Genomic DNA, 54525 nt, shown 5'->3' with positions numbered 1-54525 from the left:
GAGAGGATGAGGGAATAATAAAAGAAATAGCATGTAGCAGAGAAATAATAATCTCCACTTGTCAGTAACCTAACCAGTGTCAGACAAGAATGAGTTGTAGGTGTCATGGCAGAGGTAGGATATAAGGAGGGACTTAAAAGACTGCTCAACTAATCTGTGGGGGATGCCTTGTTGGAACAATATGGAATAATTCAGACTTGCATAGTTTTTTGGGCTAGGAATGTAAAAAGAGCCTGCTGGAGTTGAACACCCAAATCCATCTGAAATTTAATAGGAATTGGGTGCCTGACTCCCTTAAAGTCCTTCCAAACGCCCAGACTTGGGGTATGAGAGAGGACATAGTATAAGCACCTATCACTATCAGATCCCTTTGATTCCAGGGTTCTAGTCTCATCTCTGGGAGGGGAATGCTTAGGGTAAGGGAACTGGAGTCAGGACTCTTGGGTTCTATTCCCAGCTCTGGGAGGAGGGTGTTGTCTTGTGCTTAGAAGCAGTGAGGACCCAGGACTCAGCGCTGTTCCTACTCTACCACTGATTTACTGTGTGATCTTGGGCAAGTCACAACTCTCTCTTCCTCAGTTTCCCCATCTATAAAATAGGGATAAAAAAAATGCCTTCCCTTCACCACACAGATATCAAGGTTTGATGTATGTAAAGTATGTCCCACTGGCTTAAAGGCAGTAATTAAGTTCAAAGCATCATAATTCATGGACATTTCTGGCAGCCTCAATTCACAGTTTAAGATGTGTACCCTTAAGGAATTAAGGTGCCCTGACCTTCTGTTCCTCCCTCTGCATCAGAATATGTTTTTCCTACAACATCTCAATGTCACTGATTTTCTGTTTTGTACAGAGTGTATCATTTTGTTTAATCTTTTCTAGAGGGGAATAAATAATGACTCATTAAACTAACAAGCTCTCATCTTGTCACTGCACAACTGTCTCAGCTCTTGTTTATGCTGCCCATCTGTTTCTGTTGGGAGGCTTTACAAAGGAGACAAATGTGTATGTGATTAAGGTGCCTTATAAGGCAATGCTGCCTGAGAGAAGCAGCAATTTTGGTTTAAATAAGTGTTTTGATAACTTTTCTAGCCTTCAGGCTGCAAAACAGATAAACTGGACCAAATTCAGCCTGGAGTATGTGGGAACACTCCCATGGCAGTCTCTGGATTTCATTCTGGTCTGACTTTACACCAGTTTTAAATCCAGGGGGCCAGATTCTGAACTGGTGAAGTCAACAGAGTTCCACTGAGAATCTAGCCCTCTGTCTGCAGTGGAGTTACTCCTGATTTACAGTGATGTAATGGAGACCAGAAGAAGGTCCTCTGTGACTAATTAAATGGGGATAAAAGCTGTTTTTTTTTCTCCTGGCAGTGCTTAAGGGTCACCAGTTAAGGATCTGGGCCCCAAAGGTGCTGTATAACCATCTAACAAAAAGATTGTCCCTGTCCAAAAGAGCTTGCAATCTCAGTGGGTGTAAATAACTACACAAAGTGCAGGACAATGGAGAGGCTGGCCTCTGGGGTGTAAATCTGGCGGAAGTCTTAAGAGTTGGAATTCCATGGGATGGAAAACAAGTATGACTTACACTTCCAGGGGTCAGAAAGGAGTGTAATTGCACTGCTGTTTTCAGGATACCTTATATGCCATGCCAAATCCATCGCTGGTATAAAGTGGCATGGATCCATTAAAGACAATGGAACTACACTGGCTTACACTTGTCAGGGATCTGGCCCTATGTGTGATTTATACCACTGTTGAATTTGGCTCCCTGTTCTCCATGCAGCATACTGTTCATCCTATCCTGTGTTGATACATAGATGGCCCACATCTCAAGGGTATCTGAGCACCTCACAATCATCAATGAATGTTTATCCTCATATCCTGTGAGATAAAGAAATATCCTCATTTTATAGTGGGGGAACTGAGACACAAAGTACATTAAGTGACTTGGCCAAGGTCATCTCTGTGGCTGAGCCAAGAATTGAACCCAGGTCTTCTGCATCCTAGTCTATGCCCCTATTCAAGTGATTAGACCATCCTTCCTACCCTACAACCATCCTTCTGTTTATTTTCAGATGGCAAAACATCTCAGCAAGCTGCCTACTACATTCTGACCTCTTTTGGCTGCCACCAGTTTCCAGGGTCACATTGAGGCTTTAGGGTAGACGCTCACTACAAATGCTGCAACCAGAAGAAGAAAAACAGGTCCCCTGACACACCTGCAGAGTTCATCCTTCACGTTAACCCACATCTGAGTGTATTAGGGTATGGTCTGTCTGTCTCAGTATGGGGCCACCCCACTTTTTCTGATACTGTCCTACATAAAAGTGAGTACAAATTGTTAGTGCTCTGGGGAAGTCTTTTATACCTGCTTTGCATTGGTGCAAATGACTACACAAGTTGCAGGCAATGCAGAATCCTGTTTGGTATGCCTAATGTGCCTATCACCATGGTATCCGGACTCCATCTCTTCTGTTTAGATTATCCTTCTTACACAGAATATTCAGTCAGGCATCACTCCAGGAATTTCCAGGCACTAGAGAGTATGGATGCCAATTAACACTTGAGATGTTGGAGGAGGCAGGGAGGATGAATTCAGATTTAGAATACAGGCCTCTACAATTTTACCTTTGCAGTAACTTGCTTTATCCAAGATCAATCTGTGTGTGTCAGTCTGTCTCTCCTCCCTCTCTCATGAGGTTAACTTTATTTTCTAGCATACTAAAGCTGTTGTTCAGCCAAACAATTCCAAGAAAAATTCTGGAACGGACCATGTTTCTGAGTGCAGAGCAGATCTGCTAATGGACAGCTCTGCTTTTCTATTGCTGCCCATAATCCTCGTGGGGGCTTTGTGGCCATGGCGACAGCACAGTGGCATTTGTTTCCATGGATTTCACCTTAGTTGGCACATCAGAGTGAATGCACAAATAGATTTCAGCCTGAAACTAAAGTGTTTGGAATCCACCTCCCCCACCACACCCCATCCTTGGAAGCATCAGAAATCTGCACTGACTGGTACAAAATAACCCTTACCAAGAAGGACATACTAGCACAAAGGATCAGACTCTAGGCTTCAGTCTTCCCAGCTGTCAGAATTGTCTGTCCCATGTTAAAACTTCTTGAACAGATACAACTTAAAATTCCAAATAGCATATAACTTTTTGCAATCAGTCTTAACAGCTACTTCATTGTTAAAATTAATTCCTTCCGCTGTTAGTGATGAGTTAGGAATATAGGATCCATAGCATTAATATATCAAGTCTGGTATCCAACCTCCTGTTATACTGTATCAAATCAATGATCCATCTAGCTTAATAGCCCCATCACTCCCTGCTGCACTGGATCAGACCAAGGGGCCAAAGTATCCTGGTATCCCCATCTCAGGTCAGACCAATGGGTACATCTAGTCTGGTCTCCTTGCCTCCTTGTTACCCTGGACCACATCATTGGTCCATCTAGTTTCGTATCCTGCTGCCAAAAGAGCCCATTAGCTGATGCTTGTGAAGAAGGGAAACCCAGCCTGCTCCTTGTATAATGTTCTGTTAGGTGTGGAGGACTGGAAGGCATGGAATCCCTTCTGACTCTTGCTGTGATTATTTCATTAGAAACGTCCATTTTCAGAGCTTTATGTCTTACCTATAGAAAACATGTTTAATCATTTTAAGATTATCCATCTGTAAAAATAATGACCAGCTTAAAGGAATCCCGCTAATAACTGAGGTAAAAAAAACTTGGCTCGTTATAAACAGGTATAATTGGTACTTTGCACTGTAAATATTAATTTTTGTTAACTACACAGCCACACTTTGATAACAATTAAAAACAAGAAATGTCAGCCATGATTTGCATAAGGCCTACATTAAAACAAGACAGGTTCATTCCTGGTGTAAAGCAAATGAAGTCAGGTCCTGTGGTTAAGATGCTGGCCTGGGATTCTTTAGTCTGGTTTTGATTCCTACTCTGGCACAGACTTCCTGTGTGACCTTGGACAAGTCACATAAGGTAAAATTTTCAAAAGCACCTATGTGATTAAGTCCCATTTTAAAAAGTGACTTTGGTGATTTCAAAATGTTATCCATAATTTTCTGTGCCTCAGTTCCTCATCTGTAAAATGGGGACAATGGGCCAGAAACTCAGCTGGTGTAAACAGAGCTCCAATAATCCTTCCTTTGTCCCTTCCTTTGTCTATCTATTTAAATTATAAACCCTTTGGAGCAGGGATAGTCTATTCCTATGTGTACATGCAGCACCCAACACAAAGGGCCCCAATCTCAATTGAAGCCTCTCTATGTTACTACAATACAAATAAAAAACAGCCACACAAGCCAACACAATTTAAAACAAGAAATGCCAGCTACGATTTCTGTAGGACCAACATAAAAATCAGTGGGCCAAATTCATTGTTGGTGTAACTCTACTGAAGTCAGTGGGTGAATTTATCTCAGGCTTGTGCTCCCAAGGGCTGAATGGTGTTACTGAACAGCTGCTAATCAGGTCACTTAATGCACTACTGGAAAGTTCTCAGATATTACAGTGTTGAGGGCAGTGGAAGAACCTACAGTTGTACCTCTGACCCAAGCAGTTCGCCAATATTTGTGGCCTTGCAGGGTTGTTTCTGTTAGGAGATGAAATTGAGGCAACCAGTCTGATATATTCTTTAGTGCCATCTAGTTTATTAACAAAGAATGTCCACAAAGTCCTGTTTCCTTGAACATAGGAAAATGAAAAACAGGCAGTTTCCTGGCTCACTATTTCCCAGGCAGTTCTGTGCATAAGGAGCTCTGTCCATCTGCTCCCTCTCAGGGCCATGCTCACAAACCGCATGGCTACACTTGTGAGTTAGAGCGCATTAAAGCAGCCCAGTGCGCTCTAACTCACGACCCGTCCACACTGGCCAGGCACGTAGAGCGCTCTGACTCCGTGGCGACAGCGCTCCTGGAACTCCACCTCGGCAAGTGGAATAACATTTGATGCGCCCCCACTGGAGTGCCACAGCGCCAGTGTGGACACCCTGGTCTGTTAATGTGCTCTGATTGGCCTCCAGAAGTGTCCCACAATGCCTGTTCTAGCCACTCTGGTCATCAGTGTGAACTCTACTGCCCTGCCCTCAAGTGACCAACCGTCAGACCTGCCCTTTAAATTCTCTGGGAATTTTGAAAATCCCCTTCCTGTTTGCTCAGCCAGGCGTGGAGTGTTCTCAGCAAATCCTTCCAGGTAACCATGCCTCCAAGTGCCAGGCGATCCCCAGCATGGAGCAATGGCAAGGTGTTGGACCTCATCAGTATTTGGGGGGAGGAAGCTGTCCAGTCCCAGCTGTGCTCCAGCCATAGGAATTACGATACCTTCGGGCAGATATCAAGGGACATGGTGGAAACGGGCCATGACCGGGACACTCTGCAGTGCAGGGTTAAAGTGAAGGAGCTGCGGAATGCCTACCGCAAAGCCTGCGAGGCAAACAGCCACTCTGGTGCTACCCCTGCAAACTGCTGTTTTTACAAAGAGCTGGATACGATACTTGGGGGTGACCCCACCTCCATTCCGAGTACCACCATGGACACTTCAGAGCCCAGTCCAATAAGGCAGGAGGAGGAGGAGCAAAGTGGGAGTGAGGGTGCTGAGGAGGAGGAAGACACCCCGGCATCCCTAGATGCATGCAACCAGGAGCTGTTCTCAAGCCAGGAGGAAGGTAGCCAGTCGCGGTGGCCGGTGCTTGGGGAAGGACAAACACCAGAGGAGGTTCCCGGTAAGCGGCTTTTATTTTGGAAAGGAAGTTATTCAGTGCGGGCTCTTGGGGCGAGGAGGGTTAGGGCTGCATGCATGCCTAGATGTGGAATAGGGCGTTTATGTGCTCTCTCACATTGCGGTAATCGGCTTCAGTGATCTCTTCAAAGGTCTCAGCCAGAACTTGGGCAATGCGCTTGCGCAGGTTTTGTGGGAGAGCCACTGTGGTCCTTGTCCCAGTCAGGCTAACATGTCCGCGCCACTGTGCCGTGAGGGGTGGGGGGACCATAGCTGCACACAGGCAAGCTGCATATGGGCCAGAGCGGAAGTCGCATTGCAGTAGAAGACCCTCCCTTGCTTCCCAGGTCACCCTCAGCAGCGAGATATTTTCCAGGACCAACTCCTGTGGAAAATGTGGAGACAGTGTTCAGTATAGGAGCCTCCTGCAGCCGTTGGCTCTCCCCAAGGCACAGAAACCCAGAGGACAGTACAGCCATGAAAGAATCAGTCCCCCTTGACCCTGTGCTTACTCATTTTGGGACTCCCGTGGGTTATGTGTGCTCACTTTGGGATGGGCAAATTATGCTATTGTGTAGACTGTGCTTGCCCTCCTTAAGTACGGGGGAATCATTGATCTGTCTGGTGTGAACAATGCTGCCTCTGTTAAGTGTTGCATTTTGCCTTTACAGATGCAACCTTGAGATCTCAGCCGTCCATGTTATCACCGGCCAAGAAGCTGAAAAGAATCAGGTAGAGGCCACGTAGAAGCAAAACGGACTTCATGCAGCAGTCCCTTAATGAAAATCGAAAAGTGCAGGAGTGGCGAGAGAGTGAAAGGAGGGTCTGCCAGCAGAATGTGGATCACTGGCACCAAATCACGGAGCGGCTGATAAGCATCATAGAGCCCCAAGCGGACTCGATTCAGGCGCTCATAGCCATGCAAGTGGAGCACTACTCGCCCACCTCCCGCAGCCCTTGTCCCAAAACTCTTTCCCTTGTGCCCCCATATCACCTCCAACCCGCTTTCCCCAACATCCAGGTTCTTATCGCCAACCGCTGTCTCCAACACCTGTAGCTTCACCATTCAGCCCTGAAAACTACGACCCTTACCCACTGCATTCAACCCCCCTCACCATCCAGTATAGCCATCCTGAAGTGCAGCACTCTAAACAGGAAGGCTGAGTATGATACTGGACATACACAAATCTGTCATTGTACCGTTCCCCACCCCATCCCCTTGCCTTTTGTGTTTCCCAAGCAGTTGTGTTTCTTTTCATAAATGGATTTTTTTGCTTTGAAAACATGATTATTGCATAAAGTAAAAGATACCTTAGCACAGGAAAGCAACAGGCACTGCAAGTCAGTGTATCATACGTAGCAAACACAGATTGCTACTAACATTGGAACCACTGCACTTCACTCCCGTGCAGGGCACCAGACACTACTGGTGGCTTTCAGCCTCAAATTGCTCCCTCAAGGCATCCCTAATCCTTCCAGCCCCGTGCTGGGCCCCTCTAATAGTCCTGCTCTCTGGCTTTCGAATTCAGCCTCCAGGTGTTGAACCTCCGAGTTCCATGCCTGAGTAAATCTTTCACCCTTCCCTTCACAAATGTTATGAAGGGTACAGCACGTGGATATAACCGTGGGGATGCTGTTATCGGCCAGGTCCAGCTTCCCATACAGAGATCGCCAGCGGACGTTTAAATAGCCAAAAGCACACTCCACAGTCATTCTGCACCAGCTCAGCCTGTTGTTGAACCGCTCCTTGCTGCTGTCAAGGCTCCCTGTGTAGGGTTTCATGAGCCACGGCATTAAAGGGTAAGCGGGGTCTCCAAGGATCACAATGGGCATTTTGACTTCCCCTACGGTGATCTTCTGGTCTGGGAAAAAAGTCCCAGCTTGCAGCTTCCTGAACAGAGCAGTGTTCCGAAAGATGCATGTGTCATGCACCCTTCCAGGCCAGCCTGCGTTAATGCCAAGGAAATGCCCACGGTGATCCACAAGTGCCTGGCGAACCATAGAGAAACAGCCCTTCCGATTAACGTACTCGGAGGTTAGGTGGGCTGGTGCCAGAATTGGAATATGCATCCCATCTATCGCCCCTCCGCAGTTAGGGAAACCCATTTGTGCAAAGCCAACCACAATGTCATGCACGTTACCCAGAGTCACGGTTCTTCTGAGCAGGATGCGATTAATGGCTTCTTCAAACTGGTTAACGACCGATCGGTAGCTCTGGAGTTGCCAGCTTCCAGACTGCAATAGCCACCCACTTCTCCACCGTCAGGGCAGCTCTCAGTCTCGTGTCCTTGTGCCGCAGGGTGGGGGCGAGCTCATCACACAGTCCCATGAAAGTGTCTTTTCTCATCCGAAAGTTCTGCAGCCACTGCTCATCATCCCAGACTTGCATGACGATATGATCCCACCACTCAGCGCCGTTCCAAGGTGGTGAGCATGTTGGTGAATGCCACAAGCAATCTCATGTCGTATGTGTTACTCGAGTCGATATCATCGGAGTCCTCACTGTCACTTTGGATCTTAAGGAATAACTCGACTGCCAAACGTGATGTGCTGGCGAGACTCGTCAGCATATTCCTCAGCAGTTTGGGCTCCATTCCCGCAGATCGAAAAGGAAGACAGAGCGCGCAGTACAAAAAATGTTGAAAGATGGCGCCAATTGTAGACGGAAGCAGAGGGATTGCTGGGATGTGAACCGATGCATCATGGGGCGTTGGGACAGGACCCAGAATGCCCCACCCCCTTCACACAAGCCACAGCGCCAGAATGGGAAGAGGTGCTCTGTGGGATAGCTGCCCACAATGCACCACTCCCAATGCTGCTGCAAGTGCTGCAAATGTGGACACGCCAGTGCGCTTGCAGCTGTCAGTGTTGATAGACTGCAGCGCTTTCCCTACTGCGCTCTACGAAGGCTGGTTTAACTCAAAGCGTTCTACATTTGCAAGTGTAGCCATGCCTGAACTGTTTCTTTTGCTAAGCTATCTGCTGACTTTTTCTGTCCCACATCTGCCAAACCATCCTTTACCCTCTATATTTGAAATCAGGGAAGCTCTTAGCCCATTTGGCTCAGCTTCAGATCAGACCTTGCCACATGGCCCATTGTTTTGGGGGGTGACTTTTACTGTTTCCAGCTCAAGAGGCTTAGCTGCTCCTTCGTTTAGGGTGAAAGAAGTGTGCTGTATTCATCCATCAGCTCTAAGCAGGTCTTTGATTATCTACAGTTAAAAGACCCACTTCATGGCAGCCATTAACACATTCCAACATAACGTTATATCGAATAGAATAGTTTAGATCATGGTGAGAACTTGCTTCTCACTCTCTCACAGCGAGTTGGCCCGCTTTCTCATCTTCTGATTGTTTGTAAATTCCTCTTCTTGTCAAGCTGACAGTGTCTTTGATGGAAGCTGTATTCAGAGTACACTCAGCCAAGCTATCACACATTTCTTCCTGAGTTTTCTCCCTGGCTTCCTGCCCATTTAAAATGTTGCAATAAGTATTGCCTTATTCCTCTCTTACAAAGCCAGTAAAAACCACTGAATAAATCTGGCCAACCTCAGAGATTTCCCACAGCGCTGGTGACGACAACTTCCTTTTGCTCCCTGACCCTTTTTAACCTGTTTAGTTCTGTTTTGTTTAATTTTTAACTAGCTTTTCTTGATTGTTCACTTCTCAAATCAGAGAATAACCTAAATCATCATTCCAAAGCGCCACACATACGACTTTTTACCTTAGTTTTAAAAAGTATGGGTCATTCTGCCAGGAAAATTACTAGTTCCAACCTATCCAATATTGTATCTGAGCCCATGATGGCAGAATGAAATTGAGTCCCCTTTGGTTTTCTATCTTTCTGGGATGAAGAGTTTTCTATCTCACTGGGAGGGAGAGTAATCTGGAGGTTTGAGAGAGGGGACCTGAGTGAAGACTCCTGGGTTCTATTCCAGCTCTAGGATGGTGGCTTAAAGGTTAGAGCAAGCAACAAAATTGAGACCCCTAAATTCTGTTCCTGGATCCTAGTGGGTAAATCACATAGGGATCTCCTGCATTCTAATCCTAGCTGTGCTTTTGACTCTCCATATGATCTTGGAGGTAGGATGCAAGCTCCCTATGAGACAAATTACTGGAAATGGGAAGTGAGTGCTGAGAAGAGGCCTGGAGGAAGAGAGAGGCAAAAAAGAATGCAGAAATTGTGCAGATGGAAGAAGGAAAGAAATTGGGGAATGCACTTTGTTGGTTGGGCATCCAAGATTGCCTAGAGTTGATATGGAAACCATGTCTTGTTCTTCTTACTTTGTCCCAACAGGAAACATCATCCCATTCAGGCTGGAAAGTGGGGAGATCTGACATCAGTGCACCAGTTCCTGAAATGTTGATTTCCTTACAGATCACATGGAGAATTACAAAATAGGCCTTGTCTACAGTGGATATACTTGCCTGGGTTACTAGTGCAAAACGCTAGTGTTGACAGGCAAAGCTGCTGTTTGCATCACTGATGTTTCCTTTGGTTTCAGCGAGCAAACAGCAAGCGAAGAGCTAAACTGCATCGGTGCACATCAGCCTTAGAGTGATTTGGGATGGGATTTGCATAGGCACAGCCACCGCCCACACCCATCATTTGCCACCAATGTCCACTGTGGGAATTTCAGCAAACCTTTGTATCACTTGGAAGTCTGCTGGGCATGTTACTTGCAGGGAATTTATATCTGCCTGGGGCAAGGGAATTATTCAGACAACTTATTTTAAAGGGCCAAATGGCTTCTACAACTCCTGGATAAGAGTTTGGTACTTTCAGATCCCTGATTAACCCTATTGTGCAAAAATAATGAGCAGCCAATGTGTTTCAGGGAAACAAAGAGAGTTCAATGGAAACATTTTAGCCCTCCTGGCCAGCACTGGGAAATCTGAGAAACTCTACCTAGCCAAACTGGCACCTCAGCAAGCGGAATTCTTCTGGGGTTGGCAAGGGCACCTCCTTCTGAACAAAAGTTGAAATGTGTGTCGTGCAGACCCTTCCGTTAGACTCCAACTGCAAAACTAATTACTGGGAAGGGGAAGCTTTAAACAAAGAGCTAAATTGTGTCTTGGAAAGGCTGCAGGGGGGAAGGAACCTACAATTTGTAATGGAAGAGAAAAAAAGGCAGAGCAAAAATGTTGCTGCTCTCATCTTTCCTAGTTAACAAGCCAAGAAAGTGTCAGGAAGATGCTGGGTGCATCTGATCTGCAAAAAACACACTGTGCAAGAACAGACTCAAAATAAAGCAATACACTTTCACCCACATTTTTTTTTTTACCCCATACATCGAGAGGGAGAATTTAGATCAAAATCTATCCATGTTGGTACTTATTCTGTTCCCACAGTATCTGAGCAACTCACAGATTTTATTTTCACAACACCCCTGCGAGGTAGGAAAGCATTACACCCATTTTTTTTTTTTTTTTTTTTTACAAATGCCAAACAGAACCACAGGGCAGATTAAGTGATTTGCCCCCTGGGAATCTGTGGCTGAAGAAGGAACTAAATCCAGGTTTATTGAATCCTAGCCCAATGCTCTATCCATTAGATGATTTGTCTTACCCTAAAATACACACATTTGAGTACTCTCTCCCACTCCCCACACTTCCATTTGTGTTTCCCATTGTGTTGAGGGTGCTTACCTTCCAAACACGGGCAATAAGCATTTTATGAGGTTAAATCTGAGGGTGTAAGCCTCTCCAAATGCAGGTGGGCTGGCAAATAAATGTTTCTGTTTCAAAGTGCAGCATAGATTCATGTGATGTCTCCAAAGCCATAAACATCCCAAGAAGCAGCAGTCCTGCATGAGGGGCAACTGGAGACAGGGGACTACCCAGCAGACAATGATGAGCAGAACAAGAGTCTTGTCCGTTGCAGGCACAACCTGTCTCCCCACTATTTGACAGAGATTCCTCATAATGTCTCTTGATCTAAAGCTCAACATGCTGGTTCCCATCAGACTTATTCTGTACGAATGTGGGAATGCGTGCACATGGCATTTGTAGTGCCCAATCCCCTGGGGGCATGGTTTACATTAGGGAATTATAGATACAGTATTTCAGTTTTATAAGGCAAAATTTAACAACCTACCTCACACTATCCCCCCCCCCCCCCCAGTCACTGACCCCCTACCCCATGTTTACACAGAGCAGCTGGGGAACCTTTCTTCCCAACAAACACCCCATGCCAGCACGGTCCAGAGGTCAGAAAAAAAGATCAGCCACTCTGGTGAGGCATGAAAGCCCAGCGACAGCACCAGTCAGTACCACACGCAGCAGCAGTAGCTGGTGCAGTGAAGGAGCCGGGTTGGTCTCTTGGGGACTGCACAGAGACACCTCCCTCCCTTCACCCAGGGCCGGTGCAAGGAAGTTTCACGCTCTAGGCAAAACTTCCACCTTGCACCCCCCCCCAGCTAACTCCGCCCCCGCCCCCCTGCAGTAGCTAACCACGCCCCTACCAGAAGAGCCCCCCCCGACTCTGCAGCTAACCCCACCTAGGGAGCCCCACGGAAGCTAACCCCGCCTGGGGAGCCCACCCCAGCTCACCTCCGCTCCGCCTCCTCCACTGAGCACGCCTGTGTAACTCTAATTCTCCTCCCCTCACAGGCTTGCAGCGCCGACTGGAGGAGAATTAGAGTGGGGGCTGTGTGCTCAGCGGAGGAGGCAGAGTGGAGGTGATCTGGGGTGGGGAGCGGTTCCCCTGTGCGCCCCCCTGTTACTGTGGCTGGCCCTCCCTGCGCCCCCCCGCCCCAGCTCACCTCCATTCCACCTCCTCGCCTGAGCGGCCTTTTAGGTGCCCTCAATCACTAGGCGCCCTAGACAGCCTCGCCTAGTGGTTGCACCGGCCCTGCCCTCACCCATCCCCCTCCTTCCCCTCACCCCTACTTAGGGTGACCAGACAGCAAGTGTGAAAAATCGGGATGGGTTGGGGGGTAATAGGAGCCTATATAAGAAAAAGACCCAAAAATCGGGACTCTCCCTATAAAATTGGGACATCTGGTCACGCCACCCCTACTCCCGCTCTTCCCTCCATCCTTCCCACTCATCCCTCCCTCCACCCCGCCTTCATTTCTTCCTACTTTTCTCCCCTCTCCCCAACTTTCCCGCTAGTTTGCGCTACCGCGCATGCGCTCCAGCCCAGCTCGCCTAGGAGCGGGCTCTTGTACGCATGCGTAATGTGGTCGCGACAAGGTCGGTCATTCTCTCTCTCTGCCGTATGGGTATTGCGGGGTGTACGCCTCTGCGGTAGCGCATGCGCATTGGTGACACAGAGAAGGGGCAGGCACGTATTTTTTTCCTCGACGCATGCGTAATTATGGTCAAGCGGCGGAGGCGGGGGGTGGAAGGAGCGGGGTGGGCCCGCGGTCCTTGGCGCTTGCGCAACGTAGGGTAGGCGGGGTGAGTCGGTAGCAGCCGTTCTGCGCCTGGCGCGTGCGCACTGGACGGCCACACGGGCCCAGGCGACGGAAGGAAGATGGCGGCGGTGGTACAGAATGTGGTGAAGCTGTGAGTGGTTTCCCCTCTCCCCCGTTTTCCTGCCCCCCGAGCGCTCCGCGGAGCAGCCCGGGCCGCGGCTGGGCTCCCTCCCCTCGGGAGAATCCAAGTGACCCGGAACGGCGGTGGCGCGGAGGGCTCCTGCTCTGGGGCTTTCATTGTTAGGCGCAAAGTTTCTCAGCCCGGCTCCTCAGGCGGAGTGGGGATCCCGGCGCCCGGTGGGCCTGGGAGCGGGGAGGAGCTGGGACCCCTTGCGGCGGGAATGGGGGGAGGAGACCACCCTCACCGGATGGTCTCAATGGGGTCCCTGGGAGGGAGAATGGAGGGGGCAAAGCCCCCACTTACAGCATGAGGGAGGATTATCATTCTCAGGTTTCAGAGGAGCAGCCCTGTTAGTCTGTATCTGCAAAAAGAAGAACAGGAGTACTTGTGGCACCTTACTACAGCCCACTTCTTTGGATGCATATATGTATATGCATATATGCATCCGAAGAAGTGGGCTGTAGTCCATGAAAGCTTATGCTCTAATAAATTTGTTAGTCTCTAAGGTGCCACAAGTACTCCTGTTCTTCTTTTTATCATTCTCAGGGCACCACCAAGAACAGCAGGGAGACATTTCCTGTCCCCCTCCTCCCCGTGGAACTGGGAAGAAGACAGCTCCATTTATAGATCTGCCGTGGGGAACAGGGTCCTCCACAAGGCTCAGGCTAGAATAGGGGTTGCAGCTTCTCTTTCTAGGGGATCCATATGGGAGCAGAAGCTACTGCTCCCTACCCAGGTGCTGAGAGCTGGAAAGGCTACAGTTCCTTTGACCTTCTAAACCAGCAGCCCAGCCCCCCCCCCCTTTTCCTAAATTTTAGGAATAAGAGAAGGTATGAGAGGGGTGGTTGCAAGACTGCAAGGACTATAGCTTCCTAACCTCAGCAGGGTGTTGAAAGGGCCAGCTCCCCTCATATTCTTGATAAACATGGTGTAAAGGAGCAAAAGTGCTGTTTTTAAAAGTGGAGTTGAAAAGTCATGGTGATTCAGCCAGCCAGCATGCAGGGTTTAAATTGAAGAGGGTTTTGTGGTAGGTAGGATAAGGATGGTAGGCCTTGACAGAGGTGATGGTTGTGTGTAATTGTGATGACATTGCTTATAACCTCTTGAGGTTTGATTTTCCAGTACATAGTAATAATGGCTGTCATATGGCAGACTGTGGTTAGGAAGCAGTATTTGGGATTAAGTCCAGGTGTGTGATATGATTTCCATGCTTCTGATTGAGTTCCTCTTTCTTTCCCCCCTGGACATTGTCAAATCTTTGCTATCTCTAAAGAAACTTGAGAAGAGCAAACAAAAGTTATCTGGAACACACTAAACAGCAGGTATTCTTAAAAATTCCTTGGGGAAAGGACAGTCTTAGCAACAAGGGCATCACTTTCTCTTTCTGCAAATCACACCATTTGAGCCTTGGGCAGAGGGAGAGAAGGGTGGTCTTGGAATCAAGGCCGTGCAATGGACCTCAGGTACCCTAGGGTGAATTCCTGTCTCAGTCATGTGTTTCTCACAGATCCCTGGGTAGGTTACTTAATATGCCTTGTGCTTCAGTTCCCCATGTGTAAAAAGTAGATTGTCCTTCCCTGTCTCTTATGGGTATTGTGAGAATAAAATCCATTAATGATTGTGAGGTGCACAGGTACAGAGTAATTGGGGGCTATATAGGTCCCCAGATATCTATAAAGATACAGGTGTACGGGTATTGTAGAGTAGTAGCCCAAAATAGAATATCTTTTATATAGTGTTTTTCATCACTAGATCTCAAAGCACTTTACAAAGGAGGTTAGTATCCCCTGCACCAAATGCTACACTGTTTCAAAATGTTAGTACAGTGTAACTGGATTATTACTGAAGAGTATTGTAGTAACATGCTTTTAAATAAGGGATAACTGAGCCAAGCGTCCTCCTAACCCTCCCCATTCTTCTGATCTGTGTGAGACTTTTTGTACATTTTCTGGTCTTAGTTCAGTCTAAAAACAAGCAAAATACAAGTATCAAAGTTATCCACTTGTCACATGAGCATGGAATTTAATTATTTTTAATGAAGGGGCAGTTGTTGGGTTTTTTTTATTTTTTTTTAACATAAAATGTAAATTAACAGCTGTTTTTAAAAACTAATGGTAGATGTTTAATTACCAGTGTGTGTGTGTTAGCTAAAACTGTTTTTTAAAATATTTTTTATAATCATGGTTGGTATAGATTAGGTACAATCTGAGAATGTGGACCCAGTGTGCTAGGCAGTGTATGTAATCCCTGCCCTGAACACTTTATGATCCAAATAGATGAGACAAAGGACAGGACAGGAAACAGAAGGGGGAACTAGGTTGCTAAAGGTCACAGAGCTAGGAAAAGAACTTGGGTCTCCTGGGTCCCAGTCCAGTTCCTTATCCATTGGACCATACTGCCTCTCCAGTAGCATTTTAATACCATTTTAGAAAACAGGTTTATAGACTTGAGGTCAGATCCTATTGTCAGTCATGCCAGGGTAAGTCTCTATTAACTCTATCGAAGTCTGCAGTGTTGTATTTCAGCAGTGTTGTATTTACTTGTGTATAACCGAAAGCAGAATATGTTCCTATGTCCTGTAGAAAAATGGTTTCAGTGGTTCCTGAATTCTTTCATGTTGTGACCACCTTTGGGCTCACATCTGGTAACATGGCTCTCAGGGGCAATGGTGCCAATTCAGATATTACTTTTGGGGCTGGAGCAGATTTTTCAGCCCCGATCCCCATTCTTACATCCAGCCCTGGTCCACCCCCAGGTCTCGGGGGAGTTGCCATTGCAGGCCAGAGTGCATGGATTGGGCACGCCTGCCTCAGCGGGGGTGGCAGCTCAGGCTCCGCCCTGTCTCTCCTCTGCACCACAACTCCCTGTCAAGCTGGGGGTGGTGGTGTCTCATTTCAGCACTGCCAGCCCTCGGATTTTGCTGCCAGTGGCAGGGACCAGCCTCTACATAGCCAGCTCTGTTCATGGTCCCATTGCAAGGCAGAGAGCAGAGGTGAACAGTCTCCCTGTCTCCCCCTGCCCTACTTAAATGGCAGCCCTGTCTCCCCCTCCTTGTTGGCCTGAGGTTTCCAATGGTACTAGGAGGAGCTGCCGTGGGGTCCAGCAGGAGGGCCCAGCAGGCAGTGCAGAACCCAGGACCAGCTAATTTCTGGTCTGCTTTTTCAGAATAGAAGTAAAGACACAGAATCTGCTCTTTTTTCCCTCGTTGAATCAAGATATTTTTGCATATGCAGGATTTAGCCAGAAATCCATTAAATTTTTTAAAATCTTTTGCTTTATTTGATATTTTGAGTCTATTTAAGCTGTTTGAATGCACAGCAATGGCATATCAATACAATCAGCTTGTGCATTAAGCTCAGACATCTGGTTTTTAATTGTATCTTAGAAATGTGCATTATTAGCTTGAACTGTATAAAAGTATTGATATGACTTCAATAAAAAACTAGGTTATGTATTTTAAAAAGAGAATATCCAGCCATTTGTCTGTGGAAAAGTTTTCACTCTTCCATTAAGATGTTTCTCTCCTGTGTTCTCCCTCCCCCCCCCCCCCCCCCGCGCTTTTGATTCCTCCATCTCCTGATCTTTGGCCCATTCTACAGTCCAAACCATGTTATCTGCTAAGGGGAATCCTATTCTGTTTCCAAACACCTTTAGGAAAATTTTCCATCCTGAAAACTGCTATAATATTTAATGCTTATGTAGTGCCTTTAACCCAAGAGACTAAGGGCATGTCTACATTTGCCATTTAAAGCGGAAAAATTCCCTTTTTTGCTCAAAAACTGTGGGAGCGTCTACACTTGCCAAAGAGTTTTTGCAGGGAAACTCAGAAGTTTCATCGCAAAAAGAAAACCACCTCCACGAGCGGCATACGGCTCTTACCGGTGATGCTTTTGGCGGTGATGTGCAAGTGAAGACACGTTCTTCCTGTTTACAGAGCTTTTAGCCTCTGGAGCATATCCCACAGTGCCTAGGTGACCACTCTGGCCAACATCTCTGCTGCTTTGATGCCAGGAAAACAGACATCCATCCAGGAGCCTGTAAAGCCCCGGGAACTTTGAAACTTCCCTTCCTGTTTTCTTGGCAAGCGCTCACTTATCTGGCCAGGTGACAATGGCTGCTCTAGGGACCCAAGATCCCCTGCTTGGAGCAGTGCTGAGCTACTGGAGCTGATCAGTGTTCGGGGAGAGGAGGCTGTGAAGAGACCCAGGGTGCCCTTCACTCTCACTCACACATTATCTGTCAAAATGGAGAGGGCTGCACTGTAGGATAGCTGCCCTCAATGTGCTGCTCTCACGGGGGAACTGCTGCAGATGTAAACACTCTCTGACGCCTGTGGAAGTAAGTACACAAACCAGGGCTTTTCTTTCACTGGTTCACTATCACCGTGAAACTGACAGCGCAAAAACTCTTCAAGTGTAGACATAGCCTAAAAGTGTTTTACAAGGGATGGTAGTTGGTGGAATTATCCCTGTTTCGAACATGGGGGAAAATGAGGCACAGAGCTGTTAATAGCAGTACTCTGTGTGAGTAGCAGAACTGGGAATAGAGTCCAGGTCTTTTAACTCAGTCCAGGAGGGCTCTCTCCAGTGGACTGGATTGCTTCTAGAAACTGAAATGGAGAAGAGACTTGTTTTGTCAATAGCATCATTTATTTATCAGTTATCAGGGCAAACGATTGCTACATGCACTGATCGGGGAACTGTCCTAGCAAGCAGTTGAGTGTTTCATCTGTAGTATGGATATAGCTTAAACTCCTGTCTATGCTACAAATTTAGCTGTAAAGGGAGATATGTCCAAATCTATAGCATAGTTGAGGACATGGCTAAAGCATAATGAAATTCAATCTGCTGCAACACAGAACTATGCTTTAACTGTGTTGGTTGACAACAGTACTGTAATCAGGACCTCCCTATTCCACTGAATTTTTAAAAAAGGTGTGACTTATGCCACATACTACTTTGTGGTGTTGAACTTGCTAAGATTAGTGCTAACCTGACAGTCAGAAACCCATAGGGACGGTGGCTCTCTTAGTTGGTTCTGTGGACCATTTTATATCCCTCACGTAATCTTGTTTGGCTGTCAAATCTTTCTGTGCTGTGCATAAACAGAGAGGACCGTGGATGAAACAGAATCTTTGTTGTGCAGGTGTGGAGCCAGGGAGGTTTCATTTGCAACTGAAATGGATATTAATATCTTCTTATTTTTGGAAAGTTTTTCCCCCCAGTTAATGGGGTTGGTTCTCCTTTAGCTTACTTACATCAGTTTTCCTCCGTATAACTTCGCTGACTTAAATGAGTTAATCTTGTTCTTCACTGGTGTTGGATCAAAATCAGGATTGAGATATTTAAATCTCAGCTCCCCTATCCCAAGTGTGTGCTTTTGTTCTGCGTTATGTCCAGCAAGATATTTTGCATGGAATATTATGTGCAAATTCTCATGTGTTGCCTGAAAGACACAAGCTCCTATGTGTCATGTCTTGTTGTTCATCCTGTTAAACTAGCAGCTTCCTTACTATGTGTGTAATTACTGAGTTGTGTTATGGAGCCAGCCTGAGTGCCTTTCCTCTCTAACTCATATTCTCTGGTTTGATGCGGTCATTTCAGCCAGTATTCAAGTGTCAGTGTGTGTGTGTGTGTGTGTGTAAGCAAAGGGGTGTTGTGCTTATGTATTAATTTTTTCTTTCTTTCCTCTCCTGGCATCGGAGACATAAAATTCTCTCTTCTTTAGCAAGCTGAAGCCACCAGATTCTCTGCTTTCCCTCTCCCTGCTACTTTGTGGCAAGATTTTAACATTGAAATTACTATAATTATAGCTCATTCAATTAAGTGAGTCTTTAGTGCTGCTGTAGCAAAAAAAAAAAAAAAAAACCCTTGAAGGGGAAAAAAAATTAGATTTAATCTGAGTCTTGTATTCTTCCTGTCAGTTCCTGACTTCCCTCTGATGTTTTTGCTAACCTGATTACCAAGCAGAATTGGATTTTTTTGTTCTTTCTAGGATCTATATATTGAAAATGTGCTTCAGAATAGCATAACAATATAAAAAGACTCTAAGTAGAGGGGCCATCAAATCAATGTTTTACTCAGAGGATAAGGACATGAACATAGCATGTAGGTAGGTCACCTGAATTTTGAGTGTGGGGATGGAAATACAGCTTTTGGCATCACTCCAAAATGCTACTCCATAATTTTGTGGCAAATCTATGTCCATGATACTTTTATTGTTGTCTGTGTGTGGCAAACTTGAGATCATTCTGCCTTCACAGTAGCAGGAAGGGAGAACTCAAAGCCTCCTTCCAAGATACATGCCTCCAACACTTGATTTAAATGAGAATCTCTGTTAGCACTGCAGGGTCTTTTTGGACTTTTGAATCTGTTCAGTGGTTCACATGCATTACAAATTTCTTACTCTGGAAGGCACTGCATAAAAGAATATCCCAAAAATGCAAGGATCACTCCACTCATCAATTAAAATCCAGCTACTTCTTGGTTGGGTAATGGCAGCCCCACTGCACAACAACTTAGGGCAGAAAGTGAAGGAGTTCTATATCCAATTTAAACTGCACAATATACCAGAGTTATAATTTGCATAAGGCCCTTGGGCATGAAAAGGACTGTGGGATTTTTAATGACTGCGAGTGACTTACATTTCACCTGTTAATGGAAGGCAAGAGTTTAATTACCTTATTGGTATTTCCAAATGGTAGAAATTATTTGGCGAAAAGGAGAGATGTGAGAATATTTTGAGGATAATACCCCCCAAGAAATACATGCTATGTTTTTGTGTGTATAGGATATGTCAAGCAGAGGATGTGTCATTTTCACATGCTGGATGATATCTTTCGGGTTCTTTTTCTGTGCAACTGTTAACATGTTCTCTATAGTAATAAGTAATTTTACTATTATTAACATTACTGTTCGCACATGATACAGAATGCTTCAATAACAAGCAATGTCTCTTGGTTTCTTGCTGGCTACAACAAAGTTTTTTAAACTGGAGGTATATCCACTGGGGTGAAATAGAGGCAAGAGAGACAAGTCATAGAAGTCAGAGCGGGATGAGAATTACTAAGTGCTGATTGGTTCCTTTACTCAGTTCCATTTAGGATACCCACCTTTTTAACACTTAAAAACCAGAAATTTGGTACAAAATTTAATTGAAAACCCAAATATAAATCAAGGTAATTGTCTTGTATGAAATAGTGAATTATTTATGGAGAATTGTAGCTTGGAACCCGTCTGTTTTAAGACCTCTGTACATAGTGCATCATTCTGTGATATTTCATGAAATGATGTTTAAGGTGAAAGATTAGGGAGTTGGCAGTTGGGTAATAGAGCCTTTCAACTCTGCCATTTGACTCCAGCTGGGGTTAGCAATGCCTTTAAAATAAATATTTAAATAAATAAAAAATCCCGTATGATGGCTGTCTGATAGACCTCCTAGCCAGTTCTCAGCAGGACAGATGTAATTGATTGGCTCCCTTGCTAGAAATGCCAAGGATTGAAAGAGCCATGGAGACTTATCTCCCTCCCCAGAGTTGAGCAGCGGTGATTGGCTCTGAGCAGCTTCCGTTGCTCATACTCTTGGTTAACAGGGCTTCAGATTCAAGGGGTGTCAACCTGGTCCTGTGTTATCTGCTCTGTATCCCCATCTGGTTCACTCATTATGTACCTTTTGACCTTTATCTCCATTCCTATTTTTCCACTTGTCCCCTGTATTCAGTCAGTTTCTAGGTCCCATGGGACTTCCCTTGTCTAGAGGATGGGTCTTTTGTTCTTGGTGGGTTCTGTCCACCATTCCTGAGGATTCAAATAGGCTGGTCTGGGGTTCTCTGCTCATCTTCCCTCTAGACCCTTCATTTTGACCCTGTGACCTGCCTTTCATACTTTGTACCCTGTAATCAAGTATGTGCTGGGCTCTGCAGCATGTCCCTCATCTGAGGGGGTGGGCCTTTATTTAATCATGTTTATTATGGTAGTGCCTAAGGACTAACCAAGAATGGAGCCTTGTTGTGCTAGGCACTGCACAAACACAGAGTACTATTTGCGGGTACTGGACAAATGAGTCTAGACCTGCCCAAAATTAGAAGCCCCCACCCCATCCCCCCCAAGGGGTAGGAATCACTAGGCCGAGGCCACAAGTGAGTACATGGGACTGCGAAGGAGACAACAGGAATGGAAGTGAGGTCAATGGTTAAAAATCAGGGAACCAGAGGGGGACACCAAGCAGAGAACCCCAAACAGTGTCTGCTGCTCCTCAAAGGTGTCTGAGGTAGTGGACACTCCCCAGAAGAACTGCGCCTAGAGACAATACAGAATAGCAGACAGTTCCTGACCCAAAGAGCTTACAATCTAAATAGATCAAACAGGTGAGGATGGGGAAAGGGGTTATCACACACACAAGAGGAATCGGTGTGATGTCAGCAAACAGCATGTTCCGCAATTTTTGTTAGGTGAGTTTGATTTTTTTCCGGGGAGGTCATCTAAATGAAAAGTGAAGGGACTGAGGGGAACAGGGCAGGTGTGGAGTGAAGATGAGAGAAAGAGAGTGGGCAGGGAAGGAGATGGTTGGAGCCAACAGTTGGCTCTGCCCACCATCCTGGGATTTAAATAAGCTGATTACTTGCATCAGCATTAAATCCACCCTCGTGAGATTTAGAATGCTATGCAACTTGACAACTAATAACAATAATATTAAATAAAATAAAAAATCACTTAAAATTGCTTTGATAAAAATTAATAGGAAGCCTCTGTGGTTCATGCAGAACATTATTCAGTGTAAACAGCTTTGAGAAAAATATGCCAAAAGCTTTCGGAGAACTGTCTGAAATCCTTACTTTGGAGGGATTGGTGTGTATCACACTTGGAGTAATTCCAGATACCTTCCAGGAAGCTGGGTTCTTGTAGGGATCTGAGCTGTATGGGTCATTGGTCCGCTCCCTAATGTTAATTCTAACTAAAAGTCTGATTTGGGCATGTCTACGTGGTGGTGATGGAATGTCAGAGGATGCAAAGTCCCGAGGTAGGTGTTTCTAAATAGAGTTTCCTGGGAAGTCCTGCACTAGGGATATAAATGCCCAAGAGCAAAATATATCACAATGATTTGTTTGTCAGTGATCCCTAGCGCTTGGCTCCAGCCGTTCTGTTGTCTTCAGAGTTGGCTACAGGTCTTTACAAAGGTCTAGCTCCAATATTTATGTTGGTACATCCAATCCTGCCAGAGCGTCAGGAGAGTGTTAAAAACAGGTGGGTAGAAAGTGCCAGGAAAGGCAAGCAGCAACGGCAGCTAGTCAGGGAATCCTAATAATTAATACATGGTGTCTGTTTCCTCAACCCACAGCCTTGGAGAGCAATATTACAAAGACGCAATGGAGCAGTGCCACAACTACAACGCCAGGCTGTGTGCTGAGAGGAGCGTCCGGCTGCCTTTCCTAGACTCACAGACCGGAGTGGCACAGAGCAACTGCTACATCTGGATGGAGAAGCGTCACAGAGGCCCAGGTAGGGCCTTTTCTGCTGTTATGGTACAATAGCGTATGCCCAAACCCAGCACCAGACTTCCCCTCTTACCCACTCTTGTGTAAACTAGCAGGCCAGCTAACCAACCAGTGTGTCAGTGAAGCTCTCTCCAATGTCTCAGTATTTAATCTCCTTTTCCCAGGGATGCATTAATTTTTCAAACAGAGTTCAACATCATTCAAGACAGGCCTGGCCCCTCCTAAGGTATCTGCTGCTGCCTGCACAGCAGGTATCTCTAGCCAAGTCTTTCCCCTAGCTTGTGTGGCAAACATGCCTTCCAAGTCCTTTCCATGACCCATGGTCCTTCAGTTCTCCTTATTAAGAGAACTGCTTGTGTCTTGGCATTTTATCTCACCAGCTGGGAGGCATCTGAAAAGTCACAGGTGGGGGCTAAGACGAAATCCCTTAAAGGGCCAATTCACCCTGTGGTACATGGGCATAACTCTTGTTGCACTTTATAAGTGTTTAGATGAGGAAGGAGTGGGGAGGCTGTTTGGTTTTGGTTAATGATGGGTGTTTGCCTCGAAGCAACAGGAATACATTTGTTTTACAGTTCCCTTATCATTCCTCAGCTGCTTTTGCAGCTATCTTTCATCATGCACAGCGCTGAAGACATACCTGTTTATTGTGTTGCATAAATAAGTTCAGCAGCCTTCTGTATTCAATGGAGTGTAGTGGTTAGAGCAGGGAAACTGGTAGTCAGGACTCCTGGATTCTAGTCACAACTCTGGAAGGCAGTTGGGTCTAGTTATTATAGCAGTGTGAGTGGGAATTAGGATCTCTGGGTTCCCTTCCTGTCTCTGAGTAGAGTGTGTGACTTAATAAACCACGGCAACTGAAAATTGGGGCTACTGGTTTCTGCCTGACTCTGGTACTAACCTGCTATGAACTTGAGAAAATATTCAGGTTCTCTGTGTCCTGGGATCAGAACTGTTACTTACGATCTCATCAATACATGTGGGATCAGTGTGGCCTAGTGGCTAGAACATTGATTGGAACTCGGGAGACCTGGGTTCTGTTTCTGGCTCAGCCACTGGCTTGTTGGTGATCTTGGGTAAGTCATGTCCCTTCTGTAAAATGGGAATAGTAATACTGATCACCTTTGTAAATTTGTGTTATTTTATACAGCTCTTTGACAATACAAATTTGTTTAAGTCATGAGGAATATTATGTTGGAACATTTAGTCTTAAAACCTAACTCTGTATTAGGAAATGCAGAGAAAGCCCTGACATCCCCTAACCTGGAAAAGGAAATGTGTTTGATGGTGTTTATATGATGATACTACCTGTGGACCACAATCAGGGCCCCATTGTGCTATTCCCTGCGTGGACAAGCTGCAAAGATAGCTCCTGCTCCAGAGAGCATACCCAGATTGTATCACAGGACAAAACAGACACAATGGGATGACGATTGATTGGAAAGATGGGGTAAAAAAATACTTCAATTGGAAGCTTTTTGGGGCAGGAACCGTTTTTTTGTTCTACCGTGTACAGCACCTAGCACCATGGGGTCCTGGTCCATGACTGGTGCTCCTAGATGCTACTGCAATTTCAGTAATAATGTATACTGAGGTAGCATAAATCTTAGCTGGCCTAAGCAGTGCTAGACAGCAGTGTTTTGTAGGCATCTCACGGCCTTTTTCAGTGTGTGTGGGAGGAATGTGTGGGATTGCAGCTTTGAAGGTTCCCCTGACCATGGCTTTAAGAAACAAAAATTTGGTTGCAAACATGCAGCTGCTGGTAGAAGCTTCCCCTCAGCCCTTTCATTCAGGAGTTCATCTTACCACACTCTGTATGTTGTTATGCATTGATATAGACTGAACCTCTCATACAATGAGGAATGGAATGCTCTTAGCAGCTAAGTTTTGCTCCCAACATTTATCCAATTTTACAGAGAGGCAGTGTGATCCAGGGGATAGGGCACTAGACTGGGAATCAGGAGACGTAGAGTCTATTCCTGGCTTTGCCAATGACCTGCTGGGTGACCATGAGCAAGTCACTTTGCCTCTCTGTGCCTCAGTTTCCCCCTTCCGCCATGTATTGTTTTAGATTGTAAACTGTGTGGTGGTAAGATCTCTCTTGCTATATGATTGTGCCATACACAATGGGGCCTTGATCTTGGTGCTCCTGTAATACTCATAATAAGTTGGGGTCTTATCCTGAGGGGTGTGGGGGTTACCCACAATCCCCATTGATTTCCAAAGGCAGTGCCTATACTCATCGCTTTGTGGCATCAATTTGTCAGAGAATATCAGGTTTCAGGCTTTCTTTTGTGTTTTTAAAGGTTTAGCCTCTGGCCAGCTCTACTCCTACCCAGCTCGCCGTTGGCGGAAAAAACGCCGTGCTCACCCTCCTGAGGATCCGAGGCTTTCCTTCCCTTCCATCAAACCAGGTGACACTTCCCCTCCCTCTGATCTCTGCTCGCAATGCAGTTATTAGGCTCGTCTCATGAGCTGTTTCGCCTGAGGTTATTTCCTGTGATATTAGGGAGTGGTCTCAATGACCCAGGAGGTGGTCCCTTCCAGTTCTGTGTTCATATGTTCCTCTCTCGGGTTAACAATGCAGCCTCACCCATGTCACATCCATACTCTGCATAGAGCATGGTCAGAAATAACCTCTTGGCACTACTGAGCTCCATAAATGCCACAGTTACACCAACTGGGGTAGAAATCATCCATTGTTGGCACTGTATGGGTTGTGGCATTTGTGGCTGAGCTCTACTTAGCGAGAACTTGAGCAGTCAACTGCTAGCTCTACTCACCTGAGCTGCTCCTATGGGCAGCTGATTTGGGACCATTGCAGGAGCAGGGAGGGAATGTATGTTTGAAGAAGATGCCTGTTGCTTTACCCCACATGGACACTTTTTCAGTGGGGAATTGGAGTAGATCAGTGTTCTGCAGCTTTCTCCAGTTTTTTACCCCATGGCTCTCTAGACCAGTGTGGTATCCCCCAGGTTTGGGAAGCACCAAGGTAGGATAAACATAGATATCCACTGTCCTTTGGGATGTAAGCCAACTACTAAGCATCTGGTCTTGGGAAAAATACCCCTCCCTAATAAATGTTGTTGCAGAATTGCGTATTTTGGAGGGAGTACATCTTCTTTAGGAACACCTGTTGATGGCTGGTATTGGAGAGATGATACTAGTCTAGATGGGCTCATTGGTTTTGTCTAGCATTGTGGGATAGGGGGTGGGGTACCAGGCTAGATGGGTCCATTGGTTTGATTCAGCATTACAGGGAGTAGAAGGGTAGCAGGCTAGACTGACCCATTCTTCTGATCCAGTGCAGTTGGATGGTGGAGATACCAGAGAAAATGGTTCTGGGCATGGCAGGTAGCTCATGATACTGGACTAGAGGAACTGTAATGATATTTTCAGAGTGCCAGTGCAGTTCAAGGTCCCATCTGTGCTACAGAATCAATTGTATCGCAGGACCCAGTTGCAACATTCCTGATACCTGACATGATAACTCTGTCCCACAATGTAGACAGGTCCTAACTACATCTCCAAATTGTGCTAATGCCTTGGATGTGTTTTCTCTCTTGCATGCAATTAGTTGATTTGGTGGTGTAGTTGTGACCTAGTAGCATGGAGAACCTGCTTGACTTCTGCTTTTTTTAGCTCTTGACTATAGTTTTCTTTCCCCTTTCTACAGACACTGATCAGACCTTAAAGAAAGAGGGGCTGATCTCCCAGGATGGCAGCAGCCTGGAGGCCCTCCTAAGGACTGACCCCCTGGAGAAACGCAGCCTGCCAGACCCGCGCAACGATGATGACAGCCTCAGCGAGTTCCCTGTCACCAACAGCCGTGCGCGGAAGGTACGGCAGAGAGAGGGCGTTCTCCCCTATGTTGCAAGAGGGAGCTTCATGGTAAAACACAAATGTCTCACTTTTAAAGACAAACAAAACACACTCTTTCCTCCCCCTGCCCCGTTTTTTCTCTTGTTAGGCCCCTCTCCGGCTGCTGCTTTTGTGGTTGGGGGTGTGTGTGTGTGTCTTTTGGCGGAGGATGAAGGCCTGGATCTAGAAGGGAGCCACTGAGCACTCAAAATTTTGAACCCCTGGTGGGAGCCTGTCATTGGGTGTGGGGAGCAGAAGGTAACAGTGGCAGACCAGGAAGCCAGGAGTGCAGTGAACTATTGGATTTGCTTTCTGGTGGTAGAAAAAGAAAACTTTCATTTTATCTGGGCCCCATTTTGGCCTAATAGAGAGGATGCATGGGTAGGGCACTGGCTGGGGACTTGGGAGACCTGGGTTCTGTTCCTGGCTCTGCCACTGACTCTGCTATATTAGAGTTAGCTACTATTATTACTATGAATTTATTACTGCTGTTGCCCTGACTATCAGTGGAGGTGGGACGTAGTATAAGAGCAATATGGAGTAGTGGGTAGAGCACTGATCTGGGACTTGGGAAGACTGTTCTGTTCCTGACTCTGAAACTGGCCTGCTGAGCAGCCTTGGGCAAGTCACTTCAGTGCTCTGTGCCTCAGTTTCCCCAGCTATAAAATGGGGCTAGTGATACTGACCTCCTTTGTAAATTGCTTTGAGATCTGCTGATGAAAAGCGCTATAGAAGCACAAGGTGATGGTGGTAATAATTCAGCTCTGTTATTTTGCATTGGCCCAAAGTTTTAGCTTGCAGGTTCTCAGCCCCTAGCAGCTTAAAAGAAAAGTGGGGTAAGGAAGGAGCTGACATCAATTAAAGCACACTATCATGGACTGTACCATGCTCTGACTCCCCCCTTGACCCCACTGCCTTTTGCCTCCTAAACAACAAAGTTTCAGTACAGGGAACCCTGCAGTGATTTTTTGCTCTGTTTCGGGATGTCTGCAGAGAAATAAATGTTCCCATTTCCTGGGAGCAAGCAAGGAAATTACAAAGCACCCTCTAAAAAAGATCTGTTTAAAACCTTTCCATTGTTACCAGTCAGAGCATTTGTGTAATCTGCAGCAAGGGCGGAGTTGTAATTTTAAGAGATCTGCAAAAGGAGAATAAGAACTGTGCTCATGTGGCTTAGTTTATTTTTTTTTTTTGGGGGGGGGGGCTGGGCTGGGTTATGATGGAAAAAGATCCCTGAAAGGGATTATTTTTTACATTACAAATTTGGGTGTGTGTATGTATTTACAGGGCCCTCATCATCATAGTATCGGTTTGCCCCAAAGAGCCTCATACTTCGGTAAATGGTAGCTCTGCTCTTCCTTGTTGGATACAAATAATCCAGCTGACAGTCTAAATTGCTGCACAGCTGCCTATTAAGCCCCGCGCAGGGGCTCAGGGCCATGGTGGGGAGAGGTGCCCCTCCCCGCCGGCCCCAGCGTGGAGCTGCCATGGCGGGGAGAGGGCTGGGGGGGAGTCCTCTCCCCTCACTGTAGCCCCTGGGCAGCCTGCACCCCAAACCCCTTATCCTTGGTCCCACCCCAAAGCCTGCAGCCCCAGCCAGAGCCCTCACCAACCCTCTGCCCCAGCTCTGAGCCCCCTTCTGTACCCTGAACCCCTCATCCCTGGCCCCACCACATGAATTTTGTTATGTGCGCCAATATGAAGGTGATATGTCACACATCACCTCCATATTCGTGCACATAATTCATTCTGCACATGGATGTAAAAAATTAGAGGGAACACTGCTGACAGTAGGGCTACTGCCTACTTCATGATGTTACCATTTTTTTATAACTGATAAAGAGCATGTTAAAAAGTAATTAGGGCTTTTAGTCATTCATTGCCTAGGATTAAGTAATTGGAAACCACTTTCCATTCCACCCCTGTTCTCCCTTTTATTTCTTTTGGAGCCCAGGTTGGTGATTTGTTGTTTTGTGTTTGTTGTCTCAAGCAGAAGCCCTGTGACTGTAGTCACTACTTTACTTCCCACCTGTGGGCACAAGTTCAATCTGCAACTGATTGCTGCAGTCCTGACTAACATGGCTGTGGTGCAACAGCAATTAATCCCACCTTTGTGGTAACGTTAGGATGTTCACTCGGTGCTTAAGTTGATTAATTCTTGCAGCCTTATTTTATGGGGAGCCATGTGTACTAGGTTTTATATTTATAGATACTTGTGCAGCCAGACTTGTTCGTTTCTTTTGAAGTGAGTTTTTTGGCTTGGAGCTGGTGCACCTTGTGTGAATTCTTCAGTGGATAATACTTGATCCAAGTTTATGGAAGCCCTTTATGAGAACAAGCCCTCACTATACCCATGTAAGGGTAGATAAGAGGTGGCTATGTTATTATAATAATATCATCTAGCTCTTACATAGCACTATTTTCACTCCTGGGCTCATGACAACTCACTGCTACGTCCTTGGTCGGGTACCGAAGACAAAAGGGTTTTATTTAACAATCACCACCTTCAGGCAGGGCATTATTTGTACTAGTCTTACTCAGTACCCAGAGGCAAGACAGGTAGCAAATCAAAACTGTAGTCCTGTGTCAAGCCTACCTTTCTTCAGGGAGGCTCTGGCAGGCAGCCATCTCTAGTCAGTTCCTGGCCCAAGCCAGACTTCTCTTACAGAGTGAGAGCTGGGAGGTCTGCTCTCCTTCCCATCCAGCTCCCAGCAGAGCTGGGCTTTTCCCTTTTAACTCCTCCCTCTGAGACTGACACCTATTGCAGATATAGCAGAGGGGGCTGACTGAGCCTACAGCAGCTCATTAACCTTTTCCTGGCAATGTGGGATTTGTGTGCCTCATTGCAAGCACCTGTCATCAGTAGATCACAAAATGGGGTACTTTCATCCACCCCTCACATGCAGCCATCTCTGGCATGGAATGCAGTGGCTGTTTACAAAACTTTAGCGCGGGAGCAAAGAACACTGTATCCAAATGAAACTGCAAGGGGATTAAGTGAGGCAGAATGGAATTAGCCAGGATATCACCCTTATTGTTATACAAAGTTCCATGGGACCTGTAATGCCCCATAAGCAATGGGAATTTTATTTTCCTTGTCATCTGAAAAATGGTAACTCTGTGCCTCCTTCTGGGGGGTTTGGGGTCAGTAGCACTAATGTGGAGGAATACCCTCTGCTGAGTCGCCCACACTGTTCCTTTCACACAGCAGTGCCCTGGTATCTTACTGAGGCACTGGGATCAGCACTGACTTGGAGGAGGGCTCTCTACTGAGTTGCCCTCACTACTCATTGTAGCACTTTGTGCTCACTAATGTGTCCCTCACTGTTGTATCAGATATGGTGTTTCTATGCTTTGGAGCTCTACTGTTCAGGTATTGCCCTTGCTGATGTTATCTGATGCGCATTCGTTCACAGCGCAAGATGGCCAGCCTACAAGAACCTTGGGGTTGGTACTTCTGTTTGCCTCTGCAAAAAGGAGGTATGGGGTTCAAACCTTCCATCATAGTCTGGGTTGATTGATTCCATAGCTGTGGCGTGATGCTGGGGTGGATGAGGTGGTGTCATGCTTTGAATTACATTACACCAAAGTTCCTTTCTTCCTAATCTCTGCATCATCCCTCACCTCTTTAAGATGAGGATACTAAGCCCTGTGTCCTAGCCCATGCTCCCACTTGCTGTATAGCATGTTAAAAATAACAAAAGTAATACCTAGCTCTTGTAGAGCATGTTTCATCAGTATTACTTTACAGAGGAGGTAAGTATCAGGATTCCCATTTTACAGGTAGGGAAACTGAGGCACAGAGTTGAAGGGACTGGCCCAAGATCACCCAGCAGGTCGGAGCAGAGCTGAGAATAGAACCCTGAGTCCTAGTCCAGTGCTCTCTCCACTAGGTGGCTCTGACCAGAGTCCAGGGCTGCCTGTGAGCTGTAGCAGCATGTGTAAGGCTCCTCTGTTAACTTGTGCAATCACTACAATGCTGTGTTTAATCCTGCTGTCTTGTGAAGTTAAGATCCTGGGAATCCTAGAGTCTCCCTCTATTTTGTTAAAGATTTCTCCGCTTCCCCACCCCAATTGCAAATTAACTTTGGGTTCTAGGAATCTTTTTCCCATAAGGGGCGAGGAATTTGCTGTGAAATGTAAATGAGGCCCTCAAAGCCACAGGGGGCTCTGCTCTTCGTCATCTCCTATTGAACTGCTGAATCTATATTAAATGCATTGGCCGACCTCCAGGAACGTCTCACATACCAGGGCCCTACAAGCCTAGTAAGGATTGGAGCTGAATAGAGAGAATGTCTTCAGCATGCATTTTGTTCTTATCCGTTACCCCATCGTCAGACTAATTTTTGTGGAAGGAGGGTTCGGGGTGGGAATTTTCCAGCTGTAAATTTTGCAGATTTACATGTGTAAAACTGCTTCCACCTCTGCCTGGGTATTTTTTTGCATAATTGTCTTGGGCATTCCTTTGTGATCCAGTGAGAAGGGATTGTTTAGTGGATTTGAATATCAGGTTGGCAATAACTTCCTTGGTTCAGTACCGATGCAATGCATTGCCGTAAATGTTCCAGTTTCATGGGTCTCGGTTACCAGAGCAAATTATAATGATTACTACTAGTTATTATTTCGGTTGCTGTAGGCCAACTAAAAGCTTGGCCCCAGTGCTATGCACTGAACAAACATACAAAAGGAGTCAGTTCCTGCACTGAAGAGCTTAAACAGAGGCATCAAGAGGGGATGAGGCTTGGCCAAAGTCACACAGTAGGTCAGTGGAATAAGACTACGAGTCTCCTGATTCCAGTGCTCTATCTACTTGGCTGCACTGCAGAGCAACTATTTTAAACAGCCTTAGAGGAAGACTTGCTGGAAGTACATGTTAAAATCCCAGTAGGGTTGGCTCTGTTCTTTATCCTTCTTGGGCAGATAAATTGAGTTGTATACAGTACAGACTTTAAATTCCAAAATATTTTCTGGTCACAAAATATCCTATGGCTCTTTCCATAAGAGTTGAGGTCTTTGGTCAAATTCCAATTCTCCCTCCTGGATTCCCAATACATTTTCAGGCAGATGCATTCTTACTCTTGTCCTAAACTGTTGGGGTTGGTTAGTGTAAATTAGGAGTAACTCCAGATGGAAATTGGTGGGCTGGTGTGAAACTGATATCACAGTAACCAAGGCAACTGCACTTCTGACTCCTTTATGGCCTGGCCTAGGACATCTCCACTCAGGTCTTGACCCATTTCCTTTCTTGGGGCAGGCACCTGCATTCCTCTCCCTTCTTTCTGGAAATTTAAGCTACAATTTCCTCCTGAAACTCACTCTGATCACCATAGCAAGTTGAAGTTTAGTTCAGCTCTTGCTGTCCCTCACTACAGAGAAAACATATCTTGAAAACCATAAATAGCTTATACCCATGCTGTTTTACCAGGTGTTATCCATCTTCCACATGGAAACCCTGGTAGGTTTCAAGGTCCCTCAAACAGCTCATCAGGGTTTGTTCCTCTTGGGTCTAAGAGCTGACGTGAAACTATAATCAGTAAGAGACACCCACACCCATACCCCACCCGGCTGTCCATCCATTCTGTACATTTCTCAGTTCTTTGTCTGTTGGTTCTCAGGAACCTGTGAAAACCAGTCTCTGCAGTTTCCCCCCATGCTATGGGGATCTTTAGAGATTTGCAGTAATTATCCCTTAATGTTGTTAGTTTCTGATAGTTCATTTATGCTTAGTGACTTCCCCTCAGTCACTGTACTGCTTGTCTTGTTTCAAGAGAAAAGTTTAACCCCTTCAAACCTGGTAGGCAACAATATAAGGTGAGAGAGGAAATTCAGTCATACATTCTTTGATAAAAATAAATCAGAAGTTTCCCAGTTCTCCACAATCAGAATCTGCGTTCCATCGCAGAGACAGCTGCAACTTAGTGTTGTGTGAAGCAGTCCCCCTCTGTGGACCATATAGGGACAAAAGGTGCTAGAGAAATGTATTATCACGGGAACTTCAGTGTAAACAATGTTTTTCTTTCTAGGCTTTTATACAGCACTCTTTACTATGGTGGCTGTGTTATACATCCTTTGCATGGGACACTCTTTTTTTCCCTTCCTTGTATCACAGCAACATCCAGAGGCCTCATCAGGGCCCCATTCTCCCAGGTGTTGTGCACATATTGTGTTAGGTAATGGGACAATTTCTATTTGAAAAGTTCTATATAGACAAGACAGGCAAAGGGTTGGGTCGAAAGTATTATCCCCATTTCACTGATAGGGAACTGAGGCACCAAGAGATTAAGGCCCCAATCTAACAAGTGCCTAACTTTAAGACCGTGAGTAGTCTCATTTAATTTGTCATGTAAATAGTGCCTAGGAGCCCGTTGTGCCTGGGCCCTGTACAAATATAGAGCAAAGAAATGTCCCCTGCCCCAAAGAACTTAACTTAACATCTGAGTGTAAGACCAGAGAAAACAGGTGGACACAACAAACGGACTAGGAGAGCACAAGCAAACAATGAGACCATGATGGGTGGTGGTCACAGTAATCCATAATTAGCCACCATTACTTATACTCTGTTTGCTAGCATTAAGTACTTTGGGGATAGCAAAATCTGTTACACATTATATCTTCCCCACTTCCTCCATCCAAACATGCATTAAAGGAGAAGGCATCACTTCTGTGTCTCTTCCTCTAATGGTGAGAATAGAGAATCTGCTCCATAGTAATTCATTTTTCTCTTCTACTCCCCTAGCAGGACCTTTTGTAGGACCTTCCCCAGTAGCTCCCAGTTTGGGCTGAGCAGTGTTGCTTGGCACTGCAGTTCTCTCATTACTGAGTCTGTTCTGCAATAAGCTTCTTGGCTATGATGTTTTATGTGCCCCCTGGATTAAATTCCTGCATCTCTTTAAAAATAAATAACTACTTGGTACTTAATTAGCCACACATTCAAAGTTTCATGCTGAATTGGGGACTGAAAGACTCACCCAAGGTCCTTAGTGGATCCAGGAGCTGAGAGCCAGGTCTCCTGAATCACAGCCTGGTTCTGTAATCACAAGACCAGCCTTCTCTTTGGTGTGGTTGGGAGTAAAATGTACCTGAAAATTCCCACCCCCTCATATATGCCACATACTCCTCCGTATGTGTTTGTAGCTTCTGGTGGACATCCCTCAGCCAATTTCTAACATCACTGTCCATTCTCCATTTCTTTCTTTCCCCAAACCATGCCAAGTTTTTTTCCCCCTACAATAAACCCTCTCCCCTCTACAGCGGATCCTTGAACCTGATGACTTCCTGGATGATCTGGATGATGAAGACTATGAAGAGGATACGCCAAAGCGACGAGGCAAGGGCAAAGCCAAGGTAATGCCAGCTGGGTGAGTTATGGTGCTGTGGGTTGTCCTGGTTCTGTCTCGCTGGGCCCAGCCTAGTGACTGTGCTGAGTCTACCCTATGAATTTCTCCTGAAGACTGATATACCAATGTTCGCTGTAAAGGCCTGTCACCATTCATGCTTGTGATCATGTTTTAAGCCATATTCAATACTACATATATCCACAGCCAACATGGTTACAGAACAACGTTGCCACAGTGTTAAGAAATGGGGGCTGGGATTTCCAAAGAAGCCTAGGGGAACTCAGCTGAATTTCAATGGGATTTGGGTACCTGGCTCCCTGCTTTGAAAACCCTAGCCTGGTTGCCCAACCCTTCCCAAACCTCCCCCTCCCCCCACTGTCTCACTACCACTGGTGCTAGCAATGCCAAGAGCGTGGTGTAGACAGCACCATGTGCATTTTTGCCATCATGTCATCAGATAGGGTCTAGATGATGCAGCAGCTGAAATGTCCACTGGAGTTGCACTGATGCAGGCAGGACACACTTACTACAGTCTCACAGTAGACCAGTCAGGAGAGCCCTGAAGCAGTTTCTCAAATGCTGCTGCAGTGTTGCCTGGAAATAATTTAATGAGAACCCACCTGTGGGTTAGATCTTCTGGGTGATTACTACTGCTGGTTCACTTCTTTTTCAGTTCCATAGACTTTAAGGCCAGAAGGAACTATTAGATCATCTAGTCTGACCTCCTATATAGCACAGGCTATTAAATTTCAGCCAGTCATCCCTGCAGTAGCCACATTGACTTCAGTTAAACCAAAGCATTTTAGTCCTCAGGAAACTAAACTGTTGTGTGTTCCAGGAGAGAGTGAGGTGCCACCAATGCTTAATGGTAGGGAATTAATTAGGTGAGACATGTCCAGATGATCCTGGTAGATGATCCATCCTGCATCCCGCAGAGGAAGATGAAAACCTCCTGAAGTCCCTTGCTGTCTGTCCTGGGGGAAGATGCCTTCCCAACCCCAAATCTGATGATCAGTTAGACCCTGAACATTTGGGCAAGACACATCAGCCAGGCGTGAAAGACACAGGATCCTTTGAACCATCTCGGAGTACCAGTCCACGCCAATGGGTATCCTCCAGTGGCTGATATCAGAAAAAGATGGAAGAAAACCAAAATAGATTATTGTATATCGGGGGGGAAAAAAATCCTTCCTAACCCATGCAGGGCTGAAGCATGAGATTAGAGAATAGTCATTATTATATTATCACAGTCTGTCTGTCATGTTCAGAAAATGGGAGAAATCTCTCAAGGGATAGTCAGTCTCTGGTAGCTGGGCTGGGTCAACTGGATAAATAACCACATCTTAGTTCACTTTAATGTGGTTCTTTGAATTTCCTGAGAAAATCTCTGATTGTTTTAATCTGAGACCCACTTTGTGTTGGTCTCCAAGGCCTGTTCTTGCCTGGCATGTGATCTACTTGGATGTATAAATAGGGGAGTATTAAGTAGGAGGGAGGTGATTTTACCTCTCTGTATGGCATTGGTGAGACCAATACTGGAATACTGTGTCCAGTTCTAGTGTCTAAACTTTAAAAAGGCTATTGAAAAATTGGAGAGGGTGCAGAAAAGAGCCACAAAAATGACTTGAGAGCTGGAGAAAATGCATGGAGAGACTTAGGGTATGTCTATGCTACAATTAAACACCTGTGGCTGGTCCAAGTCAGCTGAATCAGACTTGCGGGGCTTAGTGTGTATACGTCCTTTACAGGGAGAAAATCCCAGTTTACTAAAGGGGTCTGTAACCTAGTGGAGAAAGGCAGAACAAGAACCAATGTCTGGATGTTAAAGCCAGACAAATTCATATTGGAAATAAGGTACACGTTTTTCACAGAGAGAGTGGTTAACTGTTGAACAAACTCTCAGGGGAAGTGGGGGATTCTCCATCTCTTGGTGTCTGCAAATCCAGACTGGATACCTTTCTGGAAGAAGCTTTAGCAAAACCCAAGGATTGAGCCCAATAACTTGTGTAATTGGCCAGAATTCTCCAGCCTGAGTTACACAGGTCAGACTAGATGATCTAATGGGCCATTCTGGCCTTAAAATCTATAAATTATCTCAGGCAAAGACCACTAAGGGGCGCTATTTGACTTTATTCAAGCAGATTAGTTATTTTGTTATCTTAACTACAGGCATGCAGGAGCCCCTTTGACTAGTCCCTTATGGACTGTCAGCTAGTTTGGTGGCATAAGAATTACTAAATTCTAGAAGCAAATGTCTTGGCTACAGCACTTTACTGATAGGATTTCTGCTTCCCAGGGTAAAGGCGTCAGTGGTGCTCGGAAGAAGCTGGATGCAGCCATATTAGAAGATAGAGATAAACCTTATGCCTGCGACAGTGAGTATGAAAAGCGCTTGTCTCCCTGTAGTCTGTACTCTGGGACCAAGCTGTCTCCAATGTATTTGCTTTTGGAGTGAGCGGTGAAGGGAACGGTGTTCCAGGATCCATTGGGGGCAGGATGGGATTTTTGCAGGGGTGTCATAGTCACTCAAAATGAAGGTGGATCTGAGACTATTTCAGAGGACTTGTAAGTTTCCCCCTTTCTTTGTTTTTACTGGAGCTGTGGCCCTAATCCAGATCTGTCATTTTTGCTGGGTGCGCAGAATCCAGTTTTTTTTCCCCCCCGCTGGAAAGGACACGTGATATCTGGCATTGGGGGCAGGGGGCAGGTTCTCCCACTCCAGCAGAATCTTCACTAAGCAAGGAGGCCATTGCAGATGTCTGGACTGCATGAAACGGCTGGTCACTCCGTTTGCATTCTCGCAACACTTTAGCCTGCACCACAGGTGTGAGCGGCATTTCTGGCAGCAGTGCCAACATATTACTTTTTTGTTCAGCTGCAAGGAGCTGTCCGAGCTCCATATTAATGTCCAGCCAGGGTCTCTGAATCTAATGGTGAGAATTGCCTCTTGACTGTATGGGTATGAGTAGTGGGGAGAATGAACACAGAGGTCTCATTCCCACTAACCAGGGTTCCTGTCTTTGATTTCTAGGTTCAGTCTGTTTTATGGGCCTGGAAAAGCCCAACCCACCCTTCCCTATGCTATGCAATACATGACTCAGCTATCTGTTTGCTGCAGGGTTTGTGGAATCCAATTACTTTGTCCTCTCCCTCTTCTCAGACCTCATAGTTCAACTGGAGGGCAGGGATCAATTCTGTCCTACTGGAGATATAGTCGCTGCTTTGATGATTGTTGTCCTAAAGACCTTTTGGTCCATGCTCTGGCCACGAAACATGAGTTTCATGCCACACTTGTGGTATGGGAGAGCTAATTTATCTCTAATGGGATTCAATTTCAATAATTTTATTGGCAACAGAAAGGCATACTAGCCCTGCTGGGAATGAATACATCAAGCGCGTGTCTAGGGCAAGTAAATGGGATTTCTGTGACGTCCCTGTTGTGCGTTACTCCGTTTCTGATTTGGTAGCAGCCACTAAGTCCCCCAAGAACTCATCCCATGCTGCCCGTTGCAGAGTTCTATGCTGCTGTTTCCTTCCTTGCTGTCAGTGGGAATGCCACTGGAAAAGCTTAAGCAGCCCAAGGGGGCGGCTATTCCTGTGATTCTGAACTTTAAATTGGCAAAAGAATGTACAAAATCCTGAGTTTTTGCAGTTACTTCTCTCTCTCCTTCCTACTGTCCTGGTAGAATTGTCACTAGTTTTTTAAGAAAACTAAGCAGTATTTTTTTCTATTTTCTCCTTTTTAAAATCACTCTGCTCTCTGTTGCTTGCCATGTGTGTGACCTATGGTGTGTTCACCTTTTTTCTCATTATTCTCTTTCTGTATTTCAGATAGTTACAAACAAAAGCATACCTTGAAACCTCCCGACCGAGGTAGTCCATTCTCTCTGTCTGCTTTTTTTATTTCCTCCTGACTTTGTTCTCCTGGAATGTTAGTTTTAAAGACTCTTTGGAGTGGGGTCGCAATCCAGAGCACCAAGAAAAATCAAACCAAACCGCCACCACAGTTGGCACTGATTGGCTCTCCTGCTGCCTGAGAGGCCATGGATTGAACGGGCCATGGAGATTGAGCTTCTCCTTTCACTTTGGCCATGGTTTTCAAACCTGACTGTTAATCTTGGGTTGCCCATCCTGAGAGCCCTTATTAAAGGGACCTGATTTGCAGAACATTACACTAAACAGGGACCAGACTCAATGAACCAAGAGGTCCTCCTATCTCAGGCAGCCCTGTCACGTTAGCCTGATCGTAAACTTATCAAGTTCCCTCGTCAGACTAGTTGTTTTTCAGAGGGCAGGCCCATGTACTTGCTGAAAATCAGGCCCCTCAGAGATGTCTCAAACGGGGCACCCAAAATTGTGAGTTGCTTTTGAAAATCTTCCCTCTTGCCCACAGTGCAGGGAGAAATTTGCCCAGCTGTTCTTGGTGCTGTGGATGCAAAGAGGCCTCACTGTCTTGGGATGTCAATCTGGCCCTTTTCGTCAGCAGTAAATTCACGTGACCAATTCAAACCCACTCTGGAATGGCCGAGGCATGACTCTTTTCCTTCAAGGAATGCCAAAGTGTATTGCTACTGGAATAGGCACTGTGCTTTTACTGTCAGAACCTGGCCATGCCAGACTCTGGATTGAAGGTCAAAGGTTATCAGCTGCCATTGAGATTTTGGCTCAAATATATGTACTTTATTTATTTAAAAAAAAAAAAGCATGATTTCTCTCCCTCTGTGATGATGATGATGATGGCTAGGCCTCCTCTGAAACATAAGGACCGTCTTTATTCTAGGGGTTCTGGGTTATCACCGGGGATGCCTTTTGGGAAATGGAGATGTTATGGGTCCATTAAAACTGCAAGATGTTTGAATGAATGACATCATGGGGGGTTGGGGGTTTTGACCATTGTCCTCAGAATTCTGAAGGGGGTGGGACGGCTTGAACCAGTCCCCGTTGGCTGCTGTAGCAATGCCGCCTGGCCTGGCCAGGACACCAGTGACACATGCCCAGCTAGTAAATGATGGTGTAATAAGAGTCAAATTGGTTTTTCCTTATGCTGCCATTCTGCCTCTTAGCTCAGACTTATGGTGGCTTTTTCGACTCACTGGGCTCCTGTGCTTCCTAGCTAATATGCTACCCCATCTCGCTTAAGCTGCACCTGCACGGCTCTGCCAAATGCTTCCCTTTTCTTCCACAGCCGGGATTAGATATTAATGCAACACCAGATCCAAAAGGCTCTTGGGCAAGCCAGTGCGTTGGCTGGGGCTCTGGAATTTGCAGGCTCTGTTAAATATTTGATGGGAAAGTTATGGGTCTGCAATTTTCTGCAACAGTGCATACTTCAGTGACCTCATTAAACTCCTCACATGGGGCCTGATCACCCATCATTTGTTACATGGCATCTGTGGTGAAGAGAAATTCAGTGTATGGGCTCTCCTACCCATCCCCAGCCACCTCATTGCTAGTCCTCTGCTGCCTCTGTTTTCTGTGGTGCAACAGTATTGTCTGACGTCTTGGCTGTAACCAGAACCCGTAGGGCTCTAGTCCTACCTCCAGGAAGGGTGAGTGGTGGTCTAGTGGGTTGGAGTGGGGAGGGGAGGAGGAGTCAGGCTTCCTAGCTCCAGGAGGGGAGTGGGATATAGTGGTTAGAACAAAGGGGGGGTGGAAGTAAGGACTCCTGGGTTCTGCTTCAGACTCTGCCTTGGAGATTCTGCATGATCTTGGCAAGAGTCTTAATTTCTGTTATCTATAAAGTGGTGGATAAATATCCCCCTTTGTCAAGTGCTTTGGGGTCTTTGAATGAAATATGCAGAATAAGAATAGACGTTTTAATTCTCATTGACATGACTATTAAATACCTAAAATGTGGTATCGCCTAGACTAGAGGCCAGCCATCGAGAAGCTAACCATAACCCTGGCTTTCCCAATGACTGCTCAGAGTCCAATTCCATTCCATCCAAGCCAGCATGTGCAAGATCCCGGCCACAGCAGAAGTATCCAGAGAACAGTGCTGCTGGAGGAGCTAGCCCAGCCTGGCTTGTACTTGTGTTTACACAGAGCTAAGAGAGTAATAATTCCCTTTGGCAAATGGGCTTTTCAATCGCTATGTAAATTGACTGTGGCTTAAAGTGGTTTTAGAAGGATTTGTCTTTTTTCCCCTTTCTTTGCTAGATCCAAGTCTTCCGTTAAATAACCAAGAGGCTTGGGATTTCCCTTGTCCCCAGCTTTGCTTTTCTGGGTAAATCTTGGCAAGCCCAAATTAATCCATCCCTCTCCAAGACCCAGTTTAAGCTTCATTGCTTTTCTGCCCTGCCTCTCTCCTCCTTGTTATCCAGCCAGGACTCCATTCCCACCCACTAGCAAGCTTGGGTGATAGGGATTTTGAGTAAAGTTATCCAAAGCAACTAAGTGCCTTAGGAGCCTAAGGCATGGCCTGCACTGAAAAGTATTTCTGGTATAGCTATGTCCATTAGAAGTGTGACCCACCCTTACCCCCCCCAACCAACAAGCTGTGCCAATAAAATCCTTAGTGTAGACACACTATACCAGCAAAAAAATCCTAGCTTATTTCATTCGAGGACTTAGTATAAGTTATACTGTCAAAAGAACTTTTGTGTGTGTGTGTGGTGTGGTGGTATAGGGTGCATCTCCACTAAAGCCCATGTCTACGCTGGGAGTGCTTTACTGGTATTCTTCCCCCTCCCCAGTTTTGTTTCAAGCAGAATGTAATAGATATAATGCACACCAGCTGTCTCAGAGTGGGGCTAGGACACCAAACCCCCTTACCACCAGTTTGAATCCAGTCTGGGTCATTGTGACTGAAAACAGTCCTCATCTGACTGTGGTTGGGAGGCCAACGTATGAAACAAGTTGAGTGGTTTTTCAGTCCATATACTACATTGACAAATCGCTCCTAGCGTGGACAGCGCTATCCCAGCACAGTAAAACCAATACGCACACCCAGATTCCCCCTGAACAAAACAAGCTGTATTGGTAAAAGTGCGGCTTTGCTGGTTTGATGACACTAGGGACTTCTGCCAGCACAGCTTTGTCAGTCGGTGATCTCTGCTCTTTGTATTGCTGACTGACAGCTATTATGCCGGTCGAAATCCCTAGTGTAGACCTGGCCTAGGGAGGGGTTGCTGATGTAGCTCTATTGATAGAGCTGCTCTGACAAACCCTCTATAGTGGGCACAATGCCTAAGCCCTGGTTCAAAAGTGACTTAGGGAAGCCAAGTCTCATTGAAGCTCAGTGGGATTTAGGCTCTTCTCAGAACTCTTCTGAACATTTTGCTTACTGCCCTTCTGCCTCAGCTGCTTGGTGGCATCGATAATTGGGATTTGGGGGGTTTGTCTCACTGGGTTAAGTGGGAGAAGGCCAAGTTAGGGATCTTTGCATGCAAGGGAGATCCTCTACTGTGGCTCAGCTTCCATCTCCAAGGCAAATGAGAGCAGGCTAGGGGGAATGCTTTAATTTTCACTAGCTTGGCATGATCCCTGAGGAACCATGTGCCAGCTGGGGTTGGCAGCAGCACATCATGCTCCAGCCACTCCTCAGACAGACAGACCCCTATGCTGGGAACTGCAAAGAGGGAGGCATAAGAGTCAGCTCTGGCTACTGAGGGGTTCCCTGGCTGTAGACTTGTAGGAGGTTCCCACTCCAGTAGCACAAAGGGAGTGGATAGCAACAGAAAACCTGTTGTCTGTCCCTACCCCCACCCCCAATTCTGTTTAAGCAAGGTGTAATTGCTATAATGGCTATCAGGTGGCTCAGGATGGGGGGTAGAATACGAGCCCCTCACTGCCAGCTCAGCAGTTCAAATACAGCCTAGGTTGTTGGTGATGACCAAGAGCAGCTACCATCTGACTGCTGATTGTTCGCTAGTACATGAATTGAGTCAGGTTGGTCTCAGACCAGTTCCCAGTGGTGCCCACCTCTCAGAAGCCTTCTGTTGACACTGAGAGGCCAGTGGATATGCCATGAAGACTGACAGCTCATTTTGCCACCCCACAGTGGTGGGGAAGTCCCTCTACAGTAGGACTTGTCCTGGCTGTTTTGTGGCCAGAGGGTGTGGGAGAAACTTGCGCTGATGCTGTCTGCGCTGTGCCTGTTCTGTGGGCTTTGATCTCTGAGGCTGCCATTCTGTTACCAAACAATGTCAGAGGTAAATGGTAAGAAAGGAACGCAGACCAGGGAGATGGCTTCCGATTCCAGGGGCATCATGCTCTCTACTTCCAGCCCTGCAAGGGAGGTTGGTTTATTGCATGGAAAACAAGCCTTTTCTCTACCTCCTGTGGCTGTAAAGCAGCTGTCTTTTAGGGACAGCAAAGCAGGCAGAGGCAACAGAAGTGTGTGTAGGAGTGTGGGGATAGTGTGGTGTTTGCTTTCTGGGATTCTGTGTGGGATACCTTCAGCTTTGTTCCAGTGTCACTTGATCAGAGAAACCATGCATCCAAAGAGACACCACCTTTTGGGGGCTCAGAATTTCTTAGTTAGGCAGGTTTAAACGCAAGAGAAGATGAGAATTTCCTTCTATGTTTCTTGGCTTGGATTGTTCTGGACAAAGCTTTCCCATCCCCATGAAGATCTGCTGGGCAAGCAGGAGATGTAGGGGAAAAGTAGGAGGATTTATGGCTTACAGTCAACAAGGGTAGAAACGCCCATGGCTTCTCAAGGTCTGGCCAAGCCATGAGTCTGCTGGCTCATGAAGTAGCCTCCTGAAGCCATGTTGGCTGTTGTACACTGTTAAATGCTGTGTCTTCGGGAGGAGGGCGGGTTGGGAAGGGCTGTCACAGGGAGCTGGGGGGTTGCACGTGAGCAGTGATGTGTGTGGCTCAAATGCCTGCCAGGAGCTCAGACCCATCCCCATTTTCTTTTGCAGTCTGTGGGAAGCGTTACAAGAACCGTCCTGGGCTCAGTTACCACTATGCTCACTCCCATCTGGCCGAGGAGGAGGGGGAGGATAAGGAAGATTCGCAGCCCCCGACGCCCGTCTCTCAGAGATCCGAGGAGCAGAAGTGTAAGACCTTTAGCCACTGTCTTGACCCAGTCTCATGCATGTCCTGGCTCTTCTGTAGCCTTTGTTAGAAATGTAGACATAGGGCCAGAGTGTAGTGGTGAGGGAACCAAGACTACAGCTGGGACTCCTGTGGTCTATCCCCACCTCTAGGAGAGAATTGGGGGTCTAGAGGGCTAGAACAAGAGGGGCTCAGAGTCGGGACTCCTTGGTTCTGTCCCTGGCTCTAGGAGCCTAGTGTCTTGGAGAAGGGAGCTGAGACACCTGGGATCCATGGGAACCAATGTAATCTAGGTTGGAGGAATTAGCAGAGCGGTTAGATTAGCCAGCCCACAACTCAGGATTCCTGGATTCTTTTTCTGCCTCTGCCCCCACTAGCTGTGTGTTAGGCGAAACGCTTTCGCTCTCTGTCTGTTTACCTTTACATAACACAGGTAAAAGAACAGTTACCTTTGTCACATGCAGAGTTGAGGCTTTGTGTTTCTAAAGTGCTTTGAGATCCACAAATGAAAGGTACTGCAGAAGTGGATAGAGCCCTGTGCAGATACAAAATTTATATCCGCTTTTTACCTGTGGATATCTGCGGAGTTGCAGGGCTCTAGCAACAAGAAGCGAAACCAGCGGCGAAAGCTAATACACCTCTACCCCGATATAACGCTGTCCTTGGGAGCCAAAAAATCTTACCGTGTTATAGGTGAAACCGCGTTATATCAAACTTGCTTTGATCCGCCGGAGCGCTGCTTTACCGCGTTATACCCGAATTAGTGTTATATCAGGTTGCGTTATATCGGGGTAGAGGTGTATGTGAAAGTGGCTTGCACGCTCTTGGGCAGGAGATGCACACTGCTGCTTGGAAGGGACTCCTGTCCAGGAGTGTGCGAGCTGTTTGCACATGCTAGCATGACCAGGGACTGCTGTTGGTGAACTTTGTGCCCGCCCCAGTGGTCGGGGCTGGGGGCAGTACAGCCATGCTGGAGGAGCTGCCAGGCTGGGCACTGGCTCCTGTGAGTGGCAGCTCGACATGCTGCTGCCGTTCCTGGCCTGGTTGCTGGTCATGGCCCTGTGGGTTTCGCTCATTGTCTCTAGAGCCCTTCATCTCTGCGGATATCAGCTTTATATACATGGATATACATTTTGTATCCATGCAGAGATCTAAAAGTGGATACATTGGCTATGGTGTGATTCCTCTCTGCTGCATCTGGAAGCTTATGTGGGCCAAAGTCCCTGCAGGAATCTCACTGAATGATGTTCTTCTAGGTGTCATTGCTCACTCTAAATAACCTTGTCTCTGTTTGGTGGGCTGGGGTTGGCTCTTCTCCAAACAGCCAAGAAAGGTCCTGATGGCTTGGCTTTGCCCAACAATTACTGTGACTTCTGCCTGGGAGACTCAAAAATCAATAAGAAGACTGGGCACCCGGAGGAGCTGGTGTCATGTTCAGACTGTGGGCGATCAGGTACTTTGATTTGCAATACCTGCATTCAAGAGGCTGGATGCCGGTGATCCAGCGTGAGGTGTTGCTGCTGCTTCATTTCACTGAGTTGGGGTTGTTCTTTATGCTGGCTGCCCTCTTATTTGTCCCATGGGTGGCTGCAGTGATGCATGATGGGACGCTGATGTCTCTCTTGCCCAGAGCCAGGAGCATTTCTGCTCTTTTATTTAAGGCCAATGCAAACTTTTGGCTACCTGGTTTCTTTTGTCCCACCTAAGCCAGCTGAAGGAGGAGACGGGGGACTATGAGTCAGTGCTCCTAGCTTATGTTCCCAGCTTTGGAAGGAGGGGAGAGGGGTCTAATGGGTTAGAGCAAGAGGAGACCTGGGATTCAGGACCTCTAGTTTCCATATACAGTTGTAGAATGAGAAAGGTCTTTAGTGGTTAGAAGAGTGAGAGACTGGAAGTCAGGACTCCTGGGTTCAACCCTTGGCTCTGCCACTGACTGGCTGCGTGACCATGAGCATGTCACTTCCCCTCTCCGTGCTTCAGCATCCCCATCTGTCTGTCTCTTTACCCTGCTCTCCTGTTAGCTGGAGAGCCTTCTCCTCTGCTGTTGTCTGGAGCAGCCTCTCTGTACGTTTCTACTTCCTTCCTTGTCTAGCACTGCTCCTTCTCTATTTCCTCCTCTCTGGGGGCAAGAGCCGTCACCATTGCAGTTGCTGCTATTTGGAAACAACCTCTGTGTATCTTCCTGCCTCCCTATGTTTCATGCTTCTTTTCCATTTCTCTTGCTTCTCTGAACTCTTGCCACTTGTCCAGGCCTGACGTGTCTAACATCCATGTGTGGCTTTGTTTCACCCACTTTCGCAGGGCACCCTTCTTGCCTCCAGTTCACCCCGGTTATGATGGCAGCAGTGAAGACGTACCGTTGGCAGTGCATCGAGTGTAAATGCTGCAACATCTGTGGTACCTCGGAGAATGATGTGAGTACCTTTCGGTGCTGGCAGGATCGACCATGGCAGAGCAAGCTTGACACTTTGGGCATCCCCACCTGCAAATGGGGACCAGCAAGCCTCGAGGGGTACATGTCGTTTGTGTCCAGAAATTATCTCCCCAAGTATTTATCTGCCTACATCTTGCCATGCTGCACAGCGAGAGCAGAAGCTTGCACAGTTTTGGCAGAGGCAGGAGAATAATCTTTGGAATGGAGTTTACTGTGGGAGTTGAAATTCTGAATGGAGACTAGCTGGGAGGTAGGATTATGGATAATGTCCAAGGTAGGCTCTCAGGGAGTGTGTGTTCCAGGCTGGAGTAATGCAGCTTGAGACCTTAGGTGTACCATTACATTGCCCTCTCACCCTAGGTCAGGGGACCTGTTCTACTCTAGCTGGGGAATGTGGCTTCCCCACTGGTTTTGGTAGTTGCTTCTCCCATTACCTAAGGATCTCTGCGGATACAGACAGGCTGTATTGGTTTCACATGTGGCAGCTCCATTCTCAGAGCAATTAATCGCCTCTCTGCAGACTCAGGCGGGCATCACTACATTAGTCACTTACGGAGAAGCTCCATCCTAGACAGCGCTAATGTATCAGGCTCTCTGCAGACTCAGGCAGACGTCTCTGCATCACACTCAGGTCACGCTATCAGAATTTGTTTTGCAGTACCAAAGGGTAGAAAATCAAAACCTGAAATCCTGACCTTTTAACGTGAATCTAAGAGCCAGGACCCTAGGCATGTGAGTATGCCTTGATCCAGCCCTGCAGGTGTTACACAGACCTCTTCAGTGGCTGTTCCACATAGTAATCTACTACTGCTATCAGCTAATGGAGTTACTCTTGTGGCTTGAGTGGTAGAGGCTTATGCTTTTAGTGTCAAATGTGGCAGGTCTAATCCTGAGGAGTTGGTTAGACTCGCATGTCACTATAGCTCTCTCTGTTGTTCTTTGTGGGATGGCAGAATCATGCAGTGATTTGTAAATAGAGCCCTTTTATGAAGCTGTGTTGAATCATCCGAATTTTCCTTTATTTTCCTCCCCCCTCTGCTTAGGACCAGCTGCTCTTCTGTGACGATTGTGATCGTGGGTATCACATGTACTGTCTAACTCCGCCCATGTCAGAGCCACCCGAAGGTAAATGTAGTGCTCCTTGGCCCATTCTTCATCTGTCTCTTTAGAATTCTGATAACTTATATGATTTTGGTTCTGAGTACTAGTGATTGATAGCATTGGGCCACGGCACGGCATGATGCAAGCAGGAAATGTGCAACTTTCTCCCACACGTCTCTGAATCCCATATAACATCCCGTACTATTCTGGGCCTGGCTTCCCTCCCCACCCAGAGCTCTGCCAAGGTCCCTCAAACTTGCTGCATGGCCTCGCTTGCTAGTTCAGCTCTGAGCTCCCTAACACATGTAGCTCTGCTGATCCCCTATGATCCTAACCCACAGATCCCTCTGCTGCCCAAGTCCTTCCCTCCCCTGCCCAGTGCCCTACAGTCCTAATTTGCAGCAGCACCCCCTCTCACTTATTCCAGTCTTGGGTGCCTCTTAAACTGACAAATGTGCTAAGTGGTGTGTGTAGGATCTTGTGGTGAAGGGAACACTGTGCTAAGTGTAGGGTTAGGTTGGGACTCTACTTATTCATATTGTGGATATCCCCTAGGAGGCCCAGTCATGGGACAGAACCTATTATGCTAGATGCTGGACAAATACTCCAAGTTCCCCATAACTTTCCTTGGTTTTCTTAGAGTCCGATTCCAAGTCCAGAAGGGACCACTGTGATCCAACTAGTCTGTCCTTTTGTATCTCATAGGCCATGGGACTATCCTGAATTAGTTGATGTTTGAGATGGAGTAGATCTGTTGGAAAAACATCCTCCCTTTTAAATATCAATATTGGATTTAGATACAAGGGCCAACAAATTCAGACTCGGAGGAAGCAGGTGCAGCTCTCATTGAAATTGATCAGAGATGTTTCTGCTTACATCAGAACCTGTGAAATTCTTTGGTCTGTGTCATGCATGAGGTCAGATTAGATGAGGTCTGTGGACCTCCCTCCCTCAGCCTGCTGTCAAAATAGTCAGATACACTTTCTCCGGGCAGTGCCCTCTCCAGTAAGATCCTCCTAGTACTAAATCATCACTTTCTCTATGCCAACTGGGATGTGGTAGGAATGTCATTAGGCTTCCTGAGGAAGGAAGTATGGGGACTGCATCCTGCCAAGCGTGGAAACATTTCTGCGTTGGTAGCAAAATCAAGAGTACAGTGGCAGAGTCCAGATTTTCCACCAGCCCCACCTTTCCTTGCACAATGCGCTGATTCATGGTTTCAAAGCAAACTGGTTACAGTTGAGCAGCCAGAAGCAATCTCTGGTCTAGATTCACCCATGTTAATTTTAAATCGCCTTTTAATTATCTCACTTAACATTACCTAGATGGAGTAATATCTGAAGATCTTGGGAGCTTTGTTTCCTAGCATACTGGGAGCATATAGTCCTGGATTAACACTTGTTGGGATATGTTTAGGGCCCTACCAAATTCACGACCATGAAAAATGCATCACAGACCGTGAAATCTGGTATCCCCCCATGAAATCTGGTCTTTTGTGTGCTTTTACCCTATACAATACTGATTTTATGCGGGAGAGCAGTGTTTCTCAAATTGGGGGTCCTGACCCAAAAGGGAGTTACAGGAGGGTCACAAGGTTATTTTAGGGGGGTCGTGGTATTGCCACCCTCACTTCTGTGCTGCCTTCAGAGCTGGGTGGCCGGAGAGTGGTGGCTGTTAGTCGGGAGCCCAGCTCTGAAGGCAGCGCCCTGCCAGCAGCAGCACAGACGTAAGGGTAGCAACACCATACTATGCTACCCTCATTTCTGCGTTGCCTTCAGAGCTGGAGAGTGGCGGCTGCTGACTGAAGGCCAAGCTCTGCGGGCAGCAGCGCAGAAGGAAGGTGGCAATACCATACCATGCCATCCCTACCTCTGTGCTGTTGCTGGCGGCGGCTCTGCCTTCAGAGTTACGCCCTCGGCCAGCAGCTGCCACTCTCCAGCTGCCCAGCTCTGAAGGCAGCCGCTGCCGCCAGCAGCAGAACAGAAGTAAGGGTAGCAATACCGTACACCCCCCCCTCCCCGCCCCTCCAAAATAACCTTGCAACTCCCCTGGAACTCCTTTTTGGGTCAGGACTCCTACAATTAAAACAGGGTGAAAATTCAGATTTAAATAGCTGAAATCATGAAATTTACGATTTTAAAAATCCTATGACTGTGAAATTGACCAAAACGGACCCTGAATTTGGTAGAGCCCTAGATATGTTCCAGGGACAAGAGTATGAGGCTTGTGGACATAATTGGGAATTGGGCAAGGACTGTAAGAGACGAGCAGTACTGCCTAATAGGCTGCACAACCTTCATCCTGTTTTGCTTCTAAAGGAGCCACTGGAGAGTGGGAGGGCTTAAAGGGTTAATGCCTCCTTCATATTTACTGCCAGTTGGAAAGGGACTGAATCTGGGATCTCTATGTTGCCAGTTCACTTTCTCCTAAGTCATTTATTAATATGACCATATTCCCTACGATGCCCCTACCAAGATCTGGGCCTTGTTACTGTATGTGCACTATTGGTAATATTATGGTAGCACTTTGGGGGCTCGGCCAAGATTGTTAGTAGTACGGTGGTAGTGGTTGAGGGCCCAAAAGAGATTGGGACTAGTTATCGCATGTGCATTATTATTAGTAGTATATTAATATCTAGAGGCCCCAACCAAGAGTCTGGAATAAACTACTGGCATGAGGCACCAGTATAACTGTTTCCATACTAGGGGGTTGTGCCGCTTTAGCTATACCATTTTCTAACTGGTGTAGTTAAAAGCAGTATGAACACTGTGTGGACAAACCCACAGTGAGGCAGTTCCTGACCCAAAGCGCTTACATTCTAAATAAACAAAGGCTGGGAGAGGAAATAGTGGTACAGAGAGGGGAAGTGACTTGCCCAAGGTCGCACAGTAGGTCAGTGGCAGAGCTGGAAATAGACCCCAGTTTGGCACCCTAGATAGCATTGCCTGTTAATCTGTTGTTCTAACGTTGCTCTATCGTCCTGTTAAACAGCTGCTGCATTCCACCCCGGAGCTGGCTACATTTCAGCAGCCGGCAAATCGCCCCCTCACACATATGCAGTTCACTAAGCATTCTGGGAAAGCCTAGTTACTGAGTCTTCACCTCTTCTTGCAGGGAGCTGGAGCTGTCACTTGTGTCTGGATTTGCTGAAGGAGAAAGCCTCAATCTATCAGAACCAGAACTCCTCTTGATCCGGTTTTGGGTTGGAGGGCAAAGTGTGGCTCAGTAGAGTAACCTCCAGTCATTCATTACATACAGGGCTCTGTTACTTTTTCTGTCTCTTCCCCCCCCTCCCTTTTTTTTAAATGGTTTAACCTTTCCTGTGTTTCTTTGGGTTCCTTTTTGTTCAATTTCTCTCCTTCCCAAAGCAGATTGGACTCCGCCTGTTACCAGAAGATCCATCCTGGCCTGGGGTTAGAAGTGGATCCACTTCCCCTGCCATATCAGGTGAAGTCTTGTACGCAAGGCTCTCCCTTGGTTGTTGCTGCATTTCGGCCTCTGTCTAGGCACTGTTCCAAACATACATAGCGTGAACCAATGCTTGACCCTCACTGAAGGCAAAGCCAATCCTAACACGCAGATGAGATGCAAAAAACAGGAATCTCCTCTCTGTATAGGAGGGAGAATCGCCTTATTCATCCTGGTGAAAGATGTCTTAGTTTCTCCAGTGCAGGAACTGCAGAAAAGCGCCATAGGAGAAAAGGGGTCTTACATCCTCGCTTAAATGACTCCTATTCCTGAGTCTGCTTTGTCATTCAGCATTACCGAGTTAGCAGCCACCTCCAGGGCTCCCGTCATCCACGCTCTTATGCTACAAGTCTGTCTGAGCAAAATCAACCCGTCAGGTAAAGGGAAATGGCTCCAGACATTCTGCGTGTCCCAAATCCTCCTCCTCCTCCACTTACTCTCTAATTACTGGGTTTAAGTCCACACACTTCTCCTAGTATAGACAGGAAGCAGTGCTTGTCCCTGGTTGATAGTAGGGTATTGATCACTGATCGCCCCTTCCTTCCACAAGTTGAAAGTGGTTTGACTGGTATAGGTGACAAGACCACACTATTTTCAATATCACCTGCTAGAGAATTGATTCCAGCACTGGTCAAAAGGGATCCAATGTGTGGGTGAGGGTGTGGTATCCCTTGTTTGTCAGCCAGTGTCAACCATGGATCAATATCCCAGTGTAGAGAAGGCCTTTGATTTCCACCTGAGTCAAACCAGTTTAAATATGAAGTGACTCCATTGTATCTTGGTGTATGCTGGTCTGACTGAGATCAGAGTCAAACCCATAGACCCTGCAGTACCTCAGCTTGATTGCATGTTTACACCTGTCCTGTAAAACTACACTCAGTATCCCATAGTTCCAGGTTTTAATGGTCTCACAGGGTTTAAAATTTCACCAGGTTACTTTGGAAAAGGTCTGCCCCGGCCTCCTTTACAGACTCCATTCTTGAGAGGAGAAAGGGATGGTCCTTAGGATTCTTCACTGCTGCCTTAACATAGTCCAAATGTGTAAGTTGGCCCTTCCCATGTACATCCCCTGCACTCAAGCATTTTAATGGAGTTTTGCTTATTATATTTTTAACCTACAAAGCCTGTCGTCCTGGCTTTTGGTGATGGTGTAGATTTTCATATCATTAGGATAATGAAACTACAGTTGGGGCTTTCATCCCGGGCTCTTGAGTCCCATACAGAAGCTGGTTGATCGCCATCCCTGCAAGAGGCTTGAGTCCTTCCGTGCTGTAGCAATGGCAGCACCATGCCTCCTGATAGGAGGATGATGGTTTGGGACAAAGGGTTCGGAACAAGCAGAGAACTCCGGTGTTTCCATGGAACAAGGTGCGGATGGACTAGTCTTTTGATTTGCAGATCCCTTTGCCGCTCCAGTTAATGTGCCTATCCAAGGGAGCTGCATGCCCAAGACTTGGGAGTGCCTGTTCCAGCCGGTCAATGGGTATGAATGCATGCCAGCAGGGACCCATCTCCTCATGCCATGGTGTGTTGGGCTGAGCTGGCTCATTTCAGGACCTTGCTCTGCTCGACAATGGAGGAAAAGAAGCCAGTTAAGCCCAGTTGTTGTTTTTCCTCCCAGCTCGCTGCTGGGCACTCCCTCACTTGGAAAATAAGGATCCCTCTCCTTCGCTGTTTTTATTTCCGCTCTGCAGGAAACTCATAGAATCATGTGACTGGGAATCCACTGGTGACCTTTTGAAGCCCTCCTTGCATCACCGTTTTCAGTAGCAGGGGTCAAGGTGCATGGGACGATTTTTGTTGTACAGCCCTGGTATAGGATGAAGCATCTTTGGAAGGGTGACACAAAAGGGTTCTGTTGAATAATGTGCCTGTTTTTTCTAAATCGACTTCAAACCTACCTCCAAAATCCCTTTTTACGTTCTTCCTCACTCACTAGAAATGCATTTTAAAAAAAACACTTCACCTGTACAAAAGGGGCTGCATGGCTCAGGAGATGGTGAATGGGAACACTCTCATTCACCACTAGGTTACTGGTTCAAATCTAGTCCAAGCTGGTAGCAATCAGAAGCCATTGTATGAAATGAGTTTTGTGGGTCTCAATCCACAAAAATGCCAGGGTCAAGAAGGCCATGGAGACTGGACATGGTGGCACAATGAGGATGCTTGCCATGCTGGCCCTTATGTGGCTAAAAGTAGACTGTCAGTCCAGACCCGCTCTGAGCACTACTTCAGATGGAAATCCTTAAATAAAAGACCCCACTCCCTCCACACTTGCACAACAGTGACATGTCTGCATTTGTTTGAAATCCTATATCCACTCAGCAGTGGCTGTGGTTGGAAGCCACCTGAAAAGAGAAGCATAGCTTTGCCCACTTCATTACCTTATCCACTCTTACGAATGACTGTCCAAGCTGAAATGGGTGGGGATTCAATGCAGGGAGAGGCAGAAACCCTTTTTGCCTCTGATTCCATCCAGAGCCTCCTAATAAATGGGGCTCAGTCACTGAGCAAATCTCTCTTGCTTGGGTAACTGGGGAGCTGTTGCCTGAACTGAAATTGGCCGTTCCCCAGCAGCTCTCGCCAGCACTGCAGGGCCCTGAGTGTCTTGGACGGGCCACAATCCTCTGCAAAGTATCACGTGTGTGTCTTATCCCACCTACCCCCCAAAAAACACCAAAACGGCTTGTTAAACCTCTCTGTTGTCACTTTGGGGTGGGTTACTTTTCTTAAATTTCTGTGTAGCTCTCCTTGCAATGGGAATTCAACGCTCAGGTCAGATGTGTCCCCAGATATATTGGTTTCCCATAAGGAGACTCTTTAGGGTTGGGGAATATTATATAGCTCATATCTGTGCTTTCACCTTGTAATGTTTTTCAGGGTGTGTGTGTGTGTGTGGAGGGGGGGGGATCAGCTTGATTTCCTCTACTCTTCCTTATGATGCTGCTTCTTCCCCTGCCCCCTCTTGGAGGAGAAATGTCACAGTTCTGAGCAGGGAAAGCCGCCTGCTGCTGAGTTAGTTTTCTTCTTTGACTGACTTTCACAGCTTTTCCCTCTGACTTAGCAAGCTGCCTCCCTCACTCCCGCACACGTGCACACGTGCGTTAACAGACAACTATGTGTTGAGAATAGTGGACTTGTGTTTTTCCATTTCAATAACCTAATTAAATCACAAAGTTTCAGAAGCATATTTTGGGTTTGGATTTTTTTAATTTACAGAGTAAAAAACAAATGGGAATTTTTTGCTGCTGTTAAGATTCCTTTTTTCCCCTTTCCTTCCCACTTTAATTGGAGCCAAGGTGTGTAATTTTTTTAAGGTACTGTATTAAAAAAACATTAGTAAATAAACATTTTTACACGGATCTCTCATTTTAAGCTGCCTTGTTTGTTACTGATACGGATGCTGTGAGATTAGATGCTGGGGGTGCTTCTGAGTTTATTATGCAGTTCTACAGGAAAAGCTGTTCAGGTAAAGGTGTTGTGTATTTCATCTTTCTATTTTCCCCATCCCTCTGTTAGATCCTGATTCAGCAAGGTTCTTAACCTTGTGTCTAACTTCTAGGCAGGAGAGTGGTCAAAGGAAATCACTCTCATAGATTTTTAAGGCCAGAAGGCCCTATTTCATCACCTACTTTAACCTACATAGCACAAGCCAGAGTACTTCACCCAGTGACTATTATGATCCCCATGACTTGTGCTTGGCTAAAGCATCTTCTAGAAAGGCTTCCAATCTTTGTTTAAAGATGTCGAGACGGAGAATCCACAACTTCCTTTGGGAGTTTGTTCCAATGGATAATCACCCTTGATAGTGCTTTATTTCTAAGTTCAATTTAACATTATAAGGCCAGAAGGGAGCATTGTGATCATCTAGTCTGACTTCCTGTATAACACAGGCCAAAGGACTGCTCTGCATTAACTCCTCTCTTAACTAGAACCTGGCTTTAACTTCTAGTGTTTGGTTCTAGTGTTTAACGCTGTGCCTTGCTCTGCTAGTTTAAAGAGCCCTTCAGTACCTGGTATTTTCTCCACATGAAGGTACTTAGACACCATAATCAGGTCACCTCTGTCTCCTTTTTGAGAAGCTAACCAGAATGAGCACTTTAACTCTCCCAGCATAAGACATTTTTTTCCATCCTTCAAATCATTTGGGGGCTCTTCTCTGCAACCTCTCCAATTTCCCATCATACTTAGATATCTACCTTGCTGAATCTGGGCCATCCGGAATATTAAAAAAAGCTTTCTTCCCCTTTAAAAGTAATGAATGGTCTAGAATGGCGTCTGAAGCTACTATTTGTATTGCAGTATCACACAGAAGCCCTAGTTATAGAGGCCAGGGGCAGCTTGTGCTAGGTGCTATACAAATGCAGAACAAAGAGATGGTATCTGCCCCTAAAGAGTTTGCGTTCTAAATAAAGCAAAGGAAGGATTATCATTTCCCATTTTACGCATGGGGAACTGAGGCCCAGAGAGAAGTATTTTCCCAAGGTGTCACAAGGAGTCAGTGGCAAGAGCTAGGACTTGAATCCAGATGTTCTGAGTGCC

The 54525-nt window shown here is 46.4% G+C and overlaps 1 protein-coding gene across 4 annotated transcripts; it reads left to right on the top strand.

Annotated features, from left to right (window-relative positions):
* Nucleotides 1-13157: 13157 nt before the first annotated feature.
* DPF2 (double PHD fingers 2) lies at nucleotides 13158-53345 on the top strand. 4 transcript variants are annotated; one of them, XM_054034098.1, is made up of 12 exons: nucleotides 13158-13253; nucleotides 22620-22780; nucleotides 25083-25190; nucleotides 26453-26616; nucleotides 33889-33981; nucleotides 36271-36349; nucleotides 37806-37847; nucleotides 42845-42982; nucleotides 44305-44433; nucleotides 45282-45394; nucleotides 46464-46539; nucleotides 49630-53345. In XM_054034098.1, the coding sequence occupies exons 1-12, from the start codon at nucleotides 13222-13224 to the stop codon at nucleotides 49704-49706; spliced, it is 1212 nt and encodes a 403-aa protein (XP_053890073.1). In that variant the 5' UTR covers nucleotides 13158-13221; the 3' UTR covers nucleotides 49707-53345. The 4 variants fall into 4 exon arrangements, with proteins under 4 accessions (XP_053890073.1, XP_053890072.1, XP_053890075.1 ...); XM_054034097.1 differs by having other exon boundaries at nucleotides 13159-13253; nucleotides 46458-46539; XM_054034100.1 differs by lacking the exon at nucleotides 37806-37847 and having other exon boundaries at nucleotides 13159-13253.
* The last annotated feature ends 1180 nt before the right edge of the window (nucleotides 53346-54525 follow it).

The sequence above is a fragment of the Malaclemys terrapin genome, chromosome 7, assembly GCF_027887155.1.
Source record: "Malaclemys terrapin pileata isolate rMalTer1 chromosome 7, rMalTer1.hap1, whole genome shotgun sequence".
Classification (NCBI taxonomy): domain Eukaryota; kingdom Metazoa; phylum Chordata; order Testudines; family Emydidae; genus Malaclemys; species Malaclemys terrapin.
This window is presented reverse-complemented; position numbering and strand designations above follow the sequence as displayed.

Excerpts from the sequence above, each read along its gene's own strand:
- DPF2 (XM_054034097.1), top strand. The coding sequence starts at position 13,222 with ATGGCGGCGGTGGTACAGAATGTGGTGAAGCT. Across the intron at positions 26,617-33,888 it reads CCAACAGCCGTGCGCGGAAG|CGGATCCTTGAACCTGATGA; the intron begins GTACGGCAGAGA and ends TCCCCTCTACAG. Across the intron at positions 36,350-37,805 it reads TAAACCTTATGCCTGCGACA|ATAGTTACAAACAAAAGCAT; the intron begins GTGAGTATGAAA and ends TCTGTATTTCAG.